Source organism: Diceros bicornis, chromosome 18, assembly GCF_020826845.1.
Source record: "Diceros bicornis minor isolate mBicDic1 chromosome 18, mDicBic1.mat.cur, whole genome shotgun sequence".
NCBI lineage: Eukaryota > Metazoa > Chordata > Mammalia > Perissodactyla > Rhinocerotidae > Diceros > Diceros bicornis.
In genome coordinates, this window is record NC_080757.1 from 31,461,566 (window position 1) to 31,522,513 (window position 60,948).

General features: G+C 41.7%; 1 protein-coding gene across 1 annotated transcript; it reads right to left on the bottom strand.

Annotated features, from left to right (window-relative positions):
* Positions 1-30,549: 30,549 nt before the first annotated feature.
* Positions 30,550-58,709, bottom strand: LOC131417327 (phosphatidylcholine transfer protein-like). The gene is made up of 6 exons (XM_058560615.1): positions 58,509-58,709; positions 47,182-47,299; positions 37,631-37,710; positions 33,956-34,127; positions 32,961-33,028; positions 30,550-31,828 (listed from the first exon to the last, which is right to left on the bottom strand). The coding sequence occupies exons 1-6, from the start codon at positions 58,632-58,634 to the stop codon at positions 31,763-31,765; spliced, it is 630 nt and encodes a 209-aa protein (XP_058416598.1). The 5' UTR covers positions 58,635-58,709; the 3' UTR covers positions 30,550-31,762.
* Positions 58,710-60,948: the final 2,239 nt, after the last annotated feature.

Consider the following 60,948-nt stretch of genomic DNA (forward strand, 5'->3'; position numbering starts at 1 on the left):
GACAATCTAGAAGAAATGGATAAATTCTTAGACTTATACAACCTCCCAAAATTGAACCAAGAAGAAATGGAGAATCTGAATAGACCAATCACAAGTAAAGAGATTGAAATAGTAATCAAAAACCTCCCAAAAAATAAAAGTCCAGGACCAGATGGCTTCTCCAGTGAATTTTACCAAACATTCAAAGAAGATTTAATACCCATCCTCCTCAAACTATTCCAAAAAATAGAGGAAGATGGAACACTTCCTGAATCATTCTATGAGGCCAACATCACCCTGATACCAAAACCAGACAAAGACAATACAAAGAAAGAAAATTACAGGCCAATATCGCTGATGAACATTGATGCAAAAATCCTCAACAAAATATTGGCAAACCGAATACAACAATATATTAAAAAGATCATACACCATGATCAAGTGGGATTTATACCAGAGACGCAGGGATGGTTCAACATCCGCAAATCAATCAACGTGATACATCACATCAACAAAACAAAGAATAAAAACCACATGATCGTCTCAATAGACGCAGAGAAGGCATTTGACAAGATACAACATCCATTTATGATAAAAACTCTCAATAAAATGGGAATAGAAGGAAAGTACCTCAACATAATAAAGGCCATATATGACAAACCCACAGCTAACATCATACTCAACGGGGAAAGACTGAAAGCCATTCCTCTGAGAACAGGAACGAGGCAGGGCTGCCCACTCTCACCACTCCTGTTCAACATAGTACTGGAGGTTTTGGCCAGAGCAATTAGGCAAGAAAAAGGAATAAAAGGAATCCAAATAGGTAACGAAGAAGTGAAACTCTCACTATTTGCAGATGACATGATTGTATATATAGAAAACCCTAAAGAATCTGTTGGAAAACTGTTAGAAACAATCAACAACTACAGCAAAGTTGCAGGGTACAAAATCAATCTACAAAAATCAGTTGCATTTCTATATGCTAATAATGAACTAACAGAAAGAGAGCTCAAAAAGATAATACCATTTACAATTGCATCAAAAAGAATAAAATACCTAGGAATAAATCTTACCAAGGAGGTGAAGGACCTATACAATGAGAACTACAAGACATTATTGAGGGAAATCTACGATGACATAAAGAAATGGAAAGATATCCCATGCACGTGGATTGGAAGAATAAACATAGTTAAAATGTCTATATTACCTAAAGCAATCTACAGATTCAATGCAATCCCAATCAGAATCCCAATGACATTCTTCACAGAAATAGAAAAAAGAATACTAAAATTTATATGGGGCAACAAAAGACCCCGAATAGCTAAAGAAATCCTAAAGAAAAAGAACAAAGCAGGAGGCATCACAATTCCTGACTTCAAAACATACTACAAAGCAATAGTAATCAAAACAGCATGGTACTGGTACAAAAACAGACACACAGATCAATGGAACAGAATTGAAAGCCCAGAAATAAAACCACACATATACGGACAGCTAATTTTCAACAAAGGTGCTAAGGACATGCAATGGAGAAAGGAAAGTCTCTTCAATAAATGGTGTTGGGAAAACTGGACAGCCACATGCAAAAGAATGAAAGTGGACCATGTGCTATCGCCATTCACAAAAATTAACTCAAAATGGATCAAAGACCTGAAGGTGAGACCTGAAACTATAAAACGCATAGAAGAAAATATAGGCAACACACTATTTGACATTGGGTTTAAAGGAATCTTTTCGGATGACATGCCTACCCAGACTAGGGAAACTAAAGAAAAAATAAACAAGTGGGACTTTATCAGACTAAAGAGCTTTTATAAGACAAATGAAACCAGAATCAAGATGAACAAACAACCAACCAGCTGGGAGAGAATATTTGCAAAACATACATCTGACAAGGGGTTGATCTCCATAATATATAAAGAACTCACACAATTGAACAACAAAAAAACAAACAACCCGATCAAAAAATGGGCAGAGGAAATGAACAGACACTTCTCCAAGGAAGATATACAGATGGCCAATAGGCACATGAAAAGATGCTCAACATCACTAATCATCAGGGAAATGCAAATCAAAACAACACTAAGATACCACCTCACGCCCGTTAGAATGGCTATAATCACCAAGACAAAAAACAACAAATGTTGGAGAGGATGTGGAGAAACAGGAACCCTCATACACAGCTGGTGGGAATGCAAATTGGTGCAGCCTCTATGGAAAACGGTATGGAGATTCCTCAAAGAATTAAAAATAGAGATGCCCTATGATCCAGCCATCCCACTACTGGGAATCTATCCAACGCACCTGAAATCAACAATCCAAAGAGGCTTATGCACCCCTATATTCATTGCAGCATTATTCACCATAGCCAAGAAGTGGAAGCAACCTAAGTGTCCCTCGACTGACGATTGGATTAAGAAGATGTGGTATATATATATAATGGAATACTACTCAGCCATAAAAAAAGACAAAATCGTCCCATTTGCAACAACATGGATGGGCCTGGAGCGTATTATGTTAAGTGAAATAAGCCAGAAAGAGAAAGACAAACACTGTATGATCTCACTCATATGTGGAATATAAACCAACACATGGACAGAGAAAACTGGACTGTGGTTACCCGGGAAGTGGGGGTGGGGGGTGGGCACAAAGGGTGAAGGGAGTCATATATGGGGTGATGGACAAACAAAAATGTACAACCCAAAATTTCACAATGTTAGAAACCATTAAAATATCAATTAAAAAAAAAAAAAAAAAGCAAAATTATCAGATGTATTTAATATAAATAATCCCAAATAATTTCAAATATGATAATGCTTTTTAAACTTGTAAACTAACTGAAATATTTTTCAATGACAAATTGCTTTTGTAGGTCTTATTAGACTGTCAAGCAGTGCTGCTGCTTAGAAGCATGTTCAAGGAAAAGCTCATCAAGAGGTTATTTGACAGGCGTGTGGACCTGCCTTCCAGGTTTGGTTTCCTTGAAACTGTGGACCGCAGCTTCCTCCCTCTGACAGTGAAGACCCGCCACCATTTGGTGCTGTTCTTGGTCTCTAGATTTCTTGTATTTGGAACAAAGGCTGAGCTGAGGGTTGACTTAAAGAGATGGCGGAGCATGGGGCAGAGAGCCCAACATTTCCTCTCCTCTTGGGAGTGCCTGCGACTGGGTGATAATTCTGCCAGTTCCATACTGGAGTTCTTTGAAACTTGTAAGTCAAACTAAGCTGAGTGCCACCCCTGCTCCTCTGATCCCCATTGCCCTGGAAGAACCAGGGAGAAAGAACACCCTTTTCCAGCACATTCCACCGTCCACCTTCCATGACAATGCAAGAGCTGGCTTTGGGAAGCCGCCAAATTTCTGGTGTGGGACTTGAACCCTTGGCCTCCCAGGCAAAGGCAATGATGCTACCAGCTGAGTGACACAGGCCTATTTCCTGAGTCAATGACTAAACAGATCCAAAGGTATGCAAGGCATTTCTTTCCCCTCACCTCGCCCAGCCTTGGCACGGCTGCCGGCACAGCCAGAGGCGCCCTCCCCTGGGAGCAGCTGCTGGGCCGTCGCCAAGCCTCCGAAGTGCAGAGCTGTTTGTCAGCCCGTTCGTGCATTTCTTCACCTTCACCTTTCCCAACTTGAAAACAACTAGGATAAAAACTCATTTTAATGAACAGTTTTGACCCTTTTTTTCTTTCTCTCTTCTTCTCCTATCTAACAGCTGTTTTATTTTTAATGGGAACCATTAATGCATGACAGAGTGGACAAATTTCTATTTCCCTCAATTTTCAGGCCTTCTTCACCCTCTAGAATGGATGTGAATAAGCTCACACTCTAGAAAGGAGAGAAAAGTATCTGGTTATCAATGAAACAAAGACAGGAAAAAGTAATAGGTCTGGGTCATCCGTACATTGAGTTATCTTCTCATGAGAAATGTTTTTAAGAAGCATGGGACAACATGGAAAAACACTCACTCTCGTGTCTGATTACAATTACATAAAATGGATGCTTTATAAACAAAAACTAACAAGGATCATAAAAGCCGAAAGCAGAATATGAATATTTTCTTTGTTAAATTTCCTCTAATGTTGTTATAATATTGTTTATATAATGTCTTTTTCTTTAATGAGAAGAGAAAGGAATGCAGTGTAACAAATAATGCACACACACAAAATAGCCCAGCTCTTTTTAGTTTGGTATGTTAATAACTGAGATCAAACTAATCCTCAATCTGCCATTCCCATTCTTTGTCCCTTTCTCCCTTGCCAGGCACGATTCTGTTCTCAATCACTCTGATAGCAGCTTCCACTCCTGGCATTCGCTGTGGCTGCCCACTTCCCTCTGGGGAGGAGTGAGAACCCACATGGCTGCAGGGGGCAAGTGACTGATTCTCTTCTAGACTGAGTGTCTGAGAATGCTTAGTAACCAAAAGGTCCTGTTCATATCTCAATGACAAGGCTGTCAATTCCCAAAGCCGTGGCAAAGTACCCACAATTCCTCCCCAGTTTACTCCCAATAATAACTGAATGAGAAGGACTTATACACAGGTAACTGGCCTGGGCATCCTGACCTCCAGGCCAGGTAAGGCTGCATCTCAATAACTCCATCATCTGCCCCGGAGATTTCCCGAGTAAGCCTTAGAACGTAGAGCTAACAGTTGAGAATTGTGACTTTGGTTGAGTGGCTTCCGTTGGCGATGTTGGCAGTCTGACCTATTTTTTCAAAGTGTTTGCCTCACACTTTCTCTTGGTGATCTCCCTGAAGATTTAAGGCAGGGGAAGTATCCAATTCAGTACTCGCACATTGTATGTTTATGTAGAGCTGTTATAACAAGTTATAGCAACAAAATGCCTGGGTTCAAATCTTAGTGGTATTTGTTGGCTAGAACTGATAACTTAGCATCTCTGAGCATCGTTTTCCTGCTTTATAATGGGGGAAATACTAGTGCCTACTTCATACAGTTGTTGTGAGGATGAAATGAAATGATGCTTGTAAAGTGTTCCCACGATGTCTTGCACATAGTAAGAACTCAATAAATCCTAAATAAATGTTAGTAGTGATGTTTGTTATTATTATCATCATTTTTATTATATTGCCCCTCCATTCTTCACTTTATCCACCTCAAAGTGAGCTAGCAGCACCTTAATGTAGCAGCAAGAGCTGGGAACCTGGAATCAGATCACTTTCGTTCTATTAGCTGAACGACCTTTGACAAGTTACTTTGCACATCTGAATTTACTTCCGCATCTGTAAAATCCAGAGATTGACCCTCACCTCACAGAGCTACCGGGAAGACCCAATGTAATAAGAAACAGGAAAATGCTTGTTGCAGACCAAGTGCTCAGTAAATAATGGTTGAATCAGGGTGTAGGTTTGGGTCACTCAAGCAGCTGGTCCCTTTTTAGCTTAGGTTTGCAACTAAAGGAGAAGGCATTCCACCCTCCCCTATGCTGCTTCCAGCAAAGAGCAGTGGGACAGGGAGCCAAAGCATTAGCGAGCTTTAGGCAGGCTCTGGACCAGGAGTGTGATCACAAGACCACCGTGCAGAACTTCGACAACCCAATGTGCAAATTAAGCTACTCAATCTGGAATGTCACTCAAGTGTGTTTTGGAACCGCAGTGACCACATCCCAGCTGGACTGGGGAAGTGAGGCTGTCCAGCCAAGGGTTTTATTATTTTTATTTAAAAGTGTGAATCATCAGACAAGCAACTCTTTCCAGGCAGGTGCTGTGTTCAGATTCCACATTTACTTCTTTCACAGCTGAGCAAGGCATAAGTACCATGAGAAATTATTCTGGGCCTGGGGAGGTCTCAGAGGACAACATCTTAGTGGTTTAAGCAAGGTAACCCTGGGAATATCACTTAAACTCTCTAGGACTCAGTTTCCTCATGCGTAAAGGAGAATAATAGTAGGAAATACTGCATAGATTGTTGTCAGGATTAAAGAAGGTGTGTGAGAAGTGCTTAGAAGAGAGCACAGTACATAGTAAGTACTGGATATAATGATAATGATGATCTTACTAAGGCCTATGGGACTTTCAAAAGGCATCACATTCTCACCTCTGCTCTAATAAGCTTATATTCTTTTTGGAGAAAAGACTCTATGCATACTAAATGAAACGATGATACAGAGCTGTTTGGAATACATGACAACTCAGCAAGATCCCTGGGTGACTGGGAATAATTCTATGCTGGAGAAAATATTAGAGCTAAGCCTTACAGGAAATTTAGGAATCAAAGTAATGGATAGGAGGGAAAGGGCCTTATGTGGAGGGTGAATGGCTTGGTAAAAACTGTCTAGCCTGCTCTGATGTCTTTAAAGAACTCTGGCAGCTTGGTTCTAACCCCACACACAAAAAGGAAATATCCAAGGTTTTCAGACTTCACTTAATCTGCCTGATTTCATCTGCTTCATGCATCAATCCTTGTTTTCATTCTCCTGACCTCTCGGCCACTAACTCCCACGGCCCAGCTATTGTTTTATCCTAGTCTTGCCCCGTTGCCGTAACACGTGGTTTGGTCTTTCAGTTTTTGACCCGAATTTCCCTCCTGACTACGGTTTCCTCTAGTAGATCCTAGGCAAAGCATCCCAGCAGATTGGTCCAGGTCCCTGGAACCCATTTTCCAAATACTACATCCACAGGGAGCCCCTACAAGTCTCATGAGCAGGTTGTGGGTAAGCTGTCATAGGCCCTATCACGTTTTCAGGGACAATGAGTAGACCAAGTTCACTCCAGTGATCAAGGCAGGAGAGGGTCATAAAAGTGCATTAGAGTTACACTCAATGAAGGGGCTTCCTAGAAGCACAGTGGGGCAGTCCCCTGCCCTGGGCGTGTCAGCAGACGGGAAAACCAGGGCTCTGAGGTTTATAAAGGGTGGAATCTCACCTAATTCTCAGGAGTCTTGATGACTCTCACGCAACTTCTATTATTGGTTTGCTTGGTCTTCCCAGCACTTAATTACCATGACTTTGCTTTCTGTTTTGGGTAATGTCATCTATATGCCAACTAGAAGGTAAATTTCTAGGTAGTAACAGCTTCATAATTTTGGGTTTTGCTTTTTTATGTTTCTATAGAGCTAAGCTCTGTACTTGGTGTGTATGGAGAAAACACACACACACACAACGCAACAACAAGAATACTAACAACAAAAGCTAAAACAAAAACACTCTGAGGGTGCTCTGACTTTGAAAAATAACCTGAAGTCAGAAGTTGTAGGTTCTAGTCTGGCTCCACGGCTTATTAGCTGAGACATCTGATTATTTTATAAAATCTTCTAAACTTCCTTCTGCATTTATAAAATAGAGATTATGAAACTAATCCTGCTTACCCTAAGGAGAATGATAGTGCCAAGAGATAACACATGTAAAATCATATCAAGACAACCTTTTCAAATAAAGGGAAAGTAAGACCGAACTTAATCTCAATTTATAGAGAGTTTGTTTTTGTTTGTTTGTTTGCTTTTTTATTTGTTTTAAGGAAAAAAAGACCTTTATGGGAGGAGAAAAAATGAAAAGGACAACCACTGTTTTGAGGACTAAAAGAGGAAAATTCTAAATATTATTTTTTCACGTCAGAATTCTATTTTCTCGTTTGGAGCTAGAGAAGAAAAAAAGGCAGAGTATTATTTTATAGTCTTTTTTAGCCCAAGGTTGGAGGAGACCAGTGATGTAGCATTTCAGGTTGGCTGGGTTTTGCTCTCTTTGCATTGCCTGGATGTTTCTTGGACACACTGCCTCACCAGCTATTGAAGGGAAATGTGTTGGAGCAGTTGTCCGATATCGTATTGGCTCAAGTCCATTAGCCTTAGCTGACCTCTTGGAAACTATGCATTAAATGTGCCAGAGGAGAAAAAAGCACATTCGTTTGTTCTCTTGAAGGAAGTGTAAGCTTTGGCTCATTCGGGGACTGACCTCCCAGGGTTCTTCATTTTTCCCTTCTCTTCAGACATCTTCCTTTACAACATTTCCCATTAGCGGTGGCAGGATTAAGGTCCAGTGCAATGCTGTTCAGAATTCTGGACAGGGAGAAAAGACTACAACTTGCTGGCTAACATGAGTGATTTGGAACAATGTGCTGACATCCGAAGTCTGTGAGCCTCTCTTTTTGTCACTTGCACTCTTCATAAATAAGATAAAGCATAAGGGGTCTAATGGCCAAGTTCAGAAAATGAACCACAATCTAGTGAGTGCCTGCTACTTGCCAGACTTTTCCAGGCTTTTTAGGTTAACTCATTTGATCTTTGCAACAACTCCTGAGACAAGTACTGTTACCTACTTTTGATGGATGAGTAAACTCATGTTAAAATAATTTGTCTAAAATCACATGGCTGATAAGTGGCAGGGAATGCTTCTCAGAGGAGGTGAGGTTAATCCAAGATCTGACAGAGGTGAAGTGTATCACCTAAGGAGTAGGAAGGGCATTTTATGCATCAGATTTGGCAATACATAGATGAAAGAGCCTGACCAAAAGATGAAAGATTTAGATTCCAAAACGTGTTCTAATATTTATGGGCTGTGTGACCTTGGACAAATCGTTTCACATATCTAGGTTTTCATTCTCTACCTCATAAGGTTGTTGGAAAGATTAAATGATGTAATACATGTGAAGAGGCTACAGCAGGACCTAGAACATAGGAAGCACTTAATAAATAGTAGTTACTGGGGCCAGCCCCGTGGCGTAGTGGTTAAGTGTGCACGCTCCGCTGCTAGTGGCCCAGGTTCGGATCCCAGGGGCATGCACCAATGCACCACTTGTTAGGCCATGCTGCGGCGGCATCCCATATAAAGCAAAGGAAGATAGGCACAGATGTTAGCCCAGAGCCAGTCTTCCTCAGCCAAAAGAGGAGGATTGCCATGGAAGTTAGCTCAGGGCTGATCTTCCTCACAAAAAAAAAAAAAAAATAGTAGTCACTATCATCATCCTCATTATTAAAACCATTACTCTTACCAACATGGTAATTATCATTATCACTAATATCTACTTTATATATTATTAGCGTTTTAGGAGATTATAATAAGATAATGGATATGAAAATACTTGGTATCAAAAAGAAACCAGAAGCACCTTAAAAGTGTTGGAATTTATTTTAAATCTGAGGGAGCTGAAAAATGTAATTTTCAAATGTAATAAATAGAATTCAAGGTAACTGCAGTGCACTTCACAACTGTGTTGACTCTAGTCTACTCCAGGGCCTTTACTCCTGAGAATTCTGAGAGATGATTTAAAATGAAAAGGTAAGCACATTTCACCAATCTCTCATGCCGTGACGTTTGCATTTACAAAGGTCAGGTACATACTTATTGCTCAGCTAGTCATTGGTTTCATGTGGACGCTTTAAGATCCATCAAATCTCCTACAGAGCATTCCATCAAAAAGGATCGGGTATCAGTCAGAGATCCACTGTCTGGTAAAGGACAGGGTTCTCTTAAACTAATGAATAGGGAGAAAAACAATAAGGATCCAAGGAGTCTCTTTGTCCCCAGAGGAGATGGGAAGGAGGAGAAGAGAGTCCATCTTTAACCAAAATTGTACATATGGTTCTGATACATATGTCAGTCTCGCCAAGCCTCGTGTGAGAAACGAATAGAGACTAAGACACCCCCTAATGCTGATGACTAGCTTCTGCCAGTAGAAATCTATGAGTTGCATTAGTTCCATAAACACTTCTGAGAGCTCAGCCCTTAATGAACACAGCTGCTGTAAACCCAGTGGTTTCCAACTAGCAATCACGCTGATGATAAAAAAATCACCATAACCCATCAGCGTGATGTTATTGCCCTACGGATTAGACTATCGCTCACAGCTCATTTTTCTAAACTCCATTATGGCCACTCCTGAATCAAAGGAGAATTCTGGAAATCAAGAAGAGACTGCCACCATCAAAATCACTGTTCCCCTCATAGCTATTCTTCACATGTTCTGATATACTTTGTTTTCTTGTACATGTATATAAATTTCATTTTCAATATAGGGAAAAGTTCACCAAATGCATCCTGAGTCATTAACAAAATAACATTCATCCATTACCTGTGTGGGATTTAGGAATATGAAAGGTCCCTACTTCTCAGGACTCAAATGGGGAATCCCTGCCTGTTTCAAAAACCTAGTTCTTATGATGAAGCTGACAACATTTTTCCTATTCCTTAAAATATACAAAATGGAAGGGACCATTTTATATTACCTACACAAACAGAAACACTAACACTGTGATAGGGCTACCACACTCCTATCCAACACTCAAAGTGTATTAACATATTCCTGTCCAATCCCCAGGTGTAGGTAGGAGACTTCCTTCCTCAGTCCTCACTGCCCTCATTAGGTGCACAGAGATCCACTTGAGACGTGAGAGAATTCTCAAGTATTGTGGGGAGTCATCCTCATGGGGAAGAGTATTGTTTCCTACCTTCTGTAGAACAAAATAAGTGACTGGAGACCACTCTGGGATCAGGTAGAATGATGTTTCCAATTACATAATGACTTAATAAAATAGTGGCTGAGATACAGTAGTAAAGTCAAGTTCACCAATGGGTTGTGTCTCCAACAAGCAACCTACCTTGGCAAATAGTCTTGTGACCATGGGGCTGGAGTTCTTTTCCTGGACCTGTGTAGTTCCTGGGCATTCAGATGGTAGTTCTCAGGCAGTGGTATACTGGTAAGAATGTTTATCAACTTGCTCCCCCTAAAAAAGTTCTGATTTGTAGAGTTTGCCAACTTCTGTAGTGTAACTATTCCTACCACAGATGATTTTATGCTACCAATGTGCTGTTACTGAATTTAAGAGTCGGGAAGAGATGCACACAAAAGGCTCTTGGGAGCCAAGATGAGCCAGTAGTTCCAGCACACCACTGTCATAAGGTCCTTCTTCTGGTATACCACCTCTGGCACTCTCCTTAGGGGATCACTCTCAGGTATGACACCCAAGTGTCCAGATCTTTGAGTCCAGGTCCCCAATTTCTTCTTTCCCTGCTTGCCTTTCTGAATGCAAAAGTTCTCATTGTGCTTCTATTTTGTAATAATAGGACTCAGTGGTCTATTTTAAAGATCTTAATGGCCCTTTGCAAAAGATCCCAAGCACTGGGCTTCTTATCTATCCTTCTAGGATGGTAAGAGGAACCCATCCTCTAGAAACACAATAGCCTGCTTCCCTTCACTTGGAGAAGAATAAAAGTGTTTTCATTCTTCAGGTGTATTACTCTCTCCCAAAATGGGACCAAACAGACTTCTCTAAAATCACACACAGATACACGCACACACATGCAGAGAGAGAGACCACACACAACTGGGCTTACCATATGCTGTCTCAAAAGCAAAACCAAACAAAACCAAATTCTCTTCCAAAAGATTTAATAGGTATAATTTGAAGAACTATTTCTACCAATGTGATGACAGTCAAATCTGGTACTAAAAGAATACAAATTTCCTAATTGTAGTGTGCAGATCTACATTCTGACTAAATTTGTCTGCTTGTTTTTCACCTCCTTTAAAAAGTATATTAAAGTATCCCTCTATGATTCTGGATTTGTCTATTTCTCCTTCTACTTCTCTCAATTTTTTCTTTATGAATCTTGAAGTGATGTTCTTGGGTGCATGAAAATTTACGATTGTACTATCTTTCTGGTGGATTGACCCCTTTATCACTGTGAATCGCTTTTTAAAAATCTCTATTAATGACTTTGCCTAAGGTATATTTTGTATGATATTCCTATAGCTCCGCCATCTTTCTTTATCTAGGCTTTTACTTTCAACCTTTATATATTAAAATTGTGTCTCTTTTAAGTAGCATATTATTGGGTTTCCTTTTTAGTCTGAAAATATTTGTCCATTAGTTTGAATATTTACTCCATTTACATTTAAAGTGGTTGTATTGGGGATTAAATAAATGTCTATGCCATTTTTCTCTCCTTTCTAGCCTTCTTTGCATTAATCCACTATTTTTTATTATTCCATTTCCTTCCTCTATTAGCTTGTTAATTATACATTCTTTAACAAAGCCTTAAATGTATATCCTTGATAATAAAACATGAATACTAGACTTACTAAAGTCTAGTATAAGTATAAATTTTTATCACTTTAAGACAATGCAAAAAAATTAAAAATATTTACCCTCTGCTCTCTTTTGTGCTACTGTTGTAAATTACCTTAATTATACGGCTATTTTAAACCCCACATGTCATATTATTGTTGTTTTATTCTGTCAGCATTCATTTGCATTTAAACACAAATTTAATCTTTCCATTGCTATTCATTCTGTTCTGCATTTAACTTTTTTCATCTGCAATCATTTTATATGTATGCAAAGATATATTTTTAGTATTCTATCTACTATGAATTCACTGGTGATGAATTCCCTCAGACTGTGCTTTTCAAAAATGCTTTTATTATGTCAATATTTTTGAAGAATATTTTTCAGGATATAAAATTCTAGGCTGGCAGTTTTTTATTCTTTTGGTATTTTGAACATGCCATTCAATTATCTTCTGGCTCCCATCATTTCTGATGAGAAGTCAGCTGTAAGTCTTAGGGTTTGCATTTTTTTAAAGCTAAATTTTTTTTCCTTTGACTGCTTTTAATATTTTATTTTGTTTCATCAGTTAATACTATGATGAATTAAAATGTGGTTTTCTCTGGTTTTTTCCTGCTTGGCATTCATAACACATCTTGAATCTGTAGCTTGATGTCCTTCAGCAATTTTATAAGTTTTTTCACTATTATCTCTTCAAATATTGTTTCTGCCTTATCTCTTCTAATTCTTATGATATTACAATTACAAATATTTTAGATTTTTTTCCTCTTGTTCCATATATTTCTTAGACTTTTCTGTATTTTCCATTCTTCTTTTCTCTCCATGATTCTATCTGTATATAACTATACATATACATGTATATGTATATCTACAGATATATGTATAGATATACATGTATATGTATATCTACAGATATATTTGCACATTCATTAATTCTCCCTTGACCTGTGTTTAACCTGTTGTTGTGTTCACATATTGAGTTCTTAATTTCAGTTTTATTTTTTCAGTTCCATGATGTTATTTGATTTTTTAATATATTCTAGTTCTCAGCTAAAATTTTTTATCTTCTCATCTAATATTTTTGACATATAAATGCCAGTTTTTAAAAAGTCTAAGTTGTATAAATTCAAGATATGAATCTCCTACTGGTCTGCTACTCTTATCTGGTTTTATTCCTGTTTTTTAATAGATTTTATATCCTTGCATACCTGGTAAATATGTATTGAAAAGCATTTTGTCAGGAAAAAAATGTGGTGATAGTATGAGTGTCTGGATAAGATTCTCTTCCTCCAGAGAGGATTCAATTTTGCTTCTATTAGGCAATGATAGTAGAGGCAGTTCACAGTATAATTTTAAATTAATCTATTTTAGAGCTGGTCTTTGCAAAGGATGATCTAGTTTCTTTACTAATTGTAGATAAAGCTTCAAGTGTCCTAGAAGAGTCAGGACTAGGATGAGGCAGGTTAGGCACCCAGTGCACAGGATTTAATGAGAGAGTGCCTCCTAAAATTTTTCACCATACATGTCTTATTTGCTTCACTCTAGTCCTGGCCCTGATGCCAACAGAAAGTCTGTGGTATTTACTGGGCATCTTTTCCTTGGCAGGCTTTGAATTCCACATGTTGCTTCACAGCCCCCGTAAGGCTGCCTAAGCTCTGCCTAGCTTCTCAACGTTTTTGCCTTGATTTATAAACCAGCAGAAACCTCTAAAGGAAATATAAAGTTTTAATATCATGCTCACCGATCTGCACTTCACCCCGGATTTTTTATCCCCTTCATTCATCAGTTTCTTTGTAGTTCTCCCATGCTTTCAAACATATTTTCAAAAATTTAATCTAACTTTGCAGTTATTCTCTGCAGGATAGTTGGTCTGATTTGAGCTAGTCTATCATAGCCAGAAATGGAAATCCCTTTTGTTTTCCTGTGTGTATGTGATAATGAAAAGTAGAGGGACAATTTTACATTTTTCTCAAATTGTAAATACTCTTTGTGGATGTTTTAAATCATCCACACGGATCTTCCTTTTCTCCTGTCCATTATTTGAATGTTGATATTCTTCAGGATTTCTCCTTGAGCAAAACTATCCGTGCAGTACATGAAATGATGCCTGTATTCTGATAAATCCCTAGTTTATATCTCCATCTCAGAACATTTGTCTGGGCTTCAACCCCATACTTCAAACACATTGTGGAACACCTCTCCCTAGATATCTTCTGTGCTCCTAGATATTAGCATGCCCAATACTGAAATCATCTTCCTTTTCTCCTCCTTACCACTATCAACTTACTTTTCTGCTTCTATTGCCTGCTTATTACTCCCAGTTAATTATGGTTGTTTTCCCAAGAAGCCAATTGTAAAATATAAACTTTAGAATGTCATCCTTTGTTCTTCTATCTTAAACCTCACATAATTCATCAAGTCCCTATATATGCAGGAGTATGTATAATATATAATATTTTTAATATAGCATACTGAATGTATTTAGTATATACAGTATACAATATTTAAATATACTCCCTTCATCTCTCACTTATACATTGAGATTGCCCCAATTTAGGACTTATGATTTCTTGCCTAGACTTTCCCCACATCCTTCTAATTCAGGAATGGCAACTGCTTAACTTATGCCTGCTGTCACTTTCTTTCTTTCCCTTCTTATACTCATGACAGGCATCACTTCTTCATTATTGAGACTTTCCTGAGGAGTCCAGATACAGTTTTAAAATCCTTCTCAAAGCAGTACTGCACAGAGACACTACTAGAGTTGATAAGCAAATTGAAACCCATTTGTCCTCTCCTTTCTATCCTTCTGTACCAGATGGTATATACATAGTATAGACTGTGCCACCAGAGATATATTCTTAAGGGAAATCTGAGTATGTCACTTCCATGTTTAAAAATCTATGAGGCTCCTCTTGCTTACAAATAAAGTACAGCTCACTGGTAGAGTGTATAAGGCCTTTTACAATCCATTTCTAATGGAAAATTTCAGACTTTTTTCGGACCATTACTGACACAAGTAGTCTAATCTTTCATGGAGCCACGTCTATCCCGTTCCTGCAACCGAAGATCTCTCGTGTTACCTATGTTCATGCCATTACTTCTTCCTAAAATTCCCTTCCCCATTCACTATCTACCTGCTTAACTCCTACTTACTCATATCCTTTCCTAAACTTCTCTGGGAAGAATTAGTTGATCTTTTCTCTGGATCTCCAGAATACTTGTTTTAAACTTTAATAGACCATGTAGCACTTTTCATTAATATGCTTTTAATTGTTTACACATATGTCTGGGACATCATTCTAGGTAATAACTGTGTCTTCATTCAATACAAAATGCCTAGAAGGTGCTCAATTAATATACGTTAAAATAATAAATGTAGTGGGCAACCTTCATTTCTCTTTGGGAACAGTGACAGGAATGTTTGCTTATTTCCCTTTAGTCATTAATTTAACAAATACATTTTTTGCATATCTACTATGTGTTAGTCATTGAGCAGCATCCATGACAGAAATCTGCAATTTGTACCAAAGCATCACACTGTATCCAAAGCACCAGGAACCAAGTGAGAGCCACTTTAAGTTGCTTTTACACAAACATTTCAATTTGTCATACTCCCTTCCATGGGTGAAGGAACCATAAATGAAGTATTTGGCTCTTAGAGAGTAATGGCACAATTCTTGGCTCACTTTGATAAATATTGATCTTGTATAAATTACTCAGGAGAGGCAGTTGATGGTTCTGTGAGCAACACACACAACCCCCACTACCTTTTATGCAAAGACATAAATCATTTATGAATAGAGCCCCACATGCTCTATGAATAAGTCCCTTGGATTCCAAGATGACTGATACCCAAGTATTTTTCTCATTTGAGTGCAGACCTAAATTTCAGCAAGCAGTCGGACTACATGAAGTTACAATGCCCTTTTGTTCAGTGTAAGGTGAGAGATGCATAATAGGTTTTCAAGGGTAAATATCACATGTTTCAAAATAAACACCATTAAATGCGACTGCACATTTGTGCCTTTAATAAGGCTGATGACAAGGGGGTAGCTCTTTAGAAACATCTCATGTCAAGAGCATACAATTTTAAGTTTTACTCGCTGGTGGAAAGTGGAGGGTTGGTGTATGCATGTGTGTGGAATCGTGGAGAATTAGTTTTCTTTGACTACAGTTGAATCAAGCCTTTGGTTTCATCTGGAAAGTTGTGAATAGCACAATAAGGGGTCTGTGTGTGGTGAGGAGTCATTAAAATAAAGAACCAAAGGGCAGCAAACATTGGTTTTCAGGAATTCTTGTGGTAAGATTAATAATGAGAGTGTTTAACCTCTGGGGACTTCATCACCAAAGGGACAGGAGTGAGGATAAAGAGACATGCTGACAAATAGCTTGTGGTCTCTTGGCAGGAGCTGGAATTTGTCATCAGAGCTCACACAAAGGGTCAAAATGCTGAAACTTCTTGGGAAAAATAAAGGAACATGACTTATGCTTTTCAGTACCTTTATTTATGTGACTTTCCCCACCTTGAATGTTTTTTGACCTCCAATTCCAACTTTTTCACATTCTGTGCATTTTTGCCAGGTTTTTTTTCCTGACAATTTAAATTGCATATAACCCATGACATGAGAAATCCTATTTTTAGGAATTGATGGACAGAAAATCTGTAATGAGGGCCCAGAGACACATATATAAGGGGAATTGCTAAAGAATTATTCATAGAGGAGAAAATGGAAAACGACCCAAATGGCCACTATAGGCGGTGGGTTAAACAAATTATGGAACATTCCTAGAAAGGAATGAAATGCAGCAGTTAAAAATGCTGCAGGTAAATATAAATCTATTGGATAGAAGGTTGTCCAACTTGTGTTGAAGTTACAAATTTTTTTTAAAAGAGGAGTCTGCAGAACAGTACTCATAGTGTGAGTCCTTTTAAAACAAATAAAACAAAACCACCATATCATGTATATATACACAGATATGGTTTATGACGGTGATATCTTGGGAATGTAATTAGAGCAAGAGGGTGGTGAACTTTCACTTCTTACACAAAATATGCCTGTATTTGTTCAATTTATTATAACACATAAGGGTTGTTTGGTTTTGTTTTGGTAATGGAAAATAATCTTTTTAGAAAAGCTTATTTATCTTTCAGAGTCAAGCTCAAATATCATCTTATCTCAAAGTAAATTCTCCCATTTCTGCAAAGCAGTAGAATTTTATATTAGTTTTGTAACACTTGCTGCATATTGTTGCAACATTACGGGGACAGCACTTAATTTGATATTGGAAGGCTAGAGTTCAGAGCCAGTTCTGCCCCTTTCTATCTGTAGAGTAATCTTGAGAAATGGCATAACATCTAAGCTTAAATTTTCCTTTCTGCAAAATGGGAGACACAATGCTCTGTCCACAGGATCCTTGGGAGTTGTAAATGAGAGGCATTAATACACTGGTTATCTGTGTGCTTATCTTGTGCGTCTTCTAACATTTCAATCCCCATGAGAGCAGGGACTACTACCTTCATTAATTCATCCAATAAATACAGATTGAGCAACTATTAGGTGTCAGGCACTGTGCTAAGCTCTAGGGATACAACAATGAACAAGAAAGATGGCATCTTCTCCCACAGGAAACTTACAGTTCAGTGAAGAAATCACACGAATAATCAGACAATCACCAAGCAGTGTCATAGCAGGAGAATAAGGAAACTCCTTCTGTAGGAAGAGACATTTTCAACTGAGACCCGGAGGATGAATAAGCTTTAGCAGGCTAAGAAGGTAGAGTGGATTTGAAAAGTGTGTCCAGGAGAGGGAAAAGGGACGAATAAGACTGTAGAGCATCGAGAATATAAAATATGTTTGGCGTGGCTGGAACTTAAAGGGTGAGGGGACACGGGTGAAATACGAGGTCTTGCACCTCCCTGACCTGCGTCCTCGTCCTCTGTGAGTGTGGCTGACTCTCTGGAATAATCAGAGGGGGCTCACCATATCGTAGAAGGTTAGAATGCAAATGTTTCCAAGTAACCCTAAGTCAGCAGCCACTGGAGGACAAAAGGATCTGAGACTCAGAGAGCCAGTATCATCTTAATACTTATCCCAGGACCCAGCAGGCTCCAGGATACGTGAATCCACTCGACCTCCTTCAGAGTTAGGCCACAGGACAGAAGGAATGTTCTAAGCCAGGTAATCTGGGAAATGGAAGGGTAAAGGCGATGGAGAGATGTATCTTTGTTTGGAGTGGGGGATATGTCAGGGACGGGTTAGGAACATCAACTCAGCCATATCCTTGGTGCAGTTAAGGCAAAGAGTCAGAGAAAGGGGATGTATAAGCATCCAAATCCCAGTTGCTTAAAAATCAAGAAGCTTCTGATCATACAGAAAGCTCTGGCATTAAGACAAATACTTGAAATGAAAAAGGTATACTGCATGTGAGTAACATAATACAAAGGTTAAGAATCATAGCATTTCAGTGCTCAAATAGGCTCTTGAAGTCACCTGGTTATCTCTTATTTCATGGAGGAATAAACTGAGACCCAGGGAAAATGAACTCCGGTCATTCATTTGTGCAAGCATCCATGAATTATCTCTATCAAGTGCCTACTGGGTGTTCCCAGTCCCGTACGCTGGGAATAGAAAGATGAAAGAGTGCTTTTCTCTGGCTACACGGTGCTTACCATCTAGTAGTAAGCTATTTAAGCTTTACTGAGCTATGGCGTGATACCATGGAAACATGACGAGTAAAAGCTGGAGGAAGGGATTCAGGAAGCTTTCACTGGAGGATGTAGCACTGAACTTGTTCTAGAAGGAAACACAGGTTCCTTTTGCAGTTTCAAAGGGGAAAGATAACCCTGCAGACAGAGCAATCAGGACACACAGACAATAGCATAAACATCCTAAATCAAGACAGGAATTGGCAAGAAAGCATCTGCAACGTAGCAGCAATTTCAACCACCCAGTCAGGGTGTGAAGGGCACTCCCTTAACAGAATCCCACCTGAACAAAGAGGAGACTTGCAATGCTGGATGAATTTATATCTTCTCATACCGTATTTATTAAATAACAGCATCTAGAAATACGTCATGGATTTGAGTTTCTACAAACTTTATTTTTCAAAGGATAAAGGAAGAAAACAGCATGAATGGGTATTAACTACTTAATTCAGATTCATAAGGAAGGGAATAATGCGGAAGGTAGATAAGTGGAGAAAGTGGTGGAAGTGGGGCAGGATGCATTTTAAATATGCTAAGTGATTGTCATAGTTTTATTCAGTTTTCACAACAGCTTGGGGTGGGAATATGATTACCCCCATTTTGGGGATGAGATAAATTGAGGCTCAGAGACGTTCAGTGATTTGTCAGGGGGCCCAGAGCCAATAGGTGCTAGGCTCAGAGTTTGAGTCCTAGTCCACCTCCAATGCAAGTGTTCTTTCTATTATGTGACATTTCTCCCAAGAACCCTAGGAGAAAGAGGCTGTGGCATCCTGAAGTTCATAAAAGGCAAGTAAAACAATCCAAAGAATTTGGACGAGAGATATGTACATTTCCATGGCTGAGGACTATAAAAGAAATATAGCTTGTGAAGCAGGCAAATTTCTCCTAACATTTTATTACGAAAACTTTCAAATATACAGAAAAGTTGAAAGAATTGTACAAAAAACACCCATCTACCTACCACCTAGATTCTACAATTAACATTGTGCTATTTTTACTTTCTCAGGACTGGTACTTTTTAAAAAAATAAAATTCTGACTGTATAATCACTAGCAATTATAAATATAATAATAAACCTATAAATAATTATAAATGTGTAAATACTGTACCATAAATTCCATGAGATTTAGCACCATGTCTGTTTGTTTATCTCTGTATAGCCAACACCCAGCTTGGTTCTCAGCACAAAGTGGGCCCTTGATAAATCTTTATTAAATGAATGGATAACATAATCCCAGTGAGTAAAAATGAGCTTCAGCCAAAAAACCTAATATAGTATGCTCCCTGCTAAGTTAATAATAGAGGAGCAAATGTTCTATAGATGGAAGGAATCACAATTTACCAGAGATCCATATATTAGAGGATTGTCAGTTTGGTAAAGACAAGAATAAACTGAAACTAGTCTTTCTGCATATCCCGACATGCACAACAAAAGGGTGTGGAGAAGTTAAAACTAACACGGTAAAACTTGTTAGAGATTAGTGTGAAATCTTTCATTTTGTTTAGTGATCAATTATACAAGTAGAGGATGGGGGAGCTGTTGCTTGGCAGAGTTCATATACTTTAAAATGTGGAAGAGGGGTGGAAAGGAAATTGATTGTTATAAGCCAGTAGCATAAATATGTGGTTAAAAAAAGATAAACCAGGGGCCGGCCCCGTGGCGTATTGGTTAAGTGCGGCGCACCGTGATTCAGCAGCCGGGGTTCACCGGCCCGGATCCCAGGTGCAGACCTGCACCACTTGTCAGGCCATGCTATGGTGGCATCCCACATACAAAATAGACGATGATTGGCACAGATGTTAGCTCAGGGCTAATCTTCCTCAAGCAAAAAATGAGGAAGATTGGCAATAGATATTAGCTCAGAGCTAACTTTCCTCTCCAAAATAATAAAAAACAAAAAAGATAAACCAGACTTAGCATTAACAGAAAAAAATATAGATTACAAGAAGTAATTGTCCCCCTGTACTGTGAGTATTCCTCTCAACACTGGGAGTCATAACAGAGCTATTGAATAAACTCGACATAGGAGCTTATTCAACAGGAAGAGAGGAGGGAGTTTTTGGTGATAAGGAGTCAGAAAATTATTGTAGATTAGAATCATTAAAGAAACTGGGATGCAGGCTAAGGAGGAGAGAACAAAGGAGACTATGATAACAATCTTTAAATATTTGAAGGGCTGAAATGGAAGTAGAGGTAATGGTTTCAGAATAGTAGCTAAGTTAAACATATATACATTTACATTTATGAATATAAAATATAAATGGTCATATTTTATATTTTTCAATATGCAAAATATATGTAAATAAATACATAAGAATTAAAACATAAGGATTGGATACAAGAATTGTTACACTTCGTGGTCTAGAAACAAACAGAAACGGATGAGAGAAAATTGTAGAGAAAGGTGGAGGTCAGGACTCAATGCAGTTGTCAAAGACGGGAACAACAAGGACGATCCATGGTGAGACATAGTCTACTTCTGGTATCTCTCGTGACAGTAGGAGACAGCCGGGCCAATGAACCACTCTCTACCACACACACACACACACACACACACACATACACTCCAGAAGTAAAGGAATCTACCTTGAGATGAGAATAGTGAACGTGGGAGCTTGAGACAGAGCAGTTCCTAGGCACTGCTGAGGCAAGAGACCATCCCTGCAGGCATGGCCGATGGCACCATGGGCCTTACCACTCCCGTTGGAAACCGGGTGGAGAGTGAGCCACAGCGATAGTTCTCACACCTCCTTTTAAGGAAGTAGAAAGTTGAACTTACAATTTCAACTACAAAGATGAGAACAAAATGAAGAAACACCAAACATCGAAGAAAAATCTACAGCATAAAAAAGAGACAATAAATTCAACAAGCAGCATGTATACCTAAGGAAATGGAGTTAATAGAGCAATTAGAATGGGGCTTGTGGAAAAGGAATAGATACATTCTTTATGATTTCTGAGAGTAAAGCTAAGGTCAATAGATCAAAGTAGCAGAAAGTTAGACTTCAGCACAGTGTGAAGTAAGAACTTTTCAAATAATTACGCTCATCCAACAGTGGACTTCAGCAGAGCACAGACAAGCTCTAGCCTTGACTGCATCCTACATGCCATTTTAATCAAATACTCAGTTAAAGGCATAGAAAGATGCATTATCAAAACAGAGCAACTCAGCTAAAAAAAAAAAAAAAGATTAGCCAAGAGACTAAAATTAATTGGTCCGTATACCAGGGAATCAGGAACAAATAACCTGTAATTACCAGACTTGGCATATAGTGGCCCTACCATAACTATTTGTCAAATAAACTTGAGCACCATCAGGGCAAATATATGTTCCTCTTATGCCCCAGCAAAATGACAGAGATGGTGTTCACTGAATTTTCATTCTAGTAGGAAAGCCAGCTAATAAATAAATATATAATGTAAACATAAGTAGCGATCATTTCCATGAAGAAAAATACAGATGCGTAAGGGGCTAGAGAATAATGTGTGATCAATTTTGTTTGTTTTGTTTTGTTTGGGAGGTGAGAGACTACCTTGGAGAGGGAGACATTTGAGCAGAGATCTAAATAAACTGAGGCATTGTACTGGTTATCTGTTGCTGTGTAACAAATTTCCCCAGAACTTATTGGCTTAAAACAACAACATTTATTATCTCACAGTTTCAGTGTGTCTGGCACCTGGGAATGGCTTAGCTGGCTCCAGCATCTCTGGCTCAATGTCTCTCACCAGGCTGCAATCACGGTGTCCTCTGGGACAGCAGTCACTGCAAAGCCCGACAGGAGGGATCTGCTTCCAATCTCACTCAGGAGGTTGTTGGCAGGATTCAGTTCCTCTCGGTCTGGTGAACTGAGGGTCTCAGTTCCTGACTGGCTGTTGACCAAGAGGCCACCCTCAGTTCTTTGTCAGATCAGCCTCTCCATAGGGCAGCTCATAAATGGCAACTTGCTTCATCAGAGCAAGCAAGTGAGAAGAGCCAGAGAGAGACTTGAGCAAGAACAAGGTCACGGTCTTTTATAACCTAATCTCTATGTGACATCCCATCACTGTTGCTATTCTTGAGAGCAAGTCTATTCTATTCTATTCTTTAGAAGCAAGTCACTGGGTCCAGCTCACACACAGGGGAGGGGACTACACAAGGGCATGACTGTCAGGAGCTGGGTCTTGGGAACCCTGTCAGAAAGCTGCCTACCACAGACAGTACGCCGAATACAGATCTGGGGGAAGAGCATTCCAGACGATGGGAACAGCAGATGCAAAGACCGAGGCGTGTTTGAGGGACAGAGAGAAGGCTGGAGAGGAATAAGAAAAGGGAGACGTGAAGCTTGAAAAGTAGGCAGGGGCCAGATCTTAGGTATGGAACTTTTTAGGTCTGAGTAGTTTGGATTTGATTAAGAGAGTGAAGAAAATTCCTTGGAGAGATTTGAGCAAAGGAGATTAAACGAACCTTTCTTTTATGAAATCATAGTGATAGATGTCATAGTAAATGGAACATTCTATTTGTTTATTTATTTGTTTGTTTTGATTTACTTTTAATGACCTTTCTAGGAGTAAGCTGGCAATTCCAGGTCTATGTGCCCTATATTAAAAACTTATTTTATTTTACTGGTTCTTAACACCCTGAATCTGACAAGCTAGTGATCTATAAGGAGATGATTTGAAATCATGGAATTTTTTAGGATTTGAGCTCCCCTATGTTGTTTGGGGAAGAAGGATTCGGTTATTTTTTATTATTATTATTAATTATATTATTTTATTATTATTCATTGAAGTCAACAGAGCTTGTCTCACTTCAACTTCAGGCCAAAGTCAGGGAAAACAAGGAGCTGGGATGAGAAGCAATATGGTGGACGTGCATGTGGCGCCATTGAGGAAGGTCTCCCACAGCCCATGGATACTCAGGGAGTGGAGGGGCTGCTTCCTCCCAGAGAATAAACACACTTCAACTGCTGATTCCCTCTCCCTAGTTATGTGGGTCAGTTAAACCCAGCGCAGAGCTGCCAGCTGAGCTCTTCCCTGGCCAAGCTGCTGGGCTCTGAAATTCTCCCCCAGGCTACCTCGCCCAATGACGTCAGCCAGGGTGAGCGCCCTGCCAGCCCTCCCCTCTCACAAGATGATGTGCAAGGGGAAATGCACGCTGTCTGTGCTCAGGAAACATCTGGTTGATCCGCTAATCCTCAAGCGGGGCGCTGGCTGTTTTATAAGTTAGTGGAACAGAATAGGATGGGAAGATACTGAGCTTCAGCAATTACTCAACCCCGCCAGCGAGTTACAAACTAAAATGAGACGCGAGGAAACGGCCTCCTGGCAGGCCCTCTCCAGGAACCGGGCACTGTTGCTGCAGTCACATTTCCTAGCCTCTAATGGAAAACGAATGCTGTTTACAAGAGCTTAAAGTAGCTGAAATGGGAACATGAGCCAAGCGGTATAGTGGAGGGCGAACTCCTACTTGGAAGCTTTCAGCAGTCCAGTAATTATTCAATACCAGGCCTGACATATAGGCTCCTCATGAAGAATAGTATTCACTTTCCCTTGGAAAATGAAACACCGCGTTCACTGCTAAGCAGAATCCATGACCACTTAAAAATAGATCCAGCCCCTCATGAGCTGTTTGACAGAAAACAAAAGTTACTGTATGTCCTTCCCTGAGCTCTGAGGACTATTTTTGTCCTGCTTGGTTTCCGTTGGTGTTTTCTCGGTTTATGAACCACTAGAGAGGAACCGGGTCAAGGAGATAGGAGAAAATGGGTTTGGTGTGCTGCCCCCACCCCCACCAGCCTCCATATCTGTCCCTGGGGAATACAGGTTTTCTTAACTTTCAGGACCCTGGCCTGCAAATGAAAAGGTCTTCTCTTCTCCTCCTGCTTGGCCTCTCGCCTGTCTCCCCTCCCCTAGTTAAATCAATAATACCTTTCCAGCGTGTGGACTCTTAGATGGTCGGGATAAGTCCTCCAGAGGTGTTGAATCAGAATGGAAAAGCAAAAAGATTTTTTAAAAAATTTTCAAGTCACAAAATAAGGCACAAAAAATAACTGAAAGACAAAACAATACTAGCTTTAAAAAATCCTAAAAATTCATTTGTTCTCAAAGTTTACTCTTTGGTGAGAAGTAGGTAGAACACCAGATGAAGTGTGAATTTTTTTTGTACCCATCTTTCGGGCAGTGGTCAAATGCAGATCACGGGGCTTTAGGATTGTTGCTCCATCATTGATTCATTCCTTCCTTCCGCAGATAGTTTTGAATATTTTTTGTGTTCTATATATTGAGTATGTAGTTGGGAACAAGACAAAGTTCCATGCTCTCTTGGAGTCTTTATACGTGAGCAAGGGTGAGGATGAAATGATCTTGTGTGTGGAAGTGCTTAGTCTGTGCCTGGCATTTAATAAGTGGTCAATAAATGTTAGCTATTATTAGCTATTACCCCCAATTCTAATAAGAATTACCTTGGTTCCTAGAGAAAACCAGGTAGAACTCTTACATCGCAAAAGACATAGAGAAAAAATGCAAGTTCCACCAAGAAGGACTTTTGTTCCTTAAGTCCAGATCTTTTGCAATATCTGTAAGCCTTCTGAGATGTATAGGGGAAGTTTGGGGATTGGCAAAAAGCACAGGTGGGCTTTGAGTGGTTTCTAGAGCCGCATTTCTGTTCCTATAAGGACTTGATTTGTAAGATAAGTGGAGGTATATTTAACTCCTCAAAGAGTTGAGTTGCAACCTGAATGACATGGAGGCTGCCCCACCAACCCGACTATGTTATCCTCAACTTGCTTCTTTATATCAGGGAGAAGATCTTTAACTGAGATGGAAATTAAGAGTCCTATGTTCTAGATTTGGAGCTATGTGTCTTTGGAATGTTTTACTAAATCCTTCCACCAAGCCTTCAGACTGTTTTTCTTTCTCTTTAGGTATATAGTTTCATTTTAGCTTAGGGGAAAAAAATTTTCCTACCAGACTCTGGCTATCAGACTCCAATTTGGCCAACTTCTGACCATAGGGCTACTTAAAAAAAAAAAAAAAGATTCTTTCGAATATCTTGTCAGGTTTCAGCTGGCACAAACAGTAAATATTCCTGGCAATACTGAACAATCCTTGAATGCACTAGATGTCCCCAAAGAGGGTGCAAAAGATACTACCCACCCAAGATCCAGAGCCACCCCCAAAGGAAACCAAAAGAAAGACTTCAACAATTCTCCTGAAGGCTGGCCACAGCTGCTAGGACCCCAGCCACAAATGGAGTGTAATCCACACTTCTGTCCAGCCGTATTTTGGGGATCCCCAACCCGATGGTTGCCAAGCCAAGTTCTCAGGACAGAAAACAAGCCAATGAGAAACCAATAGCTGTCCTTGGAGAGAAAGGACGGGCAACCAATGGGAACCTGAAGGCAAATTCACGAGTCACAATTGAAAGATCTAGTTCTTACAAACGTTTTGTTCTGCCAATCTGAATTTGGAAAAGAAGGGACAACTGAAATTTTATCTTCCCTTCTCTACCAGGCGGCACAGACAGAGATCAGAGAGAGCTGACTTTGGTAAGAATTCTTACCCTTTGCCAGTTTCTGCCAGTTTTCCTAAGATCCCATCTGTAGGCTCGGGAGTGAGTGGGTGTCCCAGCAGGTCTCATCCCAGTCACCAGACAGTGTGGAGGATGAAACACAATTTTCCTGACCCTTTATGGTGGGTGCTTGGCTGAGACCCCTTTTTCTCTAGGGCGCCTCATAAACGGATGAGCTTATCTAGGTGAAAACTTCTCCACTTTGGTTACTGTAATTCAAGATTATCTTTGTTAAGATAAGCTGCTTGTTCAACCTTAAAACAAAATTTTATTCACCTGAGGCCTCAAACTGGACCCAGTCCAGCTTAAGTCACACTCAGTCTAACCCTGGAAACAGTTCAGTTTCTAAGATGGACCCAGTCTGACTCTAGCCAGTTTCTGGACCTGATCTGGAGAAAGAAATACTCCAAGTCTGAAAGCTCATAACACACAAGCTGTGAAGCTAGGCTGTAAGAGGGACTTACCACCTCCAGAGACAGCGAGAAAGCAGAGAGCCTAAGGGGCTCAACAGGTACCTAGCCTCGTTGCTCATCGCTCCTGGGGGTCTTCGGGGGTCTCCTTTGGTTCCCTCTTCTGACACCAGAAGTGTTAAAATGTAAACTGAGACATATTAAAAATTTTTTAAGTTTATTTGAGCAAAAATCAATTCAAATTGGGCAGCATCCAATCTAGCAGATAGAAAGGAGCTCTGAGCAGCTGTGCGAAATGAAAGACTTTTATAGGTAGAAGGGAGCAGGAACAAGGAAATTATACTAGACAAAAAAGAGAGTTGGTTATTGCAAGGTTACTTTCCTTTACGGGATGCCAGGGATCTGTCAGGCAGATCACCTAACTAGTAATGCTGATCAGGCAACTCTCCCCCCCTTTTTTTTTTTTGCTGAGGAAGATTGGCCCTGAGCTAACATCTGTGCCCATCTTCCTCAAGGTTATGTGGGACGCCTGCCACAGTATGCCTTGATAAGCGGTGGGAAAGTCCTTGCCCAAGATTTGAACCTGCCAACCCCGGGTCACCAAAGAAGAATGGGGGAACTTAAGCACTACGCCACCGAGCTGGCCTCATGATCAGGCAATTCCTGATTGACTGGTTTAAGATTCCATTTTGCGGAGAGCTGAAGCTGTAATTAAGTCTTGGTGTAGGGACATGGGGCTTAGCATAAGTGACTCCATTTGGGGTCTGTAGTCTTGTTTTAAATAGCAGTTAGCCACAAACTTCTAAAATATGACATGTTTTCCTTCCATGTGGTGGGGATCACATTCTCTCATTATCATAAACTGTGGACACAATCCATGTCCTCTGTAGACTGGTAATCCCCTAACAGAAGAATCCATTGCACCTTTATGAACTCCGCTGCCTAGCACTGAACCTGGCATGTCACGTAGAGAACTTGAACCGTCACTCACATGACACGCTGCTTAGTGGTTGTTCTGTTATAGCTTATGAAATGGAGCACATACTGTGTATCCAGGCAGACATACACAAAAATACATATAAATGGATTAGCAATATAATCAATTTTTCTGAAGCCCTCCCATTTTGTTGATTCTAAACTCTGAGAACCTAAACAAAATGAAGCGTTTGTGCCTTCTCAAGCAGAAAAATATTCTTCCTTGTGGTTGAGGAGAAGTCTAGGAAAAGAAACTTTGGGGAAACCAACCTGCTTACATGTTTTATGCCTTTCCCTTTTCTCTCCCACCTCTGGCTCCTGAAATGGCTGTGATCTGATGGCTGCATGATGCAGTCACCCTGGAGGTATGTGGTACACTGCACAGGCCAGGAGAGACCGAGAGACGTGTGTGGATGCTCCCTGCCCCTCTTTTTTTCTGGTGAAACCTCAGAGGCTGACACTCCACTTTCGAAACTGGATTTGCATGTGGGCTGCTCTGCAGGCTGCCTGATGCAGAGAGGATTCAAAGGGACAAGACTTAAAGCGCCTGGGCTACTGCCCCCAGGCCAAGGTTGGAGGGGCTGTTAGAGATGGTAGAGAACCACTGGCAGAAATGAACAAATTAAATATTAAGAATGAATAAATCTCATCAGGTCACACATCAGCCTGAAATCCTTCAAAGCTCATTTGTGTTCTAGGTATAAAGTCCAAAATGCTTGCCACGGCCCTCAGGACCTCCCATGGCCTGACTGGCTACTTCTTCAGCCATGTCTGAGGCGCCTCTCCTTCTCTTTCATTGCTCCAGTCATACTGGCTTTTGCTAGTTTCTCAGTTTTACAGTTTCCTCAGACGTGACTGGCACGCCTGCCTGAGGGGTTTTGTGCAAATGGTTCCTTCCATGTGGAACAGTTTTCTTCCCCAAACTTCACCCAGCCAACTCCAGCATGTTCTTCCTTGACCTCTCAGACTTGGTTAGTACCCTAGTTTTACAGCTTCTAGCACCCTTTACTTGCCCTTTCTCGAAACCCATCACCTTTTCAACAGCCTGTCCACTGTGTCTTCTTCACCAGACCATAAGCTTCTTGAGGGCAGGCACCAAGCCTTCTCATTCGTCCCAGGAACCACCATGCCTATCCCCTTGCTGGATGGACACCAGACTCTTGAGAAATATCTGTTTAGTGAATACTCGTCTCAAAGCTTTCAAAGATAATTCTCTGAGCCAACTGGGTGGTGCTACCAGAAACATGAGCCCGGAATAGGCTTTTCCTGCTGTCTCTCCCAAATCCAGCCGGGAAGCAGGAGGAGTGAAGGGCGAGCATTGGAGATGGGGATTCTGGGTGAGGAATCTCAGCCAGGGAGCCCTGCCAGGACTCTCACTGTGAAATAGGAACATTTTCAAGGGAAGTGACCCTCTGCTGAAACTCCTCAGCTCCAAGGTGGTCATTAACTTTGAATTGTTATGCAGGGTGAAGAATTCGCCTGTGGAAAAATTTAGCACTGACAGTAGCACTCCTTTTGTCATTAAAAACCTAAAATCCTGACAAATCTCAGCTAGACTCAGTCCAGACCGTGCCATTTCCCTAAGATTAAATATAACCCGCAGCCACACCAGCAGAGCCACCCCTTAACAAAGAAGGGACCTTAATACTGTCAAGGAAGGACCCATGGGAACCTGAGGAATCCAGAACCCCAAAAATGACAACCTGGGAAATAATTTGGCTTGAATTAAATTACTAAATAATAGTACAATATTATTTAATGTAATCAAATTAACCTTCTATATCTGGATGGGTTTAGCCTTTGGGTGTTTCATTTGGTCAATCTTCTGTAAATCGTTTAGCCACTCGTTGAGTTATCATTAGAGTGCCTACTACACACCACCCTAGTGGCCAAGAATCAAAGTGAAATTACTGTTTCTATCCACAAAGATCTTATCGTCTATTGGAAGAGACAAACATGGGAAAAACAAGTGAAGCAAAGTTCTAGAGGAATGACAAGATATCTATGACTCAAATTACAAATGATACATCTGGCCCCAGCAGACAGGCCCACGCTAAAGAATCAGGGCAGCCTAGAAAGCACCAGTTCTACATTTTTTGCACCCCTGGCATCTATGGGCTCAGGGGTTCTCGGTTTCCCACACAGCCTCCTATTTCCATGCTGTGTAGGAGTGTTTTCTTCTCCAAATGAGCAAGCATAGATGTCAAAGTGTCACAACTCTACTAATTACAGCAAACAATGTGACTTTTTTTCTAACTTCCTTACCTACAAACTCAGTATTCTTAGCATTCTGAGTTCTTAGCAAATTATCAAACACTGTTTAAAGATATGGTTGGCATGACACCATTTCATGTTGATTCTCTGCTCAAAGACTATAATCTTTGTGCTTGTGTTCAAAGACTCCATATGTAAAATTTCAACTTGATCTCTATAACCTGAGGCATTTGCATTAAGTTTATCTAAAATAAATTCCAGCTCCATAATGATCTTTTAATGATAAATTAATGAGGCAGTTGCTTATTTGCATAATTCCATCCATATGACACAATGACTGGGGCAGGGATAGGCACATGGTTTAGAGGGAATCATGGGATCGTGCGGCATCCACTGGAAAGAAATGCCTTTTTGTGCTCAGTGTGAGCCTACGAAGATGCAGGCCTACCTTTTGCTGTTAGCAGCAATCTTGCCACCAAACACAGCCTGACATCAAAGACAACTTGAAGAAGAAGAGAGCTGAATTCTAACGTCAGTTTGAGCACCGGTATCAACCCCTACCTGAGGCCACTCTACACCTGGCCTTGCATGGAAATGAGCCCCAAATTCTTTTTTATGTTCAAGCTGTAAGTTAGGTTGGCTGTGACCTGTAAACCAGAGACCTAACTATTCATTCTCACAAAAGGAGCAAGGCAAGAAGGAAGCTGCACACAAGACAAGTCACTCTATATTTATTCGGCATTCAACACACTTTGCCTCGCAGAGAGAAAACACACGGTCTGAGGAATCCCATTGTCATGAATCCCCTGCTTCCAGCTTTACATCCTGAATTTCTATGCCCATTAATCAACGTTCAATACCTTCACACACAGTGATTAAAATTTTTCCCTGAGATCATCGAGGCTATCGCTTTGGCTACAGAATATCTTGACCGGCCAAAATTCAGGAGAAAACATAGGAAACTAGAAGTCTTTTGGTGGTGGAAGAGGTAGACGACTTAAGTAGAATTCCTGAGAAAAAGGTGCAGAGTCAACCAGGCCACTAATTAATATTTCCCTGGCTGGGAACTATTGTCCCTCCAACATCTGCACACATTCTAGAAGGCAAATTCATCTTATTGCATATAAAGACACTTTATCACAATGCTGTGCTCAAAGCATCTTGGCTTTGGATAACTGCCAGAACCATCTGGATGCCTCAGTTTCCAGGAAAATGCAGAGCTAGTGGGGTATGGACAGCCTTTCCCCAGTGTCATATGGGAAAAAGAAAAACCCAGAAATGGATGATGAGGAAAAATGGTGATCACATTATGAGCTCTGTCAGGCCCCCAATGTTTTTCAAAATGGCTTGATATCAAAACAGCTAGTGAGCCTCCAGGAGGAGGAATGGGGAGAGACTAACTGCATTATCACCTAGAATCCCAGGCACATCAAGTCCCCAACGCCCAAGGCAAAGGGACATCAGCGCGTGTCCTCCAGCCAGTGCACTGAGAGGCAACCCTGAGGGGAAGGCAGCGTCCAGCAGCCCCTCCTGGGGGCAGGAAATCACAGCCTGGGAGGAGCCAGCTTGCGGGGCTGGGTCATTCTTACCTTCTGTTGTCGTTCCTCCTCCCCCCTATCCCCCCAACATGGCACAATGGAACAACTGTTCCCTGTTGAGGACTTCCCTTTGCAAACATAACAAGCAGAGGCTTCCCTGATCTGACCCACATTCACAGTGGAAGAAGGCCGCGGTCCGCGTGGGGAGAGGGGATAGGAAGCAGGCGGGCGAGCCGGGCGTCAGGCAGACACGCGCAGGGACGCCGTGCTGGGGAGGGGCAGGCGGAAGGGCAGAGAAGGCTGAGCATCCACGGGCTGTGGCGCTTCCGGAGACACCATTCCCTGGACACGAGGTGCCCAATCCTCTTGCTTAGGTTCTCCCGGGGTAGTTCCGACAGGCTTTTGCCAGCTCTTTCACGAAGGTAGGAATTCCTTTCTGCAAAGCAAAAGAGACCGTCACTTCTCTGTCCTCACGGCAATCACTCCTGGTTCTTGGGGATGTGACAAAAGGTAAATAGAGATGGCTTTGGGAATAAGAAAGACAACAGGGCCTCTGACCAGATTCCAACAGAACGTTGCCACAGATCCGGACAAAAGGTAAGAGCCAGGGCGTGGGGGAGACTGCACGACAGGGGCCACGGTTACAAGACACTGCCTTACATTTTGCCTTTTGCTAGAGAAAAGCTGAGACATTTCTGAGACACTGTTTCTTGAAAAGAAAAAGAAAACACAGGAGATGGAGTTGGGCTGGGTTCTTTGATTCTTCCAAAGAAATGAGAGAAAGTACTTGCTTTACAGAATTAGGAAATGGGAAAGATTTGGGGACGATAGAGGATATGTAATGATTTAGTTAGTTTTGAGCACTGTGCAAGACTGCCCCCAAACACCACCTTCATTACTCCTACTCCAAGGGATAGGTAACATCCAGCTCCTTTTTTAAAAAGGAGAAGATGGATGGCGTCCCTAGGTTACAGAGACAGGCAGTGGCAGGTCCAGGATTCAAAATGTCATATGTCTGACTCAAAGCTTATGTGCTTTTTCTCTCCCAAGGAAGCTGGTGAGGCCTCCAGCCAGTAAGTAGGACGCGCACAAAGCAGGCTGAATGGGCCCCATGAAGCCAGGCTCCAGGCGGTCTCTAGTGATCTGACCTATCTACAGTTCCCTCTCCTTCCAGAAAAACAAAACAACAATAACAAAACTGGAGGCTGCCCCCAGGCTTAGCCACATCTGGTTGTGTCCCAAGCCAGGTCACCTGTCTTACTCCTCCATAAGCCCATGCAGGATCCAATGGTACAACTGTTCCTACAAGGAGCAGGCTGTTGTTCGGAGGTTCCAGAGAGCAATCCTGGCTGGGTCTCTGGGCACCAGCAGGGAGGGGCTGGCATTCCAGCTAAGGACTCTTTGTCTTTTGTCCCAGCCTCAGGCCTGGGAGTTGGCAACCCCCATCCTACCCATAGTTATTCAACCAAGCTGCTTCATAAAGGAGCCTCATTAGTCCTGAGACAGCCCCACGGGCTGAGTCAACATTTGTCAAACACGCTTCCCCCTCCCACCTCCTGGGATCTCACCTTGAAAGCCTTGTTAATGAGCCAGGTCGGAATTCGGGGACCCAGATTATTGAAGTAGTACATGAAAACTAGAGAGGAGAAGAAAGGACAATTCAGGAGGAAAAACATGAGAAAGATACAGCAACAAACGCCGCAAACCTTCCACCATCCTATTTTCTCAATACATGCCCAGAAAGTAAGGAGGGAGGTAACACGTGATTCAGGTGTGTTCTCTCCTCTTCCTTGTCTTAGGGGATATTTATCTGTAAACATTTTGAAAACACACCCACAGGCACATCTTCCTGCTATTTATTAAACACCTGGCAAGTGCTAGACACGTGGAGACAGTCTCTCATTTAATTATTTCTCTCATTACCTATCCTAACAATCCTAAGGAATTGGTAAAATTGCAATTATAATTCCAGTATATTAATGATAAAATGGAGGCTCAGGAAAGTTAGGTGACATGTCCCAGGTGACAGATCTAACAAGCCTCAGAACTCCGGTTCAGATTTTGCCTCAGACGCAAGGCCACACTCGTTCCAGCAGAGGAGGTGGCTGCAGGCTGCACTCTCCACCCACAGCTTTCCTCCCCGCGGCTGGAGCTCAGGGCAGCCAGGTCCTGAGTGTCTGGGTTTCTGCTGAGTGGGAGCTGTGTCCTCAGAGACAGTCCCGCCAGCCGTCTTGCCCACCCCCAGGACTGGCGGATGTGTCCACAGGACAGCCTGCTGTGAATTCCTAAACCTGCTGGTTCACTTGGATGCTCTGATTTCACCTGGACAATGCAAGAGTCAGTCAAGAATGCACCGAGTCAGAGTTAGACACCCACCTTCCACTGCACCCACTCTCTGGGGTGACCTGAGTCTCTCCCCAGCTGTGGATGTGGATCCCTTGTCTATTTTGCACCCATGCCATTCTCTGACCTCAGGGAGCAAGCTTTGCGCACTTTGCCTCGCAATCAGCACGGCCCTCACCCACGTGACCCTGACCGTGCACCCCCCTGGCGCTGTCTTTACCTTTGCTCCCATTCCCGCCATCGCTCGTGAGCGCCAGACTCTCCTTGTACTGCTTCACCCGGATCACACCGGACCTCTCGGGAAACTCTGGATGGGAGGTGCTCTGGGCCAGGACCACATAGATCTTCCGCCCTTCCACGTCCAGCTCTCGCCTCTCCCGAATGTAGACGTACTGCACTGCCAGTCAAGGCATGACACCAATGCCAGCATTTCAGACGGGCAGAAGGAAAGCCCCACAAGCCGGAAGACAAGGGAGGTGGTTCTGTTCCTCCCACGTGGCTCTTGCTCTCTTGTGAGGTTGCTTCACTTACCTGCCCCTCTCCCTACCTGCCCTGTAAGACTGTGCCTCCTCCCACCTGGCATTCTCATCTGAGAGCATGCGTCACCTCTGACAATGATTCCTTGATGCTGTGGAGCTTTCACTTAGGCAGGGAAACCACTCCTTCTGTCTCCAAGAAGGCAATATGAGATATCAGAGGATGGTCACTTATCTGCTGTGAGATCCTGGGTTAGTTACTCAACCTTTCTGAGGCTCAGTTTCCCTAAGTAGGAAAACGGAGCAACACGGCCCAGCAGGCAGGCTTGGTGAGGGCACTAGGGAAATGCTGGAGCAGAATAAACAGTCGATAAACAATGGGGTGGTCTCCTTGTCCTGCCCTCCCCCAAAACTCTAACTACTGCCCTCTATGCACAAAGCATGGTCAGAGATGTTACCCACACCTGGTGATCATAGGAAGACACCCAAGTACCCGAATACGTAGAGGCAGAAGTCCTCTCTGGGTCAACATTGGTTCACCAAGAATAACAAAGTCATTTTATCTCAATAAACACTCAGAACAACCACGGTACCTATGGCACTATTCTAGGGGAGACAATTAAATCCTAAGAAACAATAAGAGTTGCCACTTACTGAGCCCTTACCATGTAATAAACATCATGTGCTTTACACAGAGCATCAATTTTGATCCTGAGAAAGTCCCTGTGAGTTTGGTATAAGTATCTCCATCTTCCAGATGACAAAATTGAGGCTCAGAGAGGTTAAGAAACTTGTCAAAGATCCCACAGCCCAGCTGAAGGGATGGAACCTGAATCTGAACCCAGATCTGGCTCCAAAACCTAGCTAGACTTTCATAGCTGGACAGGGCTCAACTCTTTAATGTGTTCATCATACTTTCGAGTGATAGAATTTTAGGTTTCACATTAGGAGGAATTAAAAGCCTAAATCAATCAAAAAATCACTCTAGGGCCAGCCCTGGTGGCCTAGTGGTTAAGTTTGGCACACTCCGCTTTGGTGGGCTGAGTTTGGTTTCTAGGCGTGGACCTACACCACTCATTGGTCAGTGGCCATGCTGTGGCAGTGGCTCACATACAAAAAGAGGAAGACTGGCAACAGATGTTAGCTCAGGTTGAATCTTCCTCAGCAAAAAAAAAAAAAAAAGTCACTCTAAGTATAACACAATTACGCTTACCATAACAGCAAGAACCACAACCCCATGACACCTCAGCATTTCTACAGCCCCCACGGTTGTCCCACCCCTCACTCAGGCTGCCTCAGGACAGGCTAATGGCTGCATTCTCTACATACTGATGAGTGATGTTCTTAAATGTTTTAGGGAAGAAATGATGTTGCTTTGGCCCTGGCTTTCCTCTCTCCTAAGCCTCTGACTTTTTCCCCACAGCAAATATTGTCCCACTCTCTCCCACAACTCATTGCTCAGCTCATGTGATAAACACCACCTGACACTCCATTGAGGTAAAATTAACTTTATATATACACACACACACACACACACACACACACACATACATATATATACACACACACACACACTGGTGAAGAAGATTGTCCCCAAGCTAACATCTGTGCCCATCTTCCTCTATTTTGTATGTGGGATGCCTCCACAGCATGGCATAAGGAGCAATGTGTAGGTCCACGCCTGGGATTCAAACACGTAAACCCCAGGCCGCCGAAGCAGAGTGTGCGAACTAAACCACTACACTACCGGGCCAGCCCCTTAACTTGATATACTGATTAAAATTTGGCAGAGGTCTTTGAAGGGCTGGAAGGTCTAGCGTACCATAAAGCCTATAACAGGAGAACCACCAGATCACTGAGGACCAGAGAAGTGTAAGGTCTTTTCCAAGGTCACACAGCAAACCAGGGACAGAGCTCACCCTCAACCTGCGATCTTTTGCTCCAAAACTATTGTTTATTTCCACTGTGCTATTCTCTGTTCTCAAAAATTTAATGAGCTTCCTTGGAGAGACATATGTGCATATACAAAGACTAAGAAACTCATTACGGAATTGTGTGGCATTGGGAAACAAATGACACAGAATTTCAAGGAGCCCCAAGTGTCCACTCCTGAGAATACCTACCCAGCAGTGTCACTGTGAGGTCAGAGTGGTGGGAGCATGCCTTGGTCAAGATCACCATCCTTGGAGACAACCAGACCTGGTCCCAAACCTGCCTCTGCCAACCACTAGCTGTGTGACCCTGAGCAAAGTTCTGAATGTCTCCTTGCCACAGTTTCCTTAACTGTGAAATGGGGATGATGATGCCTACCTTGCACAGTTCTTGGCAGGATTAGAGAAAACCACATAAAATCCAAGGGATTAAGTAATCCAGAATTTGTTGAAATATATACTATGTGTATACAAACTATCTAGTAGTATGTGGGAATTGTGCCAAGAAATAAACTCTTATGGAGTTTATAATCTAGTTGGGGCCAGGGTTGACACACATATTTAGACAGAAAAACACACAATAACCATACGCACAAAACACACTCACCTGCTCCCTCTCTTTCTAGAGAAGAATTACTTAGAAACATACAGACTTATAGAATGTTAGAGCTAGAAAAGATCCCCGCAATCATCTAATTCAGTGGTTTCCAAACTTTTTTTAAATCCAAAGATCCTTCATTAAAAGGATCTTACATGGAAATTCAGGGTGTAAAACATTCAGCTGCTGTGATGGAAGAGGACAGTGAGGAGTGGAAAACTTGCCTGTCACTCATCCTCCCCCACCCTGCCCACCCAGCAAATTTCCACCCTGCCTTCCCAGGCTACTCCTGAGCAGGTTTCCTAGAATGCTGGAGTGCCAGCGAAAACTCCCCACATCCTATTCAACTGCTTCATCTCATAAATGAGGAAACTGAGGGGAAGAAACACACCCAGTGTCCAGAGCCAAAAGTCAAGGAGGGATCGCTGTGGGGTCAGTGAAATAGGAGGGGAGATGGGAGAGCTGGGAATGTGGGGGCCTGAGTTCCCCACTCGGTCACTAACCACCCATATGTATGCCTCTGTCACTTCACCTCTCCAGGTCCCCAGCTCCTCCTCTGTAGATTGAGGGAGTGTATTAAACATTCCTTATAAAGAATTCTTTCCAGGTCCCCAAGTCTGTGGCCCAACAATTTCAAGCCCTAGGAAACTCCTCAGGAAAGTATGAGCTGCCCTCCAGTGACCACAGTTACAGGACGCTCCACATTGTCAGCCCCAGAAATCACACTCTGAGGTCTCTGAGAGCCACAGAAGAAGCAGCAGCTCCAAAATATGCTTCTGCAAGAATCAGAGACAATGTCCACACCTGCTGAACATGCCGCCATTGGGCGATGGGCCAAGGGCACAGAAACACTTAGAATGCCGAGCAATGATGAACTTGGGAAAGGATACATCTCTGTTGGGCATGAGAAAAGGGTTCTTCACTTGCTGGTAGACCACAGTCTGTCCGTTGTATTCTTCTTCATAGAATTCTAAGGAGAATAAAAGAAGTTAATGCACTTGGAAGCCTCTTAGGCTTCAATTAACCCGAAGCCCAGGTGATGACCTCACCTCATCAAGTAGGATAAACCACTAACTCACGAGGCACAAAATTCTAGAAAAAGTCAGACAAATTCATTACCACTGAAAGCTTCTTGCCCAGAGGCAGAGTCTAGTAGATATAAAAATACAGTAAAAATAAAAAAACTCAATAAAACTTGTCCATCATATATCACAAACAAGATTTTCAGACAGCATGCAATGAAACAAAATCGGGCACCCAAAAATAAATTTTCAGGATTTACATCAGAGTAGCCACCAGATGTCACTAGACTACCAATATTTTTGCTTTTGAGACCTTTCTTCCTTCTTTAGCCTTCCCAACATATTACCTGACTTATATTACCACGGACTGAGTCACCCACTCTAGTATGTTCAGCTGGGAGATCAAGGTCTAAGAGAGGGCAGTATCCTTCCAAGTCAGCTGGAAAGTGGCATAACTGTAGCTCACTTTAAGTTTCTTGCTTACCTCCCATGTTTCTTGACACTCTACCACAGCTACCATGACCAAATTTCCTTAATATTCCATCATGCTATTGTGTGCAAATAGCAGCCAACTCTTGGAGGGAGACAGCAAAGGAATTCAATGTCATGCACACCCTCTGACCCTAAGCTGTGCAGTAAGTTTCTAACTAAGCACTTAGAGAAGGAGCCAAGCCAAGGCTGCCAAAATAACCAAGAGAGTCCCCTGAGATGCTGACTGGGAAAACGTATTACTTAATTCAGCTTTTGAAAGAAAATCCATTAGAAGCAGACCATGGATGAAAGAGCTTGCCAGCCCATTGGTGCCACAAGAGGCTGGAGACAGCCCTTGAAAGGAAGGAAAGGAGTGGACATCTGTTGCTTTTGCATGCTCAGTATTGACTCTCCCCTTCTTGGGCCAGCATCTTAATTCTCTTTCAGTGCATCACCCTTCCTCTGCTTCTCAACTATGTGGTTTAAGCAGGACTGACTGACCTTTGTTTCAGGGCTGGGAACGGTGATTAGTTCAGGGATGGTGTCAGGGTCTTAGCTTGCCACCCTACAAAGTTTAGGCCAGAGTGACATCAGCATCATAGCAGAGTGAGTTGTTCCCTTTCTCTCTCCCCGCTAAGTTACAACTAAACAGACATTCATTAACCAACAGAGGATTCCCTACACAGCACAATAGGACGTCTGAGAGATCCATGCAGCCATACATCTGAAGGTGAGTGAACTGGATCCCTGGGAAGCAGTTGAACTAGCTGAGTGGATCCCTCCCCTTCCATGGTGGCAGTGATCTAGCTTGCAGGTTCTCACACAGCCAGGGCATGCAACTGTAAGAGGAGGCAGGGGCAGACAAGCCTGCACATGAACACTGCCGGAGTTGCAGCCCGGCCCGTGGGAGCACCCACCATGCCGCGGGGGCTCCACCCATGGAAATGCTCCCCACCGTGTGGCACAGCTTGCCCCTGCAAAGGAGCCCCCACCAACCACAGCAGCTCAGCTGAACCACCCATGAGTACTGACCTGTGCTGCACATGCAAAAGAAAGCACCCCTCCCCTCCCTGATAGTGCACCTGTTTGGCCAGTCCCCAGCTGAGGCAGTGATCCTGCTTCAGAGCAGCTGCACATGCGTGTGTGACCCGCCAAGCAGCTGCAGCCAGCAGGCAAAGGCAGATCAGCCCTACCAGCACAACTTCCAGAAGATGTGGCAGGATCAGAAAACACAGCTCCTGCCCACTCCTTCAGTGGCAGGTGGAATCTGTGACCTGATACTACTACAAATGCCTTAGCAAAGGATTAGTTCATCAAACACCATAAGAAACTACAGTAACACTTCAGAGCAGAAGGAAAATGACAAGGCTCCAGAAAGCAATCCTGAAGTCACAGAAACTTACAATCTAAATGACGGAGAATTCAAAATAGTTGTCATAAAAAATTCAATGAATTACAAGAAAACTCAGAAAGATAGTTCAATGACCTCAGGAATAAAATTAATGAACAGAAGGAATACTTCACCAAAGAGGTTGAAATTCTAAAAGAAAGCCAAACAGAAATTCTGGATATGAAGAACATAATTAATGAGATAAAAAATAATCTGGAATCCTGAAAAAATAGAGCTGACATTATGGAGGACAGAATTAGTGATTTAGAGGATAGAAATATCGGGGCCAGCTCCGTGGCTTAGTGGTTAAGTGCACGTGCTCCACTACTGGTGGCCCAGGTTCGGATCTCGGGCGTGCACCGACCTGCTGCTTCCCCGGCCATGCTGAGGTGGTGTCCCACATACAGCAACTAGAAGGATGTGCAACTAGGGCATACAACTATCTACTAGAGCTTTGGGGCGGGGGGGGGAAAGGAGGAGGATTGGCAATAGATCATAGCTCAGAGCCGGTCTTCTTCAGCAAAAAGAGGAGGATTAGCATGGATGTTAGTTCAGGGCTGATCTTTCTCACAAAAATAAATAAATAAATAAATAAATAAATAAATAAATAAATAAATAAATAAATAAATAAAATAAAAAACAGAATAAAATAAATAGAGGATAGAAATATAAAAATGCTTCAGGTAGAGGAGGAGAAAGAACTAAGACTTTAAAAAAATGAAGAAATTCTTTGAGAAATATCCAACTCAATTAGGAAAAGCAACATAAGGATTATAGGTAATTCAGAGGGAGAAAGGAGCAGAGAGCTTGTTCATAGACATGATAGTTGAGAAAATCCCAAACCTGCGGAAAAAACTGGGCTTACAAGTACAGGAAGTCAACAGAACTCCTAATTATATAAATGCAAAAAGGCCTTCTTCAAGGCATAAACTACTAAAACTGGCCAAAGTCAATGACAAAGAAAAAAATATTAAGGGCAGCAAGGCAGAAGAAAATAACTTACAAAGGAACTCCCATCAGGCATTCAGAAACTTTATCAGCTAGGAGAGAATGGAATGATATATTCAAAATACTAAAGACAAAAACTTTCAGCCAAAGATACTCTATCCAGCAAAACAATCCTTCAGATATAAGACAGAAATAAAAGCTTTCCCAGATTAACAAAAGCTGAGAGAGTTCATCACCACTAGGCCTAGCTTACAAGAAATGTTGAAAATAGCTGTCCCATCTGAAACTAAAAAGCAAAAGTTTACAAAACCTTGAGCAAGGAGATGAGTAGACAGATAGAATCAGAAAATTGCAGCTCTATATCAAAATAGGTTAGGAAACATTTATAACATAAAAGACAAAGGGAAGGAAAGCATCAAAAATAGCCGTAAACACTTCAATTTAGTCACAAACCCACAACACAGAAAAAAACAAATTGTGACAACAATAACCCGGAAGGGGAAGATGAAAGGGATGGAACATGCTTAAGCTAATGGAGATAAGAGAATCAGAAAATGGGCTATCTTGCCTATGAGATCTTTTATACAAACCTCATGGTAACCACTAAACAAAAAATCAGAGCAGAGCCACAATTCATAAATAAAGAGAAAACCAAGAAAATCATCACAGAAAAAGACCAAACTGAAATGGCAGTCAGAAATACAAGGGAAAAGAAACAGTGGATACACAGAACAAATGGAAAAGAAGAGATACAATGGCAGTATTAGGCCCTCATATATCAATAATCACTCTAAATGTAAATAGATTGAATTCTCCAATCAAAGGACACAGAGTGGCTGGATGGATTAAAAAACAAGACCCAACAATAGGCTGCCTCCAGGAAACTCATGTCAGCTCTAAAGACAAACATAGGCTCAGAGTGAAGGAATGGAAGACGATACTCCAAGCAAATGGCAAGCAAAAGAAAGCAGGTGTTGCCATACTTATATCAGACAGAGCAGACTTCAAGATAAAAAAGATAATGAGAGACAAAGAGGGGCAGTATATAATGATAAAAGGGACATTCCACCAAGAGGACATAACACTTATGAATATATATGCACCTAACACAGGAGCACCAAAGTATATAAAACAACTAGTAACAGACCTAAAGGGAGAAATTGATAGCAACACAATAATAGTAGCAGACCTCAACACCCCACTTACATCAATGGATAGCTCACCCAGACAGAAAGTCAACAAAGAAAGAGTGGCCTTAAATGAAATACTAGACCAGATGGACTTTATATAGATATATACAGAACACTCCATCCAAAACCAGCAGATTACACATTCTTCTCAAGAGCACATCATTCTCAAAGACAGACCATATGTTGGGAAACAAGGCAAGCTTCAATAAATTTAAGAATATTGGAATCATATCAAGGTTCTTTTCTGAATGCAATGCTACGAAACTAGAAATCAATTACAAGAAAAAGGCTGGGAAAGTCACAAATATATGGAGACTAAACAACATGCTACTGAACAACCACTGGATCAATGATGACATCAAAGGAGAAATCAACAATACCCAGAGACAGATGAAAATGAAAACACAACATACCAACTCTTCTGGGAGGTGGTAAAAGCAGTATTAAGAGGTAAATTTATAGCAATACAGTCCTACCTCAACAAACAAGAAAATCTCAAATAAGTAATCTTAAACTATACTTAAAAGAATTAGAAAAAAAAGAACAAACAAAGCCCAAAGTCAGCAGAAGGAGGGAAATAATAAAAATTAGAGCAGAAATAAATGAAATAGGGACTGAAAGAACAATAGCAAGGATTGATGAAAATAAGAGCTGGTTCTTCGAAAAGATAAACAAAATTGACAAACCCTTAGCCAGACTCACTATGAAAAAAAGAGAGAACACTCAAATAAATAAAATTAGAAATGAAAGAAGAGAAACTATACAAATGACTATAAGAGAATATTATGAAAAACTATATGCCAACAAACCAGACAATCTAGAAGAAATGGATAAATTCTTAGACTCACACAACCTCCCAAAACTGAACCAAGAAGAAATAGAGAATCTGAATAGACCAATCACGGGTAAAGAGGTTGAAACACTAATCAAAAACCTCTCAAAAAACAAAAGTCCAGGACCAGATGTCTTCTCTGGAGAATTTTACCAAACATTCAAAGAAGATTTAATAGCAGTCCTTCTCAAACTATTCTGAAACATTGAAGAAGACGGGACACTTCCGAACTCATTCTATGAGGCCAACATTACCCTGATGCCTGAACCTGACAAGGATAACACAAAAAAGGAAAATTACAGGCCAATATTACTGATGAACCCACATGCAAAAATATTAGCAAATCGAATACAACAATACATTAAAAGGACCATATACCATGATCAAATGGGATTTATACCAGGGACACGGAGATGGTTGAACATCTGCAAATAAATCAATGTGATATACCATACTAACAAAATGAAGAACAAACATCACATGATCATCTCAATAGATGCAGAGAAAGCATTTGACAAGATCCAACATCCATTTATGATATAAACTCTCAACAAAATGGGTATTCTAGAAGGAAAGTACCTCAACATATTAAGGCCATATGTGACAAACCCACAGCCAACATCATACTTAATGGTGAAAAAGTGAAAGCCATCCCTCTGAGAATGGAAACAAGACAACAGTGCCCACTCTTGCCACTCCTATTCAACATAGTACTGGAGGTTTTGGCCAGAGAAATTAGGCAAGAAATAGAAATAGAATAGAAATAGAAGGGATCCAAATTGGAAAGGAAGAAGTAAAACTCTTGCTATTTGCAGATGACATGATTCTATATGTAGAAAACCCTAAAGAATCAACCATAAATCTCTTAGAAATAATCAACAACCACAGCAAAATTGCAGGGTACAAAGTTGCCTTACAAAAATCAGTTGTTTCTCTATACACTAATAATGAACTAGCATAAAGAGATGTCAAGAATACAATCCCATTTACAACTGCAAAAACAACAATAAAATATCTAGGAATAAACTAAACCAAGGAGGTGAAAGAACTATACACTAAAACTATATGACATTATTGAAAGAAATCAAAGAAGACATAAAGAAATGGAAAGATATTCTATGCTCATGGATTGGAAGAATAAACATAGTTAAAATGTCCATATTACCTAAAGCAATCTGCAGAGTCAATGCAATCCCAATCAGAATCCCAAGAACATTCTTCAGGGAAATAGAACAAAGAATCCTAAAATTTATATGGAACAATAAAAAATCTGGAATAGACAAAGAAATCCTGAGGAAAAAAAAACAAAGCTAGAAGCATCACAATTCCTGACTTCAAAATATACTATAAAGCTATAGTAATCAAAACAGCATGGGAATGGCACAAAAACAGACTCACAGATCAATGGAAAAGAAGTGAAATCCCAGAAATAAAACCACACATCTGTGGACAACTCATCTTCAACAAAGGAGGTAAGAACATCCAACAGAGAAAGGAAAGTCTCTTCAATAAATGCTGTTGGGAAAACTGGAGAGCCACATGCAAAAAATGAAAGTGGACCATTATCTTACACCATACACAAAAATTAACTCAAAATGGATTAAAGACTTGAATGTAAAACCTGAAATCATAAAACCCCTAGAGGAAAATATAGGTAGTACACTCTTTGACATCGGTCTTAGCAGCATCTTTTTGAATATCATGTCTACTCAGGCAAGGGAAACAAAAGAAAAAATAAACAAATGGGACTACTATAAGACTAAAAAGCTACTGCAAGGCAAAGGAAACCAGGAACAAAAAGAAAAGACAATCCACCAACTGGGAGAAAATATTTGCAAATCATACATCCAACAAGGGGTTGATTTCCAAAATATACAAAGAACTCATAAAACTCAACAACAAAAAAACAAACAACCCTATCAAAAAATGGGCAGAGGATATGAACATATGTTTTTCCAAAGAAGATATACAGATGGCCAAGAGGCACATGAAAAGATGTTCAACATCACTAATTATTAGCGAAATGCAAATTAAAATGACAATGAAATGTCACCTTACACCCATCAGAATGGCTATAATTAACAAGACGAGAAATAATAAGTGTTGGAAAGGATGTGGAGAAAAGGGAACCCTCATACACTCCTGGTGGGAACATAAACTGGTGCAGTCACTATGGAAAACAGTATGGAGATTTCTCAAAAAATTAAAAATAGAAATACTATATGATGCAGTTATCCCACCACTGGGTATTTATCCAAAGAACATGAAATAAACAACAGAAAGAGATCTAGGCACCTCTCTGTTCATCACAGCATTATTCACTATAGCCAAGTCATGGAAGCAACGCAAATGTCCCTCAACTGATGAATGAATAAAGAAGATATGGTGTATATATAAACAATGGAATACTACTCAGCCATAAACAAAGACAGAATCGTGCCATTTGCAACAATGTGGATGGACCTTGAGGGTATTGGGTTAAGTGAAATAAGCCAGACAGAAAAAGACAAACACCATATGATTTCACCCATATGTGGAAGATAAACACATGGATAAAGAGAACACATTAGTGGCTTCCAGAGGGGAAAAGCGTGTGGGGGGGATGGGCAAAATGGGAAAAGGTGCACATATGTATGGTGACAGATAAAACTAGACTATTGGTGGTGAACACGATGAAGCTATACAGAAGCTAATATACAATGATGTATACTTGAAATTACATAACGTTATAAACCAATATGACCTTAAAAAAAAAAAAGTTTAGGCCAAAAAGTAGCTTAGGAAAGGCTCTCAGGTAGCTCAAAGAATACCTAAGAGTGGGCCAGCCCAGTGGTGTAATGGGCAAGTTCATGCGTTCCACTTTGGCAGCCTGGGTTTGTGGGTTCTGATCCCGGGCACAGCCCTACACCATTCACCATACTTTGCTGTGGCCAGGACCCACATATAAAACGGAGGAAGATGGTCACAAATGTTAGCTCAGGGCCAGTGCTCCTCAAGCAAAGAGAGGTTAATTGGCAACAGGTGTTAGTTCAGGCCACTATTCCTCACCAAAAAAACAAAAAAATTATATCTAGGAGGACCAGAGTTAGGTTTAGAACCTCAAGATTGTTCCAGAGAAGCCAAATGGCTGCTGCCACTGGACCGGACACCATAGCATGAACTGCCGATGCTGAGTACCAAACATTAGAGGCTCTGCAACTGTTTCCCCAAAAGTCAGATACCTTAGCCCTGACCGTCACCGGAAAATGGACTTTTGCATGTTGTCTGCTTCCTCGAGTTGCTTTCGCCCAAACTGAAGCCACATGTGCGTCTTATTGAAAACCTCTATATCACAAGACCGGACCCTGGCAGCTAGGGAGACTGGGACAGAGAAGGTCTGGCTTCTCCCTTAAATAGATAAGCATCACAATTCCTCCTACATAGGAAGCTTTATTTGAAAACACTAAGTCACCCAAAACCGTGACAAACGTCCACAGGAAATAAGCACGTGATCCATGCTGAGGTGCTGAGAGCCAATCCTGAACTCTGGCTGCCATTGATACGAAAGTGGAATTCTCATTCTTCTTCCTCTGGGGGTATTTCTATGGTTAGAATACAAGCTTGGATCTTCTAGTGGCCGTCTATGCCATGACCTCAGAATCTACCTGAGAATTAGGTCATCACAGGAGAAAACAGCGTCGAGATGGAGAAATTATTTAAGTATTAGATGCAGCTGTCCTGGAAGCCAGAAACCCATGGACTTTTCAAAGTCATGAACCAAGAAACTTTTTCCCTTTTCTTACACTGGCATTTGTTGGCTTTTTGTTACTTGCAACCAAGAGTCCTGACTACAGCAAGGGTCCATCAGAGTTAATGTGCCCCTGGGCTGGCTCCGTAGTTCTCCTCCACCATGACCGGGGTGGCAGGGGGACTCCCTATTTAATGCCTCTCATAACACTCCACCACTTAGAGGGTAAAATCTAAGAACTGTAGCCTGGTGGCCAGGCCAGGCCCTTGCTGATCCTCCCACCCAGTTCAGAGTCTGCCACCCCAGCAACCCAACACCACCAACCTGCTCTCAGTGTCTGCACATCTCATGCTGTTTCATGCCTTCTTCACCTTACTCATGCTGTTCCTGGGCCTCGAATGCCTTTACACCACTCATCCCCTCACTCTCTCACCTCCTCAATACATGTATTCTTGTTGTTTATAAAACTTTATTTTATAAACTTGTCTTATAAACTTTTATGTTTTAAAGTAATTTAGTAGTTTAAACTATTAAGTTTTATAAACTTTTATAAAAACAAAGCTTGGACACCACCTCCAAGAAGCCTTCCATGATGACCTAGGTATATGGGATGACAACGAACTTACAGTGAGAACAAAGTAGCCCTCAGAGCAAACTGCACAGCAGATCTAAGAGCATGCAAGGAGTGAGTCCTAGAAGAGCAAAGGCACATGTCAGCCCAGCACCTAAGACTTTCAGGCCAAAATGAAAAACGAAACATAATATAGTAGAAATTAAACCTGTTGCTTTCTACTGACTAGAATAAATAACAATAGATTCTACTTTCTAATTCATTTTTAAAACATAGTAGGTATCACTCACCTTTAACATTTTGGTCCCACTCTTTTCTGTAGTCTATGTCCATATAGACATCTGCGAGTAGAGCCGGCGGGCAGTCCTTCAGAACACCAAAGTATTTATATGTATAAAGTCCAGTCTCCTGTGAAAACAGAACAGGCAGAAACAACCTATTGATGCCCAAGTTGAGAGACAGCTGGATTACACAGCACAGGAAAAACAGCTGTTCATGCAACACCATTTATTGGGAGCCTCCTCTGTGGTCTCGGTGATGCAACGGTGAGAAAACAGATGGGGTCCCTGCTCTCATGGGTCTTATATTTGGCTGTAGACATGGAGGGTGGTGATAGCTATCAAGATTGTCCAGGTAATTTAAATAGGATATAAGAAGGGTTGTGTCATAAATGGTGCCTGCTTTGGGGGCTGGGGGGCGGCATCCTATATAATCAGGTGGTCAGGAAAGGCGTCTATGAGGGATAGCATTCATCAGACCACCTTGTTCTAAATATTAGAAGGAGCCACCACGGAAGATGAGTAAAGCCCACTCTCAACCGGGTCCTCAGGTTGACAGATTGGAATGTTCAAAGAACAGGAAGTCAGGGGTCTGGAGAACTGGATGAGGGAGATGGGTAGGAGCCGAGGTCAGAGGGGTAGTGGAGGCCTGGCCCCAAGGAGCTTTGGAAACCAGGGAAAGGGGTAAAGATTTTTTCTAGCTGCTATGGAAAACTAATAAATGACTCTAAACAGGGGACAACTTTAAACAGGAGAATGACTTTAAAAAGACGACTCTTGCTGCTTGGTAGAAAATAGATCGTAATGGAGCAAGGAGATGGTTTAGGAGACCAGTCCAGATAAGAGATGATGGTGATTTGAACATGGAGGTGACAACAGTGAAGGAGAGAAGTCAGTGATTAGAAACGTATTTTGGAAGTCATGTCAACAGGAATTGCTGACAGATGGGCTGTGGGGAAAGAGAAAGCAAAGAAATGAGGATAACTCTTAGAACGTTTGCTTGAACAACCAGTAGATGGGAGCTCCATTTTCTAAGAGAGAGAAAACTTGGGGAGAGGTGGTTTGTAGGGTGTGGGGTAATCAGGAGTTCTACTCTGGGCAAGTTGAGATAGAGATGCTCAGTGAACATCCAAGTGGGGGTGTCATATAGGCAGCCTGCAGTCCAGGGACAGGTAACTATTCTGGTTATCCTCAGGGCATGATGAAACCCAACACATTGTTGTATCAATTGCAAGACAGAATTTTTCAATAGCTGCCTCTTTTTTATATAAAGCACTTGTATATAAAAGAATGAAAAGGGGAAAAAATACCAGCTTCAAATCATATCAGTCCCTTGAATGCATAAAAAGACCATTTCTAGATTCCAAAGTACAAAAAGAGATTTCCCTTGTTTCCACATTAAGCCACATCCTTGTCCGTGAGGGCTCTGGGCTAGAGTTGCCGCACTAGACATCTCACTCTGGTCAAGGGCAACTAACAATTCCTGACCATCACCTTGCCTAAAGGCTCTATTGTTAAGATGAAACCAGGGGCTCTTAGACCAAGACCAAGACCAGTTTCAATGCAAAAGAAAACAAACAAAACAAATAAACAAAACTGAAGCTTTTAGTGCTAATTCAATGTTATTGGTTAATTGAACATGAATCGAGCCATCTTCTTAAACATCATGCCAAGGACTTATGTGAAGTCAAGGAGTAAACATGGTGAATCTTTCTAGAGATTCTGAGACTTCAAGGGTTTCCTGGCTCAGGTGGCATAGCCCAGGGATTAATACAGCCCAGGTTAGGAATTTCAGATGTATGTGAAAAACCCAGCCAGAAATGGAAGGTAACATTGAAATTGAGTTCATAAGGATTTTCCAGCTGTAGAAGTATGCCACTTTATACCAAGGGTTTCCAACCATCAAATGACAAACTAGCAGATCTGAACTTAAGTGCTGTGCCATGGATGCCCCAATGGAAGGGCAGATCTCAGGAGAAAGATCCCCTTCTCCCTCCTGTCTGCTCCCCTCACGTTCACATGTGGGAAGATAGTGAGGGTTTCTACATACCACATACTGACACCCACACACATTTTAATCAGCTTTGAAAGAGATACAATTAGCTCTTTGTTCACGAATATTGTGGCCCCATTTTCTACCCACACTGAATAAAAGAGATAATTGTGAGTTAATTATCTCCCCAACCTTACATGAGTTAGCTCTGGTTATATGGATAAATTAAGGCAAACTCTTTCCTTAAACTGGTTCCCTTCCCCTCCTGAATGTAGTTACAGTCCTTAGTGACGTCAGTCCTACACACATCACAGAAAATAAAAACAGAAAGCCTGCTAGGAAGAGAAAAACAGAACGATGTGATTTACGTGAATACAGAAGAATGAACTATTGTCACAACTTCCTTTAAATACTCCCTTCGAGACAGAACTGAGAAAGGCCAGAACTCCAGAGGAACAAAATGCTCGGTAACATCTTTCCTAGTCTCTCAATAAAATGTTCTTTTCAAGGGCTAAACAGCCCCACCCAAATTCTTGGATCAAAGCACCTTTTCACCCATTATTTCTTTTAAAAAAGAATTCCAGCAAACATAATCATATTTTTATTTTGTCTTTTAAAAAATAAAGTGAATTTTTTATAACTATAAAAATAATTCATATTCATTGTAGGAAAGTTGGAAAATGCCAAAAAGAATAAAGAAAATAAAAAGGCATGTAACTTCATAATCCACAAATACCTATTGGTAATCTTTGACATATTTCTTTTAAGTAAATAAATACTTCTATACATTACAAAATCGGAATAATATGGTATAAAAAGCTTATATTCTTATTTTTAACAATATTTTACTGAGGCTATGGAGAGATCACATCTAATTTAATTATTCTCATAAGTTATTTCTGTTTCCAAATATTTTTACAAATATAAATACTGCTGGAATAAGCTATTATTTCATATGGACCAAAATGATCCATAATTCTAATTTTTTCACTAGCTAAGCTTCCTTAGAGATAAATTTTAGGGTAAAGAGTATTAACATTTTAAGGTTCTTTATACTTTTTATAAACCTTTAAGAAAGTTTGTACCAATTTATATTCTCACCAGTAGCAAAGGAGCACAGCAACTCACCAGGATTAGGCACCATTGTTTGTATAAACAATTGGAAGGAAAAAGTATAAATCTTAGCTTGATTTTGGCCAAGTTTTTATTACTGATGTGTGAGATCTCTTGAAAATCAAAGATATTAACTCTCTGCAACATTTGTTGCAGACATGTTCCTAAGCTTATTAACATTTCCATAAATGACTACAACTAAGTTGACTCAAGAGGTTCCTGGCATTTCCTGAAGCTCCTCCAGAAAACCACTTCCAAGAATAGGTCCACTTATTTATCTAGAATAAAACATGCTGCATACTTTTCTGATGCTCCATTTATAGGACATTTCATTTCCTACACTTCAGATAGTAAAAGAATTATTTGATGATAGAGAATCAGTCAATATCTTGTGTAGGATACAACTACCAGAAGAAATAGAAGATTTGGTACAGCATATACTCCTTTCTTTCTTGCTAAGAGAACCTCTATGGCAATGTGCACAGCTAGTAAATGCCCTGGTCTCCTATGCAGGTAGAGGTAGCCATATGACACCTCTTTCCAGTTTTGAATACAGATGTTTGGAGCTGCAGCAACTATTTGGGGATAAAGAGGTAACAAACATGGGAAGGCAGAGAAAAAAGACTCCAAGAGCTTTACTGGCATCATCGATCAGCTAGACCAATAGCAGCAACTGTTGATCTCTGAACTACTTCTTAGGTGAGAAAAATAAACCTCTCTTTGTTTAAGTCATTGTTAGTCCAGTGTTCTGTTACTTGCAGCTAAAAGCAATCCTAACTGATGCAAGTGATCCTTCCTGACAATAAATTTTACTTGAGTCCTGTGAGCCAGGAAAACAGTGAAGGTTTAGAAATCCCCCTACTCTTTGTGTTCCAGAAAAGAGTTTATTGCCAAGAACCACCATTCCCCACAGGACTTAGATAAGACTCACAGAGGCCCCCATTGTTTACCTACAACAAGGCGAGACACAAAGCCTCTAACTTCACTTTCGTTGCCTCATCAGTGATTAGCTGAACTGCTTATCCGTGGTGATCAATCAGAACAAAATGCTTGTTAACAGAACCGCTTAACCTTCTCTCCTTCTTCCAGGCCCCTAAACTTTGGCCCACCCTCAGCCTGAGTCAGTACACAGTCCCTACTAGAACAGATAGGACTCAGGTACAATATTCTCCAATCTACCACCCAATCAAGCCGCCTTTGATTTTTCTTTGCCTCTCACTGAAGAGTTCATTGCCATTCCTCAGGGGGACAGGAAGCCTCTCTGATCTACAACTGTGGAACTCCAGCCCCTCTGTGGCAAGTAAAGACTCACATTGTGTGAAAAGTAAGCATTTTTCATCCGAGAGAGTCACTTCTAATGGCAGGAGTCAGTTCCCTGCACTGCCACTGGGAAGTGTGTACCAAGAGGGTGAAAAAAGACATTGACTAAATTGGATTTACTGTTTTAGATCTCTCTAGGAAAATGTGATGCATCCGATCCCTTAGAATTGCAGACAGCTAGGTAAAATAATGATGATAGCTAATACTTATTGAGCGCTTCATGAATACCAGGCACTGGGCTAATACTTTACATGTATTATCCCACCTAATCCACACAATGATAATATGAGTTACGGACCATCAGTTAACCCACTTTTCAGACAAGGAAACTGAGGTTTGAAGAAGCTCTGAGAAATATGTGGAAAAGGCAGACCTACAGAGACAGGAAACAGCTTGGTGGTTGTCTGGGATTGGGAGTGGGGACAGGGAGTGACTGCAAATGGGCCACAGCTTTCTTTTGGGGGTAACACAAATGTTCTAAGATTAGATTGTGGTGAAGGTTGCATAACTCCATAAATTTACTAAAAATCATTGAATTGTACACTTAAAATGAGTGAATTTTATTGTTTATAAATGATACGTCAAGCAAGCTGTTAAAAAAAAGAGGTCATGAAACTCACCCCAAGTCACACAACTAATGATGGTACAACCTGGACTTGAAGCCAGTGATCTGACAGCCGAGTTCAGGTTCTACGGAACTGCCTCCAAATTGTCGCCGACCTCCCCAAACATAGCGCTAGATGAGTTATATTCGGTCTGGAGTGCATGTGACTCTAGCTAGGGTGACCATATAATTTATTATTCCAACCAGCACACTTTAGAGAGTGAAAGAGGAGTTGGAAAAATTTTCACCTGGACAACAGGTGTAAACAAGGCCTGTGGTGGGTATACTGGGACATTTACACTCATCTATAGCTCACAACCAAACACCATTTAATTTACTAGGGGCTTCAAAATGTATCCTCTCACTGGATCCCTGTACAAATTTGGCAGAACAGGAATTATCTCCAGTTTAGAGATGAGGAAAGTGAGACTCAGCTAGGGTCTTAGGCTCATAAATCCTAAAAAGACAAAGAAATTAAGCATTAAAACTATCCTTTAGGGGCTGGCCCAGTGGCACAAGCGGTTAAGTGCGCGCACTCCACTGCGGCAGCCGGGGGTTCGCCAGTTCGGATCCCGGGTGCCCACTGACGCACTGCTTGGCAAGCCATGCTGTGGCGGTGTCCCATATAGAGTGCAGGAAGATAGGCACGGATGTTGGCCCAGGGCCAGTCTTCCTCAGCAAAAAAAGAGGAGGATTGGCAGATATTGGCACAGGGCTGATCTCCTCACAAAAAAAAAATCTATCCTTTAGAACAGGAGTTGCCAAATCTGTCATGCTAGCTATTTTTTGAACAGTCCACAAGGTAAGAATGGTATTTACATTTTTATATGGTTATATAAGTACCTACATAATATCCTCCATTTTGCTTCCTGGCCTACAAAGCCTAAAATATTTACTATTTAGCCCTTTACAGAAAAAGTTTGGCAATCCCTGCTTGAGACCAATGCAACCACCACTTTCAATACATACAACCCAGGAAAACTCTGAATTTCTCTAGAGTCATATTGCAATTACACATATAAGAATGGAATCTTTGTGTCATGAGCCCCCAAATATTGATATTTTAATTTGAATCACATGAGGGTTTACCATTTAAGCTCAGACCACTCTTCAAAGTAAATCTGCCAATCTTGAGCACACCATACAGGATAAATACAAAAAAATCGTAAATACATCATATTCAAACTCAGAAAAACAAAGGAAAAGAGAAAATGTTGAAAGAAGCAGGAGGGAAGAGGGGACCACTGTACTTACATAGGAACAAAGATGAGAATGACAGCAGACATCTCATCAGAAACAATCCACGCAAAAAGAGAGTGGAGTGAATCATATAATATATTGAAAGAAACAAGCCACTGATTTAGAATTCTATATCCAACAAAACTGCCCTACAAAAGTCAAGGAGAAATAAAAACTTTTTCAGACAAATAAGAACTGAGGGAATCGAGCTGCAGCAGACCTACTCCGGAAGGAATGTTAAAAGAAGATTTTCAAGGGGAAAAAATGAAATAGGTCAGAAACTCAGACCTACATAACAGAAAAAGTGCCTGTTTAAAGCTTCTTGAAGGGATCAAGTTTGTCTTATTCATCAGGTATCCCCAGACCTTAGCATAAAGCCACAGGTACTGAAAGATGGCTCGAATGAATACATGAACAAATATTTTGGAGTGTTCTTTTCATTAGGGTACATTCAGATAACCCAAACGTAGCTATGGAAAAGTGTCTATCCTAATCTAAATGGCAAGATAAGGCAGTTTTGTGTGTCTCTAAGCTTTTCTGCGTCTGAAAAACACATTAAAAGTCCCAGGCTAACATTCAAAGGTTCATATTTGCATGGATTCTCCCTTTCGTATAAGAACATCTTCCTTTGCATAATTTCCCTGAAGCGTAAAATAGCCTCCCAAAATAATGTCAGGGAATGTTGAGCTTCAGGAATTACAAACTATTCCCATTGGAGAGTCTGCTAGAATTCTCCTTCCACCCATAGGTGGTGACTCCAATGTCAACAGTAGGTTGGAAGACCAAGCAAGAACTATCTTCCATTTGGAACTGCCCCTGATTCAGCCCCTAGTTCACCTGGTAAGGATCCGGAATGTTCAAATCCTTCCTGACAAGTCACCTTTTCTCTTGAAGGGTTCCCAAGGCCCATGAAAATCAGAGTTTTGCTTTATTAATAGCTACCTTCTGTAATCCCCATGCAGGGATCTGATGAAAGACAAGGAGAGAGAGCAAGAAGCTTTGCTTGCCCCAGGAGACAGAAGTGGGGGGTCCTACCCACCCCTCTCCTCTTTCTCCCAAATCTAAATCTTGGGACCAGCATTCTCATACTGCTTCATACCACACGCGCATCCTGAGAGAGAAGTAAGGAGAGCGAGAACTGAGGATCCAAAATATCTATCCAGGTGTGTGCTCAGGGAAGATGGAAAAGAAGAAAGAGAGAGACAGCTGGCCTCAGTCTGTGGCAGGAAGGAGAGGAATGCCACACATGGGTGTTCAGCTCTAAGACATGGTGGCCCTGCCCACTAGTAAATTATGGCTTATTAGTATCCTAGGTTCAATAATTGTTCTATGAATCACGCTGGTAACTACTCCCTCCATAGGAGAGAGGTAGAAGGGTGGAAGAAGGGAGCAGAATAGTCCTGTAATCCTGAAGTAATCAAGCTCAGGATGTAAACTGGATTATGATCCCACTTGCAGGAATGGCTGTGGAAGTTTCTCATCCGTTGAGGCAAATCTGTTCTCATGGGAGTTAAATCTGTGCCTCCCTCCTAAAGGCCAAACTTTCTCTCAGCCCAGGCTTCCTAAAGACAGAGTTTTCCCAGAATGCCAGGCTCTAAGTATTTCAGTAGGTCGACAGCAAAGAAAGAACAGCCCCTGGGAACAAACTGTCTGCTCCTCACCAAACTCTTTGATGAGATCTATGAAAGGACAAAGGCACAATGTAGGCAGTCCCTTCTCACAATGCCAGACATTCAGATTTAAAAATGTAAGAAGTCCAGGGGCCGGCCCAGTGGTGCAAGCGGTTAGGTGCGCGCGCTCCGCTGCGGTGGCCTGGGGTTCACTGGTTTGGATCCGGGCACGCACCAACGCACGGCTTGGCAAGCCATATTGTGGTGGCGTCCCATATAAAGTGGAGACAGATGGGACAGATGTTAGCCCAGGGCCAGTCTTCCTCAGCAAAAAAACAAAAAGAGGAGGATTGGCAGATGTTAGCACAGGGCTGATCTTCCTCACAAAAAAAAAAAATAATTAAAATTAAAAAAATTAAAATGTAAGAAGTCCAGGCATTAGCTAGGCCAGCCCTGATGGCCTAGAGGTTCAAGTTCGGTGCACGCTCCACTTCGGTGGCCCGAGTTCAGTTCCCAGGCGTGAAACCACACCACTTGTCTGTCAGTAGCCATGCTGTGGCAGTGGCTTACATGGAAGAACCAGAAGAGCTTACAACTATACACAAGTATGTACTGGGGTTTTGGGGAGGGGATAGGAAGAAAAAAGGTAGAAGATTGGCAAAAATTGTCAGCTCAGAGCGAAACTTCCCCAGCAATAAAAAAAAAAAAAGAAAGAAAGAAATAGGGTAAATGAAGTAGATATCCATGGGGTTGAAGTAAAGGTCTTAATGTAGCACCATCAAAAGTTGGGTGGACCCTGCTGGTCCCCAAAATTAACGGCCCCAAACCAGTCCACTCTATTTATACCAGTTGGAGGAATTTAAAAAGCCAGAAGGCAAAGATTGCAATGAGAAACTTGACCTGGAAACGCCTGGGGCAATGGTCAAGCAGATTAAGCCATATGAAGATTGACAGAGAGGCCAGGGTCTTCTGGTCTGACCCCTACTCGGGGACCCAAGGCCATAAGCACATGTGTGGGTAAAATGGCTGGGGTGCGGGTGGAAGAAGATACAAGTAACGGCAACAACATGCATGGTGGATTAGACAACACTGGTCCACAAGACAGAAGGGGTTTAGGGGAGACAGGTGCAGGTCTGGGCATAGCGTGGGACAAGCTGAATTCACCTCTGATGCAGAGCAGTATTCAGAAGAAAAGACTGACTGACTGGAGATTAGAGGGAACTCGCTTCCAGGAGGAAAGTGAAGGATGGGAGTCAACCTGGAAAGAAAATGAGGCTTTAGCAAAGTGGGTCAGGCAGCAAATAATGCTGGATAATGCCAGAATGCAGTAAGGGTCCTAGGAAAGGGCTTTTACCCAGACCCAATAGGGCCTCTTAACATTTTACTACAGATGGAGACCAAAGTGACCACGGGGCAATGAGCCTCCATTCCAGCTGCTGAGGCTCGACGGCACATATACGGGAATCTTATGGCCCTCCAAATTTATAGAAGTTCTCTGGGAGTGCTTCTAATTTACATCAATGTACCATGACTACCCTCATTCCCAGAACAGGTTGAAATGAGTCATATCCTATAGTACTTATATACTGTAAGTACATGAGTTATACTTATACACTATAAGTCATATCTTATAGTATAGTCATATCTTTTCATAGAGATAAAAACTACTGAGAATACCACTCATGTCCTCCCCACAGGAGGGACGTGGGCCCTGCTACAGAACAATACACAACGGAAACAATACACAATACAAAGCCAGTCACGGTCTCGCTCACAGGCAGTAGATGTTCTGGGACAAAAGGCACAAAAGCAAAAAAGCACAGGCCAGTGTGGGGAGGGAGGCGGAGTGGTCTGGGTTGCATGGATGATGTTGTAAGGAGACGTATGGGTGAGTCATGGGAGATACAGCTGGAGTTGTGAGTTGGGACCAAATTAGCTCAGTGGAGCCCACCTGGCAGCACCTGCCTTCTTTCAGAGGCAATGCAGGAACGTGTTTACGGCACCTGTCTGGAGCTGGACAGCTGAGTTTCGATCCCAGTTCAAATCTTGAGCAATCACATTAACCTTTGCCTATCTTCCTTTCTATATAGCTACAAAGGTGGTAATCATAGTACCTTACATTAGGGTTGATGTGAGGGTTGAGTTAAGTCAATACCTGTAAAGCACTTAAATAGTGTCTCAAACATAAGAAAGCAGGAAATGTGTTAGCTATTACAATGGTTGTTATTATTATTAATTCTGTAATCAACAGTGCACTGAAAGGGAAGCAGTAAGATCACAGCCTCTTTCAGGTGCTTGACTGGCTGTAATGTGTAGGATGGAAGGGATCAGAGAGGTGGAAGGCCTCTAGTAGGAAGCGACACTAGTTAAGATGTCACTGCAATTCTGGAGGAGAGGTGCCACCCAGAGTGTCAAACATAAAGGAAAGAAAGGGAGGGGAACCGGCCAGATGTCAGACATGTCTGAGCAGTCCAACTGACAAAAGCTGGATCAGCTGCCTGGATGCAGCTGATAAGGAAAATGAAACTGTCAGAGAGAAGATAAAAGGATTCTGTCTGAAAACATGTCCATTTCTGCATAAAGGAATTGCAATTACACTAGGGAATTAATTCTGCCTGCTCTAGACTGTGCGCCTCTCGTTCATCTTCTTATACCCCATGGCCCTGGTCCACACAGACATTCAGAGCTCCTCCCTGCCCTAACTCTGGAATACTCTGGTCCTCTGCCAGGAAACCTTGATTGCACTTACCTTGCCTAAAGGCGACTTTTAACCTATTTGCCATGCAACTACTACCACACAGAGCAACTGATGACAGGGTTCAGGTGCAATGCCACCCTTCCACCTAGATGGCTACCTGCTTCCAAAGGCCTCCAAGAGCGCCCCACGACTTGCTTAATAACCCACTCCACTCCTCCTCCGCTTTCCTCCTGAAGCTTCAGACTAAAGTTATTAAGTGCAACTTACAAGGAAGGGGCAGCAGCCAAAAGAAGCAAGTATCTAAAATGACTAGAGACGATAGTGGGTCCTTTCGGCAACACTCCTGCCCACACACACTAGCCACCCTGCACACCCAGTCTCTGAAAAGTCCAATCTTTTTCCCACCTATATTCAAACCCTAGGATACTCCCCCACACACACACCATTGGCACCCACCGTGGGGTGGTGTGGGGAATCCATGTCTCCCACAGGCAGGCACATGGGGCTAAGAATCAGCAGACCCACGTTTTAGTTTTATCATTAGCTCCTAAAACGCCACGTCCCCCATCGGGCCTCAGACCTGAGGGTGAATTTAGATGACTTCCCCTAGATCTGTCCCTGGAAAGTTAGCCGGGTGCATCACCCCTGCGCTAGCTCCTCCCAGCTCCAGAAGACCCGCCCCGGTCCTGACTTCCGCGGCCTCAGGCCCACACTCCCCGCGGGGAGGGCAACCCCGCGGTCCTGCAGCGGGCCGGCCGCTACCTGGTCCCGCAGCCGGTAGAAGCGAAGGTCCAGGTCCTCCTCCAGCAGCTCCCAGCTGAGATGATCGAGCTCGGCGCAGGCCTCCCGGAATTGCTCCTCCGAGAACCCTCCGGCCGCCCCGACCATCCTGCCGCAGCCGCCGCTTCTCGGCCCAACAGGCTCGGTTTGGGTTCCCGAGCGCGGCAAGAGGGTCCCGCGTGATTGGCAGGGAACGGAGCAGTGATAGGGGAGATAGCGGGATTCATGTGGAAGGAGGCTAGAGGGAGGTGGAGCCAGCGAGTGGCGGGTCTAGAAAACTGGGCGGGGCCGAGCAAGAGATGGGGCTGATAGAAAAGAAGTAAAACTAGAGAGAAATTGGACTTGATCTGGGAAAAGATGAAGGCGCTAGGGAAGTGGGGAGGCTTTGGAAGAGAAAAGGAAGACACTACTGTTTCCGTTGTCATACTCCTCCCCACCCGCACACCTTCCAAACCTGCTTGGGTGTCTCTTTTTTACCTTCTCTGAAGAAGGTAAGGAAAGTCTCTGAGCGCTTTGGGAGGTGAGATGGACAGAAATGCTTGAAAATCTCAGGAGTCAGATGCTAGAACTATATTTCAATATAATTTCTATTCTTTCTGTTATGCATTAAAAACATTATTCTGAGAAGGGGGTCCATGGAATTCACCAGAAGGCCAAAGGGGTCCATAGCACACAGACAGTTAAAGAACCTAAACCATAATGGATCTACAAGGTAATTTGCCACGCTGGAGGGTGAGAGATGATCTAAAAGGTATCATGGTCTCCACCCAGGATTTCTGCAGCTTACGTAATTTGGATCTTTGTGCAACTCAAAGATCTTTTTCTTCCTTCAGGTCCCTTGAGTATTACTGTATTTCCTACCAGCAGACTGTACTTCACTTTGAATAAAGTAGGTAGTTTAAACATCAAAAAAATGTAACACCCCGTGGGTGCCAATAAACTCTGGAAACCCATGTTTCCTAATCTGTAAAATGGGTTAAGAATTGTGCAACCAGTTACAATGGAGGAGGGGACTACATAAAGGAAACATAGAACATGTCTGCACAATGCCTATCAAAGTAAGTGTTCAGTAAAAATGTCCACTCGTTTTACATTACTGTGTTGAAATGTTTCTCGTTCTGGACTTGAAAGAGAGCCTTGAAGTTGATGGCAAACTCTGTTTCTGCCAATTTCCAAGAAGAGAAATAAGATCAGATTCAGCAGCATAGATAAGTTACGTCTTTATTCAGTTGAATGTTGGTTCTGTTTTGTTTTATGAAGATGGGAGGAGGGATGTGGTATTTTCCTAGGCTAAATGCACAAGAGATTAGAGACATACTTTCCTACTGTTTTTATAATGCTTCTTAAGTTTTCTCGTCTTTATAACAACTATATTATATTTAAACTAAAATTCAATTGCAAAAAGCAATTTCATCAAAAACCATTGGCTATGAAGTATTTTCCGGTGTCTTCAAGGAGTCCTATTATAAGGTGTGCTTTGACGAAGCAGCACCATTATCACTAGATAGCAACAGATTAATGAAGATAAGAGTATAAATGGCATCATGCAAGAAATAAGAATGCGAGTATAAATGGCATTATGCATGATGTAAGATATAGAGCAGGAAATTGAAATTGTATTTATTGCATGTGTTTAAAGGTGTGTTTACCTACTAAATTCAGAAGGTAAATACGTATATACTGGGGTATGTTGAGATTTATACTCATGTTTACTTTATTACTATAATAATAATGAATTATTAACTATTGAATTATCTTGTGAATTAACTATTGAATATTGTTAATTATGAATATCTATTGTTAATTATGAATAATTAACTTATGAATTAACTATTTTTACTATAATAGTTAATGAAGGAAAGAATCATATGAGGAAATAGTTATTTTGTGCAATCTCAGAAGTCTAAACAGGCTTGGAAAGAGGTCTAGAAAGGCCTGTTCTCCTTCAGGCCTTGCCTATTATAACTGGCCTGCCTGTTTCTTCGTGAAAAACACTCTTTAGAGGAATTGCACACAACATGACAGCTGAAGCTCCTGGCCTCAAACATGGAAATGCTGGATAAAATATACCAACAATAATCTTAAATCTAGTGTTTAGCTGAAAACAAAGGGTACACTCAGATTTCAGAAAGGGAAGAGAGAGTGCAAGCCGGAGACACAAGCTCCTGGATATCGTCAGAAGAGACGGCTACTCCCCACCGCATCCCCTGCACCCATGGTTCTCTGTGGAGGAACTGCCTTCCTATAGAGCAATACTTCTGGCCACACTCATTCACTCACAGGAGAAGAGGGGTGATGTAATGGTTGATACGTTTGGGAGCAGGGACTACCAGGCATCTCTGGATGGACCCTTCTGGCTCCTCCTTTTTGGCACCTGTCTCCCTGTAGAAAATATGCATTCTCATCTGCCCTAGGTTATACA

Bases quoted from the DNA above. Each gene is read 5' to 3' on its own strand.
- LOC131417327 (XM_058560615.1), bottom strand. From the start codon at position 58,634: ATGGTCGGGGCGGCCGGAGGGTTCTCGGAGGAGCAATTCCGGGAGGCC. The intron at 34,128-37,630 runs GTATCCTTTCCC...CTGGCAGTGCAG, and splicing joins TTCTCATGCCCAACAGAGAT to TACGTCTACATTCGGGAGAG. The intron at 33,029-33,955 runs GTAAAGACAGCG...TCTCCTCTCTAG, and splicing joins TGGCGGGAATGGGAGCAAAG to TTTTCATGTACTACTTCAAT.